Consider the following 62,562-nt stretch of genomic DNA (forward strand, 5'->3'; position numbering starts at 1 on the left):
GTAGAAAAGTTCTACCTGACATTTTATTAAGCTTACAAAAAAAAAAAAAAAAGAGCAACAATTGTACTATCTATTCAAATAGTTCTGCTAAAAAGGCAGGGAGAAAAATAAGCATAGTGTTTACTGTATTATTAATACTTTAAAATTATATTAACCATTGTTGTTTACATTTTGAAATGGTCCCACTGAGAAAACAGCTCATCCATCATAGGAAACTTAATTTTATATAATTATAGGAAACAATTATTTTAATAACCCTTTCATTCCCCATATATGTGAGAACTGGCTAGTTATTGATAATATATTACCTTGAAAAAGGAAAGTATTCAAAGATACAAAATAAGACTGCCCAGAGAAACAAGAGACCCAGGTTGTGCTCCTAGGTTAACCACTAGTGCTAGTTGGGCCTCAGTTGTAAGATGATAGATCTCTCTCTCTTTTTTAAAAGATTTTTATTTATTAGAAAGAGTGTACAAGTCAGAGGTGGGTGGAAGAGCAGAGGGAGAAGCAGTTTCCCCACTGAGCAAGGATCCTGAGCAGGGCTAGATCCCAGGACCTGAGCCGAGTGCAGCTACCTAATCCACTGAGCTACCTGGGCATTCCAGATGACAGATTTCTAACAAAGTTCATGCTTATTTTCATTTAGTGTGAAGAAATCTTACACATAGCTATGAAAAGAAGCCCTTGCTTCTTCAGAGTTCCAGTATGGTCATGAAATTGTGCTGAGACAGGTCTGGTGCTCCCTCAAAGATTGGAAACTATCACAGAAGAGGCCAGTCTTGAACCCAGCTCAGCCAGAAGCTTCCAATGAAAGGAGGTAAAGGGGTTTCCTTGAATGTAGGGGTCACTTTATAACACTCCCAAGGATCACGACTGAAACCATATGGTCTCTGAAGTAAATCGCCAAAGTCTCCAGGAGTTTATGCAGGAGGAATGCTCCATCCATGACTCTACTATAAACTTCGTTGGTCCCTGTGGAGAGAAATAGATCAGTCAGGCCAAAACATTTCAATTGTATATAATTGAATTAAAAAACAAAAACATGACATTGGGGCTTTCTCAGGACAGACAGAGAAGACACCTATTTACTCTGCTTCTGCCTGCTTAGACAGCTAATTAGACTTTGCTGTGGATCAAGTCTATGCACACATGCCTACACATACATACACACTCCTCCACACATTGCATGCACACATCTTTTTCTGCTGGATCTTTGAATAATTATAGGTAGTGATTATGGCTTTGTTACTGCAGGAAGTATTATAATGGACTCCATTTTGTTTTTGCAAAGATAGGCTTCTGGGCCTGGTCTAGATAAGCAGAAGGATATGGGGAAAAAGGCCTAACACTGTGTTCTGTAAAATGTAAATAGTGGGGGCTATTTAATGTAGATTGGAAAAATTCTTTGCAAGATATATTGGCAATATAAAATTAACCTTTTGTTTTAATTTGTACAAAAATAATTTTACAGTAATATTTCATGCCAGAAAAATTATTTGCCAAAGCAGTGCTTTGTTTATTAAACCCTCATGGGCAGAGAAAAGTTTATTGGATGCTAAATCAAAAGAACAAAAGTTAGTAATTTTTAGATCTGTTTTTAATTGGTTTCCTGACATACTCAGCCAATACCATGAGAGAAAATAAGCTCTTCTCATGTATAACTAGGTTTTCCAAAATCAGACATTAGTATTATCTATGTTTATTGCCCTATCTGTTGACTAGATCATTTAATGTCAGGTTAGGATATAAATCAACACTTCACCCATGGTAAGTATCCACTTCTAGTTTGGTCCCTTTGAAAGGAGTCCTGGACTTATAATTCTTAAAACTCTTAAAAGCATGGCCAGAGTAGGGGCATCAATTATGAAGGTAGTACTTACAGACAATTACAAGATTTAGAAAAAGGATGAGATAAACTTTTCAAAGCTAAATCCAGAAGGAACCTAATAGCACTAGGCTCACAAATCTAAACTAAAACTGGCTTTGAGTAACTTGAGGGACATTTCTGCATGCCCTTAACACCTTGTATGTGATAACGCCTTACAAACTACAACATGCCTTATGCTACCTTAATGTCCTCCATCAACCAGACATAGTCTACCAGTAGAAGAGATCAATAATGATCATAAAATTGCTAGGAGGGGGGCTAAATATTGTGGCTATTGACAATAAAAGTACAGATTGAATATGCCTGGGGATAGACTCCAAGACTAACTTAACTTTATCTCAGTTGTAGTATTTACTTCTTAACCTCCTTCTGACTTCCTCTGTTCCATCTGCATATGTTCCAGAAGAAAGCCAAATGGAGACATTATGCATTAGAGCTTTCAAAGCAACAACAGAAGTAGTCAAAGAACTATTATTACCTTCTGTGCTGCTGACTCCCTCCGTGCATTATAGCCAGCCCACACCTACCCAACCATGGGCACTGATCAGTTGCCTCCAAATATCCAGTGCTCAGAGGTCTGTTCTCAGCGTTGGAAGTCCAACTGTAAGAAGTAGAAATATCGAATATCTGAATTTTCTTTATGACAGTTGTAAAAATTATTAAAATAGGTATATATCACAACCATATATTGAACTTATCTGATCTCGTTTTGTCACTCTAGCTCTGTACTGGAATTCATCAAAATACAAAATAGCTTGCAAATGAAGCATAAGCAGTTATAATAACTTGAAATGTTGAAATAATTATTCAGGGTGATTTAGGTTCTATAAACACAGCTATCAAAAAGAAAAATAGCATTCTTGGCCTTCAAGAGTAAGATTCAGATAAAAATGTTTTCCTAATGAGCAGTATGCTTTGGTATAGTATTATTACAGGAAAGACCAAAATTCCAATCATCCTTGCTAAATTGTACGTCTGCTAACTTCAGCTATTTGAGATTTAAAAAAAAAAAAAAAAGTTAAACCATTTCTGAGTAACATAAGAAGTATGCACAGTTCCCTTGTTCACGGAAATGAAAATGTGATCTATTCATTCCATCTTATTTCAAATTCTTTAGAAAATTAGGTGAGTCTGATGATTCATGAAACAAACTTTAAAATTATGTTCAATACAGCATACTGTACTCTTCGTGATTATGATAATAATCATTATCATTTTTGAGTACTGGCTTTTATGTACTACATTTATAATTCTCACAAAAATTCACCTAAAAGTACTTTTATCTAATGTGTTCATCATTTGCCCAAGACTAACCACAAAAAGACAGGACCAAGAATCAAACTATGTCTAATACCAATCCTGAGCTCTGTTCCTGAATCAATGACATTTAAACTGTTTTGTAGAATCACTGTATTTTATACCATGACCTCAGTATCATGCTGTCAATCAAGCATTGTGAAGAAACTGAGATTCTCTTTGTTTTTTTTTAAAGAGGGAGGCAGGAGGGGCAGCGGGAGAAGGAGAGAGAGAATCTCAAGCAGGCTCCACACCCATCATGGCGCCCAACACAGGGCTTAATCTCATGACCCCAGGATCATGACCTGAACCAAAATCGAGTCAGACACTTAACCAATTGAGCCACCCGGGTGCCCTAAGAACACTAAGATTCTAAATTACTAAGGCCAGAAATGTTCTAGTGAAGCAATTCTCATAACCATTTAGTGGGAAAGGATACTAATTGGATATTAGGGGGTAAAAACTCTTAAAAAGTCATCAGGGCAGCCCAAATGACTCAGTGGTTTAGTGCCACCTTCAGCCCAGGGTGTGATCCTGGAGACCCAGGATCAAGTCCTTCGGGGCCCCGTGCATGGGGCCTGCTTCTCTGCCTGTGTCTCTGTCTCTCTGTCTCTCTCTTTTTCATTAAATAAATAAATAAAATCTTAAAAAAAAATTCCATCAGCCAGGATCTCCAAATTCCACAGATGTTTAATTCTCCCTCCCATGGTTTACCTCTTCAACTGGGTTCTAGAATCACCTACTGACACCAAGCTGAGTCCTCAGACCAGCAGCTTGGGTGCTTGTTAGAAATGCCTAATCTCAGGCCCTATATCTAATGACTGAATTAGAATCTCTATTTTGACAAGATCTGGCATCTTCTATGCTCATTCAAATTTGAAATGCTCTGCTAGATGACACATATCTTATCCCCTGCCCCCCATTAGATCCCTCAGTCATCCCATTTCTTACCTGTGTTCTCAACTTCTCTCTGCTGCTTTTTGTTTGCTATTGTTTACCCTCACATAGAAATACTTTTTAAAAAGTCCTCTGCTGATCCTGCCGCCACACACCTAAGACCTCATTTCTCTTTTCTCAACCAAGTGCCTTGAAGGAAGTGTCTGTTCTTCCTGAATCTCTATCTTTGCCTCCTGTTTGTATCTTAACCCACTGCAAGATAGTTTAATTATGCACCAAGTATCATCTGGCCCTCTACTACATGCCAAACATTGTACCAGACTATGAGGATAAACTGGTGTGCAAGAGACACAATCCTTTTATTCAAATGACTGTCTCTGAAATTCTTTTGACAGATAACCAACTCACCCTCTAAATTACCAATTCCACTTTTCATGCATTATCAGATAGAAGGATTCAGTGGTCTTCCATAAATCAGAGATTAAAGAGATTTTGCAAAAATGTAAAATACTGCTGCTCTTCTTTTTAAAGAAAATATTTTAATATTGTTCTTATTTTAACATATGATGAACTTATTTTTATTTTAAAATTAATTAATATTCTGAAAATGTGTTTTCATCTCCAGTATTTGTAGGTCAACAGATATCCCTACAAAAGTTTGCTCTCAGGGCACTGGGTGGCTCTGTGGTTGAGTGCCTTTGGCTCAGCTCATGATCCAGGGCTCCTGGGATCAGGTCCTGCATTAGGCTCCTCCTCCCAGGGAGCCTGCTTCTCCCTCTGCCTCTCTCTCTGTCTCTCATGAATAAAAAAAATAAAATCTTAAAAAAAAAATTCTCTCTTTTGGCCTCTCAATAATTTTTAAGAATGTGAAGTGGTTTCTGAGACTGAAAAGTTTGAGAACAACTAGATCTCATTTTGAAACCAGGTGAGTTGCTCAACAAATTGCTAAAATCTACATAGATATCAACTATACAATTAATATTGGAGGGATATGAATAAATTGGCCTAAGCATTTTCTATCCTATATTTCTTAACTAAGCTAAAGATGTCATTTTCTCTAGGCATTTCACGCACAGGAAGAAAGCAATAGTTGACCACTAGCCCTGAAAAGCTGAAAGTCTGTTGCACCTGAGTGGCTCAGTCAGTTAAGTGTCTTTCTTGGGCTTTGGTAATGATTCTGGGGTCCTGGAATCAAGCCCCTTGTCAGACTCCCTGCTCAGTAAGGAGCTTGCTTCTCTTTCTCTTTCTCCTACCCGCCTCTTCCCCACCCAGTACATGCTATCTCTCTTGCTATATCTCAAATAAATAAATAAAATATATTTTTTAAAACCCCAAAATTAAAAGCCTTTGTAGGAATATTTTTTGTATCTGAGATACATGCTCTTTGTCCCCTGAAAATGGAAAACAAGGTAAAAACTAAAACAGTAAGGAGAACAGTTGGCTTTAAACATTCCTTCTGTCTTTATTTTGCCCACAAGCAATATTTTCTAAAGTTCTTAAAATCAGTACCAGTATGCTCTTATCTTGAATACCAGACTATGGCTTTAAGAGCAATTCTATTTATCACATTAAAATGAAGATTTTAAGATATTTAAGGCATTTGCATTTTGTTTATAAAAGAAATCAATTTCTCAGAAGAATGCATATTTTCAATTATACCCAGACCTGAAATATCATGCTTTGGTTTCCACAGTAAAAATACGAAACAATGTAATATTCCCATTAACTGTGTACACTATTATCAATATATATATAGTTATTTAGTGGCAGAGAAGGACAGGAGGAACTTTTTCCAAGTACCTTGCACTGGAGGCAGAATAAAGAAAAATAACTTGGGGATCCCTGGGTGGCTCAGCGGTTTCACGCCTGCCTTTGGCCCAGGGCGCGATCCTGGAATCCTGGGATCAAGTCCTGCATCTGGCTCCTGGCAAGGAGCCTGCTTCTCCCTCTAGCTGTGTCTCTGCGCCTCTCTCTCTCTCTCTGTCTATCATAAATAAATAAAAATAAATCTTTAAAAAAAGAAAAATAACTTTCTGCTGCGTAGCCCTAAAGGAAAATGCAAATGTAACCTGTTGTCATTTTCTACTACAGGTAGCTAAACTCTCAGTAGGTAGCATGACTTTTCAGCAGACATGTTTTAGGACATTTTTAAATATTCTAATTTACAATCTTTGCATGTGTTTCAAGCCTTTCCTGTTTAGGATACAAATAAAGCCTAAGCAATTTTTCATCTTGGCCTCACAGAATAAGTGCAGGACAGGGACTTTATCTTTCAAGCTCTAAAAGGATACACGATTGAACATAACTGTTATTTAAATACCAACTCTGTTTACATGCTGATAAAAGGCACATTCTGAATCAAGTAAAATGTGTCATTCACATTATTTGGAATTTATTCTTGACCACATGGATTTTTTTTTAAATAATTCAATTTAGGGCAGCCCGGGTGGCTCAGCCGTTTAGCACCACCTTCAGCCCAGGGCCTGATCCTGAGGACCCAGGATCAAGTCCCACGTCGGGCTCCCTGCATGGAGCCTGCTTCTCCCTCTGCTGTGTCTCTGCCTCTCTCTCTCTCTCTCTCTGTCATGAATAAATAAAATCTTTAAAAAATAATAATTCAATTTATATTCATAGCTGTCTTATAGATTAGAAAGGCTTTATTATATATTTCTAAGCCTTTTAAAGATTTTATTTATTTTAGAGAGAGAGCAGGAGGAAAAGGAAAGGGAGAGAACCTGGAACAGACTGAGAGTGAAGTCTGACGCAAGGCTTGATCTCTTGACCCTGAGATCATGACCTGAGCTGAAACCAAGAGTTGAGCACAACTAACTGAGCCACCCAGGTGCCCCTGAGCCTTTAAAATAAATGATTTTGCAAAACAGCTTTCAGTATAGGTTATGTATATTTAATACCTCTAAATCAAGGATTCTCAACCAGCCCAAGTAGACAATAAGATAATGCTCATAATATATAGACTTTATTGTCTATATAACTTTCCATGTATTATCTGGGTGTGGACTATGGAAAGGTCATACTGGGGACTCTCATCTATCATGTAGGTGGAAGCGACAGGTTCAGAACCACTATCCTAAACAAAGAAGTCCAGAAAAAGACTTAGAATAAGTTTTATTCAAAAGCAAAACAAGTAAAAATATACAGAAAACTAAGGCATGGAGATTGGTCTGACCAACTGGCACCACTGGCACCAAGACAAAAATATCCTTCGTTACACTGAATCATCTACATCACAACAGTTGATGCAGGTCATACTCTGAAATCAAAAGAAGCAAAAGAAATAGGAAAACTTACTTTCAGCTATCTAAAAACTCAATATTTTCCACACTTGGTTTTTAGTAGTAATTTTGTTGAGTACAAGGAACCTCATTTTAAGATCTTACCAGAGAATCTTAATAAAGACATTAATTACTAAACTTTATACATATGTGTACAAACCCTTCTAAATCAGCTCTAAAAACCTTCTGCAATGATTACATACTTTCCAAATTGGTTTTACATTAATTTCAACCAAGGATTTAAATAATCCAGAGAATTTAGATCAAAGTTATTTGCCTATTCAAGGTATGAATATATGAACATGTATGCATGTGTGCGCACATATATATATACATGCACATACGTATTTGTTAGTTCCCAGATAATTATATACAAAAGTATATACATATGTACAATATATGTGTATATATATACACATATATGCAAGTCTTCTCTAAAAGAAATTTCTACAAATAGAAGTGTTTTAGAAGTGATGAAAACGACTTTTTGCAATTTTCTTACAAGAATCATAAGCCTATAGATGCTACTTTGAAAGATTATAGTAGACAATAGCTGAAAATCCCTCTTAAACTATATTATTTTCAAAATAGAATAAGCAGGTTATATGTTATACACAACCCAATTACAAAGCTTACCTAATAAGCACAGTACACAAATCTAAGTTGGGATGAAACTAAATTTAAATCAGGTTTAAATAATTTTTATACAGTATTAAAGATGGTTTTCATTTAAGACATATTAAAATTTGATTCACCACAGGATACAGATAACCTCTATTTTGGTCACAAATGAACATAGAAAATATTAGAAGTTAAATATGGATATCATAAACTCTATTTCAATACTTTAAATCAAACCAACACACCCATTGGAAGGTGATATGTAGTCAATTCCCAAAAGTCCAAGCAAAACCATTTAAAGCTTCAGTTCTATTTAGTTCCATTTCCCTCAAATATATTAGTCATTAACAAGTTCCAGAAATGACCCATGACTTGACCATCCTTAGCGTCTCTACAAATTTATAGACAAAATTAACCATCAATTTCTTCTAAGGTGCTAAATTTTAAGAAAGTGACTAAACAAAATATTATAGTTAATACAATAGGAGGACTAAAATCCTAGACACAAACCTAAGAAAAAATTTCAAATTGTGAGTTTCACAAGGGACTAGCATTCTAATGCTTGTGCAAAAGAATGCCAGTCCTAAATGTTGCTCTATAAAATGTCTAGAAAATGACATTCATAATACACAATTTTTAAAAAAGCTTTGAGGAGTTCTGCAACTGTCCCCACCCAATATAACAATTTTTTTAAATTAACTTTAACCCAATGTTTTCAACAGATACTTGACTTCAAACCCTTTTGCCCACTAACAGTCTGAAAAATTAGTACTTATCACAGCAAACTTTGAGAAAGGATGCAAATTTTTGGTAATAAATTAGATACTAAGAGAAATTCAGCAAGGCACAAGCAGAAAACCGCTTAGGAATACTTAAATTTTAAGATGATATACAAGATATATGTGAGTATAAAATGCAAATGATGGAACAAAAGAGAACACCTGGTTGTTACTGGCAGGATGGAAGCACCATCCTCATATACTATCAGTTGTTTCAGAGGATCTCTTCATTCCTATTGCCATCACTTCATTCAGGCCCTCTTCACCATAGAGTTTAAATGTCTTCCAAAGTGACCCTCCTCGTTATCATCTGTTTTTTCTAATCCAGTGCTTCCCAAACTTAATATGCATATTCATTATCCAGGGATCTTGTCGAAAATGCAAGTTCTGATTTGGTAGATCTAGGATGGGGTCTGAAACTCTTCCTTTGGAGCAAGTTCTCAGGTTATACTGATGTAACCACACTTTGAATAACATAGATCTAATCCATTCTGTAAGCCATTGCCCCATTACTCTTCCTACTAAAATACCACTTATCTCATGTCACTGCCTCAGGAACTTCGGTTAACTTAGTGAATCAGGTATACACATTTATACTCAATTATTGGTCCAGAACTTTATTCCAGATCAATTTGGTCTTTCTCCTAACTGCTACACTCATTCCTATCCAACTCTGCATTGTTGTTGTTGTTGTTGTTGTTGTTTTTAGATAAAATGTATATACGGTGGCATACAGATTTTAAATGAACAATCCAGTAAGTTTTGATAATTGCATATACCTGTGTAACCAATACTCTCCACCCAAAAACATAGCACTCTGCCATCACACCAACCTGTTTTGACCTAGCTCTATAAATATCCTTCTACCTTTCCTCTGCCTTCCACCTATCCTTTAAAGACACAGCTGAAGCCCTTTTTTCTTCAAAACACACATGAAATTCACACATACCTCCGTCTAAATTACTTTTTTTTTAAGGTTAAGCCATCACCATCTCCCATTGATCTCCTCACAAATCTCTCTACCTCCATTCTCACCCCCTCCCCTCCTCTTATCCACAGAGGAGTCAGAGTGATCTTCTAAAATTATAAATCAAATCAGGTCACTCTCCTGCTTAAAATCTTACCATCACGCTTCAAAAAAATCCAAATGCCTTTTTGTGATGTCCTGTATTACCAAGCCTCTCCTCCTTGGACCTCATATCTTGCCACTTTCCCCATTACTTTCTATGCTCTGGTCATATGAGCCTTTTTCTGACCCTCTAACACAGTTAGATTTTTCTACTTGAGGGGCTCTACATTATTTATTCCCTTTACTCTTCCCTACCACCTTTCTCTGGTTGGCTACGTTTTGGTATTCAGATCTCAACTTCAAAGTTACTTCCTCATAGGAGCCTTCCATGACTACAAAATCTAAAGTATCCAATCAGTCACTCTCTAATGCAAATCTGACTTTGCATAACATCTATCATTGGTCTGTATCTTACTAATGTGTCATTTATCTCTTCTCGCAGGAACATAAGCTCCATGACTATGGAACTTGTTGACAGTGTTCATTGCTGTAACTCCTGCACTTAGAACAGTGTCTAGCTCATTACAAGTAGATGTTCCACAAATGCTTTTTAAGGGAATATGTCAAAATATGTGATATAATGTATATTTATACTATGCAGATGGAAACTGTACCTGTGCTCAATACAAAATCTCCCATGAAATTTATAAGAGAATAAGAAACCTATTGCTAGTCCTCACACAAGGTAAGTCTTTCACAAGAAAGAAAGGGGAGAAAGAATTATAGCTTTAATGTGGGGCAAAAAAAAATATACACAGATTAAGTCAAAGTTTAATTCACATAAAGTTTAATCAGTCAAGTTAATGAAAATATCAAAATTTTTGAGTTAGTGTATGGCAGCAGAAATGTAATTTTTGTTGCAAATAATACAGTATTTGGTGTTTCCATTTACTGACAAGCTATGCTGCAGATAGAGCAATTGCATTGAACCTCAATTCATCAGGGTCACGTTCCATAAACTTCTTGCAAACTTCTATGGCATCCTATGGGGAAAAAAATGTGTGTAATTTTTTAGTTTATAAACATGTGTTTTCCTTTCAAATGATAAATAAATGTTTCATATTTTCCTAATTCATACTAATTTTATATTGCAGACTTCTTTTTCCAAATGCAAAATAATTTAAAGCACACCAGAAGAGTGAATGGTTGGTAGCCTGATTTGCTTAGTACAAAACTATAAAATATAGTAAGTGTTCTTTCTTAAAATACTTTAAAGAAACTTTTAACTTGAAAATTACTATTTCATTGAGCCACACAATTTGTTCATAAATTTAAAAATCTCTAAACTCAGGATCAAGATACAAATGATAGTATCTTGGATTCAGCGAAATATGGGATATGATGTGCAACTCTTTCAATATTATTATCTTTTTCAAATTTGATACTTGTTCACACAAAGAGTTCTGAAAATCTCTTCATTTGTTGTAGATCTTTAACACTAACTCAGAATTTTCTTTTTGGATTTTCTCAAGAGGGCAAGAACATGGAAACATCCAAATTCAGAGAAAATGTTATTCAGGTGATCTTTAGAGATACTTTAAAGATAACAAGAACATTAATAACACTTAAAGTAGGCCAATAAGTTTTGTTATTACCTCTAATAAAGTTTCATCACTAGTTTCCCCATGGTTAATTGGAAATGGTTTCCGTCCATCTGTGGAAAATGAACAAACAGTTGAATGTTTAGCTGCTTATATACGATAATGTCCTTCCAACTTCCATTTTCATCTTCCTACAGTGAAGAAAATGTTAAAAGATACTGAAAGTAATATATTCTAAAGCAAGTATCTTATTATGTTATTCTAATGTTATTAGAATCTTGCTTCCAGGGGATCCCTGGGTGGCTCAGCATTTCAGCACCGGACTTTGGCCCAGGGCGTGATCCTGGAGTCCCGGGATCGAGTTCCGCATCAGGCTCCATGCATGGAGCCTGCTTCTCCCTCTGCCTGTGTCTCTGCCTCTCTCTCTCTCATGAATAAATAAAAATTAAAAAAGAAAAAAAGCATCTTGCTTCCATGTTTGAAAAGCCTAAATCATCTTCCTAAACAGGATTTATAAGAAATAAACATTGGCTTTAATTTCCTTTAAAAAATGCAAAATTTATAAGTCAATTTTTAAAAAGCTACCACCCTAATTTCTACCCTCAGGAAAGGGTAGAAAAATGAAAAATTATTAGAGTAGAAAATGAAAAATTTATTTCAAATCAGATCCTAAGACTGATATGCTTATGCCAATGAAAGGGAGCCAACACAAGATTTATATATTACTGCTACTAATTGTGTACCACCAAGGCAGTAGTATAGACCAACAATCTAAATAACCTAGGGTTATTTCACTGACTACCAAAGTTAATTAAACACAATTATAAACATCTTGAATAAACTACTACTTTATAAATGCTATGAATAATGAAAAAGTCTATTATTATATAAATTCATCCTAACTCAAAGTTAACTGAAACTCTATATCCAAATCTAAACCTCATATGTCTTTTAAGTGGCACTTTGAGTTCAATCCATAAAACACAATCCCTTCTGTAATTTCATGGCTTCCAAATGTAATAAAAATGTTTGAATCCACAAACATACACAGCGTTAGAGCTGAACTGATAGATACCACTTTGAAAGAAAAATATAAGGGAAGATTAACCAAACAAACCAGAAGGCAAAATGAGACAATTATTAAAACTAAAGAAATAAGAGTTTTTTTAAATGTACATTAGTTATGGCTCAGCTGAGAATAATGTTTCTGTGGTCATAAAAATATAAACAAGTACAACAGAACTGGGAGAATAGGGGAAAGGAAATAATCTATTCTGTGACTGGGAGGGTGGGTAAGGAACAAGGGTGATACAAGGAAGCAAAATCTTATCTTCCTTGTGGGAAGTGAAGAAATAATACTGAGGCCACTGCCCCCTCCAGCTGGGAGGGAATAACTGGTACCGGATGAGGCCTTCCACTGCAAACAACTAAAAAACTGGACAAAATAGCTGAAACAGTTGTTCTTAGACATGAGGAAGTAGGTAGCTTGTATGTAAGCCCAACAGTAATAGCCGCTTTCTGCTAGCTCACGAATGGGAAACCCAAGCAGAGCACAACAGTCTTAATGAGGAGACTGAGGAGAGAGAGAGCAAGGTTAGGAAATTTGCACAGTATTAGAATGAAGGTAGCTCCCCACTTTGTAGATCTGTTGCCTTGGTCTGGGCTGGGCCAGGCCAGGATTAGTGTGCCAGGGGGCTCAAGGAGCATTGTGTCTGGGTCTGAGTTTTAGGGTGAGTGGCTAAGAGCTTCTTTATATACAAGAAGAATGGGTAAACCAAGAAATACATGAAAGGTAATGGAGAACACTAGAATAAACTGTACACTACTAGATCCGACTTAGAAGTATTAATGTAAATGAATGCTTTTTAATATATAAACCAATGTAATTGTGGGTACATCTATACTCATATTCACATACATGTATGTGAGTGTATTTTTCTAATACATACAAATATTTCCTACTTTTGTCCTCTGAGAGGACCTAGATAATGATATCTTAGTAACAATGAGCACACCTACCACCCAGACATTGGTTCTAAATATCATTTTCCACTAAAAGGAACCAGGGCTCTATGTGGAAGCAACTGAATACATGGCTGGATCACAGAAAATCAAAGATGCGCCTAGAACATCTTATTCTACCTGAACATCTTATTCAAGAAAGTGCTTGAAGAAAGAGAGAAACGTATCAAATGGACAAAAGGGACAGCTTGAAGAGGTGCCCTTCAAGGCCAAGCCTGGGAAAATTTAAGCATCAAAATAAATGATGATAATGGACTTTATGTAACCTTTTGAGTAAAATATGAATCCATGAGTCCATTCTGACATGAATGAATGAGGGAAAAAGGAAAGCTTCTAATGTTGGAGGAATTTTTTTAAAAACACCATTTGGCACCATCATAGTGATAATCAATTAAAAATCATCAATGGATGCTAAATCTGATAAAGGCTTAATGAGAAACTGTGTATTTACATAGGTTCGAAGTATCCCCTGATAAAATATTGATATAACGTATTGACATACTAATAAGTTTAACAAACTTAACTTTATAATGGAGAAATGGAGATAACCACCTAAACCAAATGATAAAGGTCATCATCATCAGCAAGAGGACAAATCAACATCATGAGCCTCCTGAATGACGCACTGAGAAGGCAACACCACTTTTGTGGTGTATGTGTCAAATGGATAAATAAGGAGGAAATATCAAACAACCCAAATAATCTCAAATAACTGCCCGGTTGGTTTAAAAATAAATGTCAAAGACACGAGAGGAAAGAAAAGATTGAGGAACCATTCCAGATTAAGGGAGACAAACGTGACATCTAAATACAACATACAACCCTGGACTGGATTCTGAACCTAGAGAGGATACTGTAAAAAATCAGAACAATTTGAACAGAGTATGTGAATTCAATTATAATATAGATTGATATTAATTTCCGGATTTTGTTAGTCATACTACAGTTATATAAGAGAGTATCCACCTGTTTTGAAGAAATACATACAGAAATATTAATAATAGGGCATCATGTCTGCAACTTATCTTTTAAGTGGTTCAGACATATTAATTGAATCTGGGGAATCTGAATAAAGGGTTTATGGGAACTCTCATACAATTTCTGGAATTTTTATAAAAATTTAAAATTATTTCAAAATAAATTTTTTTTACTGTTTCAGAGTATTCCTGTTGCTCCAAGTAGACAATAAATTGTTAGTTATCAGTATACCAATCTGATGATTCAATTCTGAATTCACTTCCAAATCCCACTGTTCCAATTTATCCATAAAGAGTAATTCTATCTATTTAAAAATATGTACTTCTCCTCCCCTACATACGCTATTAACAACATGAAGCCTTAAGGAAAAGGAAGGAGTGATAACAAAAAGATGAATAACTCAAAAAAAAAAAAAAAAAAGATGAATAACTCAATTCCTTTCATCAGTTAACCTTACAATTGAGTATGGAATAAATATATTAAAGATAACCACTATCCTTTCTTGAATAACTGTCCTGTAGTAATTAATTTGCACACATCTAGAATCATAGTCTTATTTTTAAAAATAAGGTGACTTCAAAATGATTTTTTCCTTAAAAATCATATGCTGTTCTCTTAATCACTGTTTTCTATTCACTAACTCAGTAGTCTCCTTGCTCAACATTCCTTTAGAATTTATTAGGAACCCACATCAGGGTTACTGCCAATTTCCTTTGGAGTGAATCAGCAACTGCCCATTTTCATTTGTCTTGTACTTATCCCTGTTCTCTACACTATCTAAAAGATCACTGCTATTCTTTACAACTCTGAAATTCTTTAAATTCATTTTAAGAATGTAATCCCCAAAAGGCTCTAATTCTCTATCAGCCATGATCATTCTTCTTGCTAAAGAATGCCTAACCAACAAGACCTGGTAGTTCTTTCTTTCCCAATGTTCAAACCAATTTTAAAATCCTTTTGTACTGATCTTGGAATGCAGAAGAAAAACATTCTTCATATGTAGCGTACCCTTGTAATACATCTTTCCTTCTAATTGTCCTCTCTAGACTCTGAGCTGAGAGCTAGCTAACTAGAGTTTTTTAGTCAACTCCTTCCCATTGAGATGATCAGAGATTTCTTTTTTTTTTTTTTTCTAAATATCTTTTAGATGTTATTGTTTGTTCTACTGATAAGTCTGTCATTCGGAAAGTCATCACCACTGTCATAGTTTCTGGTTATGGATCATATTTATCATTTCTCTGGCCTTTCCTAAGTGTACTTTCTGGAGGTCAATGAAATGTGTCTGGCAAATCTCCGCACTCTCTTTATTTCCATTTCCACTAGTTATTCTTTATAATTCAAAATTCAGAGTAGAAACTCAGCTTCCAGCAATCAATCAGATGTAGGAAATCCCCAATCACTATTACATCTTATCTCTAGATACAGACCTTGTAGACTGAATTAGCAAAGCTGATCTTCCATGCCGCCCTACAGGGGTATCATCTACTCCCATCACAATGTGTTCTTTTCATTTCAGTTTGAATCCAACTCAAATGTCTCTATTATTGTACACAGCCTTCAGGATCTTAGGTTATTTTTTTTTCCCCCCTTTGGGGGTTTTAGGTTTCTACAAAATTATGCTTTTTCCTTTCCTTGTACCCTTGAATACAGCTCTTTCTTTTGAATCAAGTGTATTACTCTGTTGTTATATTCCACACATAAAATCTACATTTATGGACCTCATTTATAGTAACAGGAGTTTACATTCCACATCTACATTTATGGACCTCATTTATAGTAACAGGAGTTCTTTCAGAACTTTGTGCTTTTAAATAAGCTGAGGAAAATGAAAGTGGCAAGTTAATACAGACAGCAAGTAAGAAGAAAGAGAACTAAAAATCATGGTACCTAGAAATAGAAAAAAACTTCTCTTTTTTATTTGGCTTTTAAAACATTTTTTTAAACTTAATTTCTACTTTTCTTTATTTTTTTTTTAAGAAGGCTCCATGCCCAGCATGGATCCAGCCCAATGTAGGGCTTAATATCAATACCTGAGCTGAGACCAAGAATCAGACACTTAACTGACTGAGCCACCCAGTTGCCCCTTATTTGGCTTTTTTAAACCTTGTCCTCATGGAAAACGACAAGAAGGGTTCATAATAAGTAGTATATACCAGCCATTAAAGAACCTTAAGAAGTTTGTTATGTCTGAAAGGATCAATTAAAATTATGATGATCTCCTCCAACATTCCCCAAAATAGTCCATCTACAGTTAAACTTCTAAAAAATAAGTACAGGTATAGGCCAAAATGCCAAATAATTAATCATGGCTACTCTGACATATGCCTTAGGGAACTACTGCCAGAAAACACACACTCCTGTAAAGTTAAAAAAATCAGAGGCAACACAAAGAGATAGTACAAAAACCTAAAAAGTAGTGATACTCATTACTGATTACAAAAGTTAGTCATTATGAATATTACAGCATATTTTAAAAGTTGTTTCAGGATCAGGATAGTTCATCCAGATGTTGATGATTACTAAATAATTTAGTAAGGAATGCTGAACTGATTTATAGGAGTTTCCTACGATTTTTACTTCCCTGCTTTGCTTGAAATACAAAGCTAGTATGTACATTTTCTTGAATTTTAAGTTGCTTAAAATTCAAAAAACATTTATTTTTTCTAGTAAAAAATCTTAAAGGAAAACTTTCATTATGCCGACTTGATATTATAGGGCAATTAATATTAAACACAATAAATGTCAACAGACCTGTTAATCATAAATAGAGACTTTCCCATTTATCATTTCCCTCCCCAGAGTAAATTTAAATAGCTCTTACCTAATTCATAGAGATGCCCATCTACATGAACTAATGCAATAAAATGAAGATCTACTTTTTCATCTATACTTGGTGCCTGAAATAGGAGGGAAAAATACATATTATGCATGTTAGTAGTCAAATCAATCAAGTACATGTAAACATATATAAATATGAAATGATGTGAGAAAACGTATAATTCAAGATTTATTCATCTTTGACGTGGTGGACAAAGAATGAACATGACCACATTTATGACAATGTCCTCACCCATCAACCAAGAAAACATGGACTTAAAGCACATCTTTCTTAATCTCAACTGATCTAAAAACCTTAAATATTATTCAACCTTGAAAACCCTGGTGACCAGCACAACACCTGGTACGCAGTAAATACACAATGCATACTTGCTGAATGAAATGAATGCATGAGCTGATTTGTCTAATTTTTGAAATTTGAAATAAGAAAGTTAAAAAAAATAGGATAAAATGTTAAAACTCTTTTCAAGCTAAATTTTAATAAGAAAGTGAATTCTTTCCTTAATGATTTGAACCTGATAATCTCATTTTTTGAACAATGTAATATAGTCTTAGAATGAACTAAGTCTCACTATTCATCAAGATTCAAAGTCTAAAAATGAATAAATGCAGGAAAATAGCCCAAAAGAGTACAGGGTAGGGGGAAGAGATACAAGTAAATCAAAGTACAATTAACTGTAACCTATGATTTTTCATCTGTTTTTTTAGTGAACTATTTGAAATGAAAATTACACCTAGTATTTTGGGTTTTTTTAGTTTTCTAAATTCGATTTGCAATAAGCAATGTCTGCTACATTTCTTAGAAATGTAAATAAGATACCCCAAATCATACATGATTAAATGGCACTATGATATGCAGTAAGCTGCACAGTTAACACTAATGTGTGTTAGCTGTATATCAAATCTTAAATGGTTTGAATAAGATACAATTACTTAAATGCATGAACAAATTTTAGAAGCAAATGTTTTAAAGAGGCATAAGTCAAATTACATCACATATTAACATCCTATATAACACAATGGTTTCTGAAATGTAAATTTATACTTTTTTCATCTTCAGATAATTTTGTATTTTTAAGTAGTATTTTTAGTTTTAAGAAATTTTTAGATGCAAAAATTGAAAGTGACAGAATAAACGTTACTATTTTGGTTTTACTGGATGTTTCTAAAAAATTTACAGATAGAGTGACTCATCTAATTTCCCATTATTCTTCAGATAGTACTTCTCTTCAATTATTAATGGGAGAATCTCAACATTAATGTGGCAAACTAGCTCTTCCTGGCTTCAGTTTAGAATGAAAGAATTCTACTGTTGGTAGGAGTCAATATTATCTACTTTTATTGCTACTCCAGTAGTAGACTCCTCTCCAGCACAACCCCATCTGCAGCAGACCCTAGCAGAACATTAGGTTCTGAAGTAGTCTATTAGCTCTTTGGGCAGTTTTGCTGGAGTTAACCTTCATACTGAGAGTAATATATGGCCCCCAGTATTTTTCCCTTTTCTTAGAAAAAAGTCTAATCCCTCTTGAACATGATATGTCTTCAAATGTTTAAAGATAGTGGTAATGAGTTCCCTTACTTTCCTGCTCAGAGAATCAAAAAATACTAGTGATCACTCAATTTAATATTCTTGTTTTACTAATGACCAAAAAAGGATCCAATTTTTCAAGGCTAAACCTAGGCAACTCTACAAACTTAAATTCAATTCTATAATAAGAAATACTAGAAATGGGGATGCCTGGGTGGCTCAGCGGTTAAGCATCTGCCTTCAGCCCAGGGCGTGATCCTGGAGTCCTGGGATCGAGTCCCCACATCAGGCTCCCTGTGTGGAGCCTGCTTCTCCATCTGCCTACGTCTCTGCCTCTCTCTCTCTCTTTCTCTCTCTCGGTCTTTCATGAACAAATAAAGAAAATCTTAAAAAGGGATCCCTGGGTGGCGCAGCAGTTTGGCGCCTGCCTTTGGCCCAGGGCACGATCCTGGAGACCCGGGATCGAATCCCACGTCGGGCTCCCGGTGCATGGAGCCTGCTTCTCCCTCTGCCTGTGTCTGCCTCTCTCTCTCTCTCTCTCTCTGTGTGACTATCATAAATAAATAAAAAAAAAAATTAAAAAAAAAAAAAGAAAATCTTAAAAAAAAAAAAAAAGGAATACTAGAAATGATTTTTTATCCAACTAGAAAAGAGGGGTTTTTTTTGTTTGTTTGTTTTATTCATTTTAAGACAATTCTCCAATAGGTTAACAAGTATGTTAAATTTTGGAGCTACTGCATTTTCAAAAATTATACACTTGTTTTAACACCATCTCTTCTTAAGAATAATACATCTTATAGCTTCTATTCTTCATATTTTGTCAGTAAATAAAACCATGCTAGAGATGAAAGTAGTACAATTGGAATCAGAGACCTGAATATATACCCAATCCCTGTGTGCACTGGGTTTCTTATCTGTTTTAAAGTTTAAATGAAATACATGAAAGCACTTTTTAAATTGTTAAGTGCCATAAAATAATTATGTAATATTTCAATATTAATACTAACTACATTATCACAAATATAAGACATCACTAATGCTAGTGACTCATAAAATACCTTTTATCCAAAAGTGCATATGAAAAATATAAAACTAAAGAGGGCATGAAAAGCCTTCAAACTATTATAAAAGGTAAGTTAAGCTCAAAACTTCTAAGCCTTCCACAAAACCTCAGTACCTATTGGGAGCCTTTCCTTTTCCTTGGGTCAACTTCATCAGTCTGAGGGTCTGAAATTTGCAGTTATCCAACTGCTTAAAAACTGTTCCACTAAGAACAAGAACAATAAAAAAAGGCAAAGTCTTCAATTTCAAAAAAATGACCAAGAAGGTAGAAACCAGAAGCTATAGACTGGATCATGTCGCCTACGTTTAGTTTTATATATTATTTTTTACAAAGTTCCCTAATTTATAATACAACACTTATTATTATCTCAATTAAAAATAATATAACAAATCAATTAGAAATTAAATACTAAGTATAAAATTCAAATTGTTGAAAATATAGTTTAATTTATACTTGTTTGGCACTTAATATATACCAGGTACTGGCACTGTGCTAAGTGCCTTAAATGTACTGACCAATTAATCATCATATAAACTCTATGAAATAGATAATATACTCATTTATTCTCAAGAAAACTGTTCAAGAGCTAGTGAGGGAATCTGGTTTCAAACTCAGGCTGGATAGTTCAAGAATCCATGCTATGATATGAAAATAGTTATGAAGCTACAAAACAACAAAATTAATATGGAGAGCAAAGATCAAAATCATGTAAAATCATATAAAACTGGAAACACCAATTTATGATTTATCCATTTATATTTAAAGTATTTTAAAAGTACAAAGCAATCAGTCATGTTTAGAATCAATTGTGCCCGAGTTAGAACTTACAAAATTAGGGTTTTACTCTGATCATATATATAATTCACCTTGTATCTCCTACTATGCCAGTATATGGCACAGTAGGGAAGCAACCAATATTAAATAGGTAAATGAATAAAAATGGCACATGCATGTTGTGATCAAATGAAGAAAATAAAATAGACACCAGTTTACTGATTGATATTCAGTATAAATGAAAGTCTATTTGATGACCATACTGATATTTGGTGGAAACATATTTAAGGAAAAGTGTAAAGACTACTTCACAGTTTGAGTATAGCTCTGAAAGAGTAAATAAGGGGAAGGAAGGAATGTTTGACACCAACTTCCAGTTTTTTAAGCATTAAATGTATGAGGAGTCAGACTTCCTCTGGCTTCAAAAGTTATGATGATTTCCAGAAGCATCAAGTTTCTTATAAATGGATGGCATACACCAAATCTTTCAGATAGCATTTCTAGGTTAGCTCTGCTAAACCAGTCATTGACGTTAACAGTCTAAAACATCAAAAAGAGGGCAGCCCAGGGGGCTCAGCGATTTAGTGCCTCCTTCCGCCCAGGGCGTGATCCTGGACACCCTGTGATGGAGTCCCACGTCGGGCTCCCTGCATGGAGCCTGCTTCTCACTCTGCCTGTTGTCTCTGCATCTCTCTCTCTCTCTCTCTCTCTCTCTCTCTCTCTCATGAATAAATAAATTTATAAATCTTAAACAAAATTTAAAACATCAAAAAGAAAAGAGCTGGAGTTGCCTAACCCTACAGTTTATTTCAATCATGAAAATTATTAGAATTCCATCATCTGTCTCAACATTTAAGATAATTAGCAAGATTATAAGAACAAATGTACTTTTTAATAGTTTGCTAATATCACCAATCTAAGAAGGAGAAATCATAAAATTTGTGGGAAGCAATTCACAACGAGAAAATCTTCACCTCCTACTTAGAAAAGATCTTTAGAAACTGAATAGGCAGGGAAGATTGGATCAAGATTAAACCAAGTACCTGAGACGCCTCAGGGAATAAAATAGCTTAGATGAAACACCCTACACCATGAAGGATTAGGTTAAGGATAGAGTAAGTAAAGTGACCCCAGAGCATGACAAGAGACTACAGTCATGTTCAGAAACATGAAAAAAATAAAAAAAGAGATGGCAAAGAACTCAGAAGGTACACAGCACTTGTTGACCTGGGTCAACTAAATGAAATCAGAGAGATGAAGGTTAAGAGAATACATATTCACTTTAACAATGGACAGGAACTTAAATATCATCATGAATGTCGATCCGTACTCATCAAAAGGCAGGCATCCTTATGCTGGCAGGATATGGAGTGGGAAAATGAATGTTCACGGAGGCACTGGTGAAAGTCAAGCTAGACCGCAAAGCATGGAGGTATGCTTGCAATCTAATTGGGGGAGAAAAAGCTAATGGCTGAGTGAACCAAGAGAAAAGCACTTTGAAGACGGAAGAAGTGTAAGGAAAAAAAATGGACTATCCTTGTCACTGGAAGAAGAGATGGAAGATTGACTACACTTACAACAGAATGGAGACCCATAGATGGTAGGCGCAAGAAGGGTCGCCAGCGACGAAGACGGAGAGATGGACTGGTAGCCTTTGCAGGGCCTACATGGTTACGTTTGACCCAGGGCAGGGATGCATGGTGACACAATGATGAGGCCTTCGTTCTGCAGTGGCTAGAATGAGGCTGTGATGAGGATGGCGAGGAGGACTACATAATTAAAAAAGAGAACATTTTACTTAGACCACGTTACTGGGCGATCATTTATTCTTAAAAGCAACGTATGGTCATACCTGTATTTATATGGTCTAGTACTTTAATCAACAATAATCTAGAAAAGGATTGTATATGAATGTTGCTTAAAACTGGATAATACGGAAATACATAACTAAGGTATAGGGTTATATACCATAGCTTCTGTAAGTACACATCTAAAATATTCACCTATCCTCATTAGTGTAGCACAGACTCAGAATTATTGAAAAGCCACTAAAATGGAATTATTACATCAACTTGTTTAAAAAACAGGAACACACACATACACAGAACACAACATGTAACACATACAAAACACAAAGAATAATGTTTAGAAGAAAACAATATGGTAATAGGCACTGGTGAAAAGAATTCTTTAGTTGGAATAAGCTCTAAGGGGGGAAAAAATGTTAAAATATAAAGAATAAAGTAAACCCCTCTGAAGCTGGTGACTTGCATAAACTATCCTCTTACTTAGGCTAACAAGTTAAATGGAAACTATCATAGCCTATTAGCCATCTTCTACTAACCAATAGTATTTGTTAAATTATTTCTTTTGTCCCGGTTACGCTTTTAAGCACTTTACATTATCAATTTATTTCATCTCCCCGTAACCCATGAGATAGGTACCATATTCCCACTTTACAAAGGAGGAATCAGGGGATCCCTAGGTCGCTCAGCGGTTTAGCGCCTGCCTTCAGCCCAGGGCATGATCCTGGAGTCCCAGGATCAAGTCCCACATCAGGCTCCCTGCATGGAGCCTGCTTCTCCCTCTGCCTGTGTCTCTGCCTCTCTCTCTCTCTCTCTCTCTCTGTCTCTCATGAATAAATAAAATCTTTTTTTAAAAAAATGAGGAATCAGAACACACAGAAGTTAATTAATATAACCCAGGCCCGTACTAACAAGTGGCAGGGATGAGATTCAAATACAGGAAATCTGGTTCTAGGATCCATTATGTAGAATCACCTTGATGTACAACCTCATTTTCCAAGAGAAAGATTTTACCACTAATTTGTTAGGCCAGATTCTAATGATGAGAGCTCTAATCCTCTTAAAATTAGGTATTTTGAGAATCATGCTTTCAAACATAATTACACCACAAAGGTTGAATCTGGCCCAAAAGTTTTCCACAACATGCACATGCGTACAAACACTAACTTATTTTTTTTTATTTATGTATTTATTCATGAGAGACACAGAGAGGGGGGCGGGCAGAGACATAGCAGGTTCCCTGCAGGGAGCCCAATGCAGGACTTGATCCTGGATCCTGGGATCACGCCCTGAGCAGAAGGCAGACGCTCAACCGCTGAGCCACCCAGGTGTCCCCAAAATCTAACTTATTAATGGTAATCCATATGATTATTTTATGACTGCTACCTCTAGTAAATATTACCAGCACATGAAGTAAAAAAATTTATTCTAAGGCAGTATGAAAAATTTATAATTGTTTATAACCACAGTGAGAATCAACATTAAGAGTAGTGATATGAGTCTTTAGCAAGTGATAATGATCACTATCCATGACCTATTCTCTTTAAGAAAATGAAGGGTTTTTCCCTGAATGATTTCTAGGATTCTTTCAACCCTGAAAATTCTGATTCTTCTTAGTACTTTCAATCTATGTGAACAATACACCAACCTAAAATAAAGCCTGTGATGAGGGTTTAAAAAACATGTTTGTGAACACTTCAGTGGCTCTTAATAAGAACTAGTTAATCCGAAATACATAAATAAATCCTCTTGGCTCTATACTACAATAAACGGTCTGCTCTCACAGACACAGTTTAATCAGAAGTTTGTCATATTCAATCTGATTACAGCTAAATAGGAAAAAGAAAAGGGAGGAAAGAAAATGGGGAAAAGAAAGATGGGTGAAGAGGGCAAAGAAATGGAGGAAAGAAAGAGAAGGAGAGATGACTAAATGAGCAGTGGAACAAAACAACAATCTTCTAAGAATCTGGGAGGGAGAGATTACTAAACTAGAAGTAAAACTGAAGGGTGTACACTGAAAGGATATATAAGGTTTGGAGAGGTGAAGAAATGGGAAAGGGATTCCCGGCAAAGAATTCAGTGTCAGAAAAAGAACAGAAATAGGGACAAGTAAGACATGTTCACAGAACTAGACCATTGGGTCTGGAATTTGATTTTACGCTTTCAATCGAAAAAGTTGGCCTGTTACTTTTTCATTGGTGCTGGAAGAAGACTTCAGACTCCTGAGTCAGAGAAAAAAGGCTTGACTTCTAGTACAGCCAGGAGCGTGATCATCTATTGGTTTGCACGCATTCACATGACGGCAACACAAAAGGCCTAGATGGATGGTCGCACACAAGGTGAGCTGTCTTACAGGACAGGAACAGAGTTTGGGGAGACGTGTTTTATAGCAAGAAGCAAGCAAACATACTCTAACCTATAGGCAGACCTTACCTAATCCCTCACAGTTGCCTACTGTGAGTAAAGCAGTTTCCAACTTCAAGTGTAATGGCCCTCTTCTTTTGACATTTTTGAAAAACCTTTTAAGAACTTTTAAAAAAAAATTCAAATTTATAAAGTTACAAAAACAAAAACAGCACAGGAAACACTGAAATATTTGCCTACGACATCCTATCCACCCCCCATTTGCTTTATCCTCTGCATTTATGCTATGTAATTTTTTTCCTGAACCATTTGAGGGTTTAGGGTAAGTTACATACATCACGGTCCTTTACCCTTAAATACTTCAGTATTTTCTATGACTAAGAGAATTCTCTTACATAACAGCAGTGTAGTTGTCACCTTCATAAATTTACATTGTGCCTTTTGTAGTCTGCATTTAATTTGTTAGTTATCTGTTAATTTCCTTTAGAGCATTTTTCCTCATGATCTAATCTAGGAACCAGGTACACTGAATTTACTTGTCATGTATTTTTAGTATCCTTTAATCTAGAACATTTCCAACAGTCTTCATCTTTTATGACATTAACATTTCAGATAGTCTCCATCCCCCATTTTTAAATAAACTTTCAGCATAAAAAATCATGCTCATTATAAATACAGTTTATTTCTTCCCTTCTAACTCATATGCCCTTTCTTTCTTGTTCTTGCATCACTCCCAGGACCTTTAGTACAATAATGAATTTCACTGATTTCTGCTTTATTTATTTTTTTAAAAGATTTTATTTATTTATTTATGAGAGACACAGAGAGAGAGAGAGAGAGAGAGAGAGAGAGAGAGAGGCAGAGACACAGGCAGTGGGAGAAGCAGGCTCCATGCACGGGAGCCCGACATGGGACTCGATCCCGAGTCTCCAGGACCATGCCCTGGACCGAAGGCAGGCGCTAAACCACTGAGCCATCCAGGGACCCCTCTGCTTTTATTTTTATTCTTTCTTCTGTTTGACTTGGGTTTAATATGGTCTTCTTTTACTACCTTAAGGTAAAAATTTAGATCATTGACTTGAAGCCTCTTTTCTACTATAAGCATTTAATACTATCAATTTCTCTTGAATCCTTGCTTTTTCTTTCTACTATAAGCATTCAGTGATACAGATTTTTCTGTAACTCCTGTTTTTTCTCTTCTATAAGCATTTATGATAGAGATTTCTAATTCTTGGTTTAACTGAAACCTGTATATTTTGACTTTTTAAAAATTTTGATTCAGGGGCACCTGGGTGGCTCAGTTGGTTAAGTATCTGACTTTGGCTCGAGTTATGGGTCCTGGGGTCGAGCCCCACATCGGGTTCCCTGCTCAACAGGGAACCCACTTCTCCCTCTCCTCCCCTACTCATGTTCTCATGTGCTCTGCCTCTCTCAAATAAATAAAAAATCTTAAGATAATTTTATTCAATTTAAAATGTTTTCTAATTTCCTTTGTGACTTCCTCTTTGATCCATGAACTATTTAATTATTTATTTATTTTTAAAGATTTTATTTATTCATAGAGACAGAGAGACAGAGAGAGAGAGAGAGAGAAGCAGAGATGCAGGCAGAGGGAGAAGTAGGCTCCACGCAGGGAGCCCAACATGGGACTCGATCCCGGGTCTCCAGGATCACACCCCGGGGTGCAGGCGGTACCTAACCACTGCATCACCAGGGCTGCCCTCCATGAACTATTTAAATGTATAGTGGTTTCATTTCTAAATAATTGGGAATTTTTCAGATTTTTTTGTTACTGATTTCTAATTTAATTCCATTATGGCCAAAACAAAACAAAACAACAAAAACAAAAACCAAAAAACACAAAAAACCTTCTTTGTGTGATTTCAACTTTTAAGAAAACTTTATTTCCTGATTCAGGATATGGCGTATTCTTGTGAACATCCCACGTGTACTTGAAAAGAATGTATCTTAAGCTGTTTTTGGATGGAATGTTCATAAATGTTAATAGGGCCAAGTTGTTTGATATTGTTGTTAAAGTCTTCTTTTAAGGTCTTACTAATCTTCCGGGTCTACTTGCTTTGATTGCTGAGAAGTGTTGAAATATCCAACTGTACTTGTGAATCTGTTTCTTCAGTTTTGTCAATGTTTGCCTCCTATATTTAGAGGCTCTATTTTTAGCTACATATACAAACTTTATGTTAAGTCTTTTTGGTGAACTGATCTCTTTATCCTTAGAATGTCCTTCTTTTTCACTGTTAATATTCCTGGTTCTGAGGTCTACTTTATCTAATTTCAATATAATTATTCCAGCTTTTGATTGGTGTTTGCATTGTGTATCTTTTCCCATTACTTTAATTTTAATCTTTCCATGTCCTTATATTTAAAGTGACTTTCTTAAAGACACATAATTGTTTTGCTTTTTTACCAGTGTTATCATCTTTCTTTCAATTTTTGTGTTTATATTCAGACCACTTATATTTTATTAATTTCATGTAAGTATTGATACGGTTGAATTAAAATCTATTATTTTGCCAGCTCTCTCCTTTTCCATCTTTGTTCCTTCTTTGCCTTTTTTTTGGATTATTTACACAATCCCATCTTATATATACTATTGTCTTATTGTTTATGTTTCTATCTTTTATAGTAATTATCCTTGGATTTAAAATATATATCTTTAGTCATGGTGTATCTTCAAAAAAAAAAATTTCTGAGAGGCCTGTAATTCTTATCTTTGTTCCTCTTTATCTAATGTGCCTTTTTCTTCTGGCTGCCTTCAACATTTTCTACTTATCTCTCATTTTCAGCATTTTGAAATATTATGCATCTCTGCGTATATGTGTGTTTGGTTTGGGGAGGGTAGGGATATTTATCCTACCTAGTGTTCTTTGAGATTCTTGAAGCTGTGGTTTGAAGTCTTTAATTACTCTTTGAAAAACAGCCATTAGATCTTGAAATATTTTTCCTGCCCATGTCCCCATCTCACCCTTATCTTTTTTTTTTTTTTAAGATTTATTTATTTATTCATGAGAGACACAGACTGAGAGAGAGAGGCAGAGACACAGGCAGACGGAGAAGTAGGCTCCCAGCAGGGAGCCTGATGCAGGACTCAATCCCAGATCCCAGGATCATGACCTGAGCCCAAGGCAGGCAGGCGCCCAACCACTGAGTGACCCAGGCATCCCACCTCTCTCTTCCTTCTGGTAATTCTTCGAGTAATTTCTAATGATGTGTCTTCATACTTGCTGATTCTCCCTTCAATTTTGTCAAGTCTATTGGTTGGTGAACCCATTAGAGGCATTCTTCATTCTGGTACCATATTTTTCATTACTAGGATTTTTATCTGATTCTTTTTTTTAAGATTTTATTTATTTATTTATTATTTATTCATGAGAGACAGAGAGAGAGAGAGAGACAGAGAGAGAGAGAGAGGCAGAGACACAGGCAGAGGGAGAAGCAGGCTCCATGCAGGGAGCCCAATGTAGGACCTGATCCCGGGACTCCAGGATCACACCCTGGGCCAAAGGCAGGCACCAAACCACTGAGCCACCCAGGGATTCCTCTATTTGATTCTTTCTTATAGTTTCCAACTCTCTGCTAATATTCCCTATTTGTTAGTACATGTATACTTTGTTCACATGAGTCTTTAACATAGTAACATATTAATTATAGTTATTTTAAACTACATCTGACAGGTCCAATATCTGGATCATATCTGACTCTGATTCTGTTGACTGTTTTGTCTAATAATAGCGTATTGTTATTTTTCTTGTTTCTTCTTTGTCTTTAATTTTTGGTTAAAAGCTATATATCTTATATAAAAGCAGACTGAGATAAATACCACTTATGCCTGAGAATTAGCATGTCTCTTCTGCTAGACCTTAAGTGTGTGGAATTGAATCAATCTAGTTAGGAGTTGAGCTGTTCATGTTTTATTTTGTTAGGCAAAATAACCTCAGCAACCTACAAGCTTAAAATTCATCTAGCATTACCTTGTGCTTAGGGTAGCAGTTGGGTTGTTGGATGCTTTCTTTTTCAATGTTCTTGTTCCACCCACAGCTTTAGGCTTTTTCTTAGAACCTGTGCTCAGAGTTCTCTCTCCTTGTACTTGACTTACTCTCACACTTTGACAGCTGTTTATTGGTGCTTGCTGGTCTTTAACGGTGGGAAGGTGGAGATATTATTTATTGTTCTGGTTTAGCCATTGCTTCTACCATCATAGGTAGGCTATTTACCCCTGGTATCAAGGATCAGGCTTTCCTCTTCCAGCGCTTTCTCTCATAGTTTTCTGCTCCTCCCCCCAAATGGTGGTTTTATCTATTTGCTTCCCCAAAGAAGGTGTTTTGTCTCAGTATCTTTAGGTTTTGTTCTTTAGGGGAGAAGAACCAAGGCTTGGAGCCTTAGCCAAAGTAGAAACTGCTCCCTTCCCCAGGTTTGTACCTTTGGGCTCTTTCTAGCCTTTTCTCTAGTCTAACTCATAAGTAGCAGTGAGGTCTGTGGAGTGAATGGGCTTCCCTTTTGGGGCCCCTTACAGCAATTTTATAGTTTCATACTAGCCTATACTTGGCCTTTAGCAATTTGTTAAAATATTTTAACATTTTTGTTTTTCTTACAAAAAGGGATCATACTCTTCATGCTGCTTTTTTTATATCTATATATTTTGGGCCTCTATCCATGCCATTAAGTATGTATCTATGTCATTTTTCATGGCAAGATATTATTTCTTAAATAGATGTACCATAAATAGAGATATTATTATATATTTAGGTTATTTCTACTTTTCTAAATTTTTATTTTTTAAGATTTTATTTATTTATTTATAGAGACACACACAGAGAGAGAGAGGCAAAGACACAGGCAGAGGGAGAAGCAGGCTCCATGCCGGGAGCCTGAGGTGGGACTCGATCCCGAGTCTCCAGGATCACACCCCAGGCTGCAGACGGCGATAAACTGCTGCGCCACAGGGGCTGCCCTACTTTCCTACATTTATAAACTATGCTATAGGGGTACACGGGTGGCTCAGTCAGTTGGGCATCTGCCTTCAGCTCAGGTCATGATCCCAGGGTCCTTGGATCAAGCCCTGAGTTGGGTCCCTGCTCAACGGGGAGTATGTTTCTCCCTCTCCTTCCCCTTACTCATACTATCTCTCTCGCTCAAATAAATATTGACAAAACAAATAAATAAACTATGCTGTAAATATGTTCCTGCAAGTACCCTTACATGTTCATCAGTGAATACTAATAATTGCTAACATTGTATGATTACTTTATGTACCAGAGGTTCTAAACTATAGATGCCATAGATCCTCACAATAATCCTGTAAGGTAAAAACTATGATCATTTCTATTTAAAGATGAATATATAATTTTTGTCCAAACTCTATCAGATTATCTATAGGTGACTTTAGCCCTCTTTTTACTCATGTCTTCCAATGTAAACTTATATAAGAGGGAAGAATGAAAAAATAAAGATGGTAGGTTCAAAGCACACCCTGCTGAATGAGTTCCACACATTAAAGTTTGTTTTTGTATGTGTCTGTATCTGGCTAATGTTCTACAACATAAAAAATAGGAAGGTACATTACTATATTATGACTGTTTTACTTATAACCATCTTATAAAGGTCTTAGGCAGGAAAACTTTACTATTTTATAGCCCAAGTGCTAGCTTATGTATTATTTTTAATAAATAAATGAACATTGAGATGTTAACATTAGAAGGAATAATTCTAATTGTTTAGTCATATTTATTTCTATCTAATGCTCAATGAACACAATATATACATATTTTCTCTACATGATTGCTAAAGATAATTTAATTCATAATTTAGGCATAACAGTACACATCATATATATTTTCAGTTTCAGTAAAAATTTATGTGATAATTCAGGAAAGGTTGCCAAGTAATATCATTTTAAGAGATGAAATGACTGGTACGAAGTGTGCTATTAAGGAATTTTAAATTCCTAGGTTTTCTTCCTAGAATTATAAAGATTAAAGACACACACAACCAACTTTTAAATGTTCGTATCACTTGTCAGTGCAATTGCTTAAGAAACCAAGGCAGCCTTGCTTTCAATATATGGAAATTTAAATTGTAAACTGAATCTTGAGACTCAATATCCAATTTTTTTACATGGTCTTCCATACTAATTGGAAAAGATCAAATATTTACAGTTTATTCTTAAGTCTTTCAGAGAGTCATAACAAAAAGCTCACTTCCTCGGTTTTTCAGTTCTTGTACAGGAATTCAAAATTGCTAAAAATTACGTATTTCATTAAAATTATTAAGAACATCAACATTTGCTAGGATTTTAACATTGAAACTGCACCCCCTTCTGCTGTGTGAGTAATGCAACATAATGTGACTTCATATAGAACACTGACATATAATTTAAATCTCTTTGTTACATAATGTTTGGGGAAACCTACAATAGAGTTTTCAGAACTGTAGGCATTTTAAAAGCAGAGTAAATGTTTTGCTTTTTAGAAAGAACTCTTAAGAATTTAATAAATTATTGTTGCATGAAAATTAGGTACAAACATTCATTTCAAGAGATTTTTAAGCATTATGATTCTGACTTAAATCCTCTGAGTTAAAAAATAAAATACCAAGTAAAATAAAATAAAATACATAGAGTGAGTTTATCATGACAGTGTTGGGGGTTTTTAATATTCAGAAACACAAGGACTTAATTGATTTGCCCAAAGCATTCAACTAGTGTCTGTCAAAGCCAGAGGCTGAATACGTGACTCTTGGCTCTAATTTCAGTATTTTTATTACATATAAAGCTACTTGCCCATTTACTGTCAACTAATTTAACTGATTCATAGAGGGAACTCTATTACCAGCTCTATTTGTATTCTCCAAACACAATTCAAATATTTGTTTTCCAAAATTTGTAACTAGTTCAGAAAAAAATGAAAAAAAAAAATCCAAAAGCAAAATAGTCAGGTCCTACAAGGCCAATTACTTTTCCTTCACAGTTAATGTGCATGTCATTTTGTGTATGAGAAAATGAATCAACTACTCCTTAAACTGCTTAATGACAATACAAAAATTTAGAAATACCATGAAGGCAAAAAAGAAATGACCTAAACCTTTTTTTTTTAAACCTTTAATAAAAAGGTGGAGAGTATGTATTTATAAAAAGGAAAATTACCTTCTTTTACAGTTAATGTACATGTCCTTGTGTGTAGGAAAATTGAAGAGATTAATCTTTAAACTATTTAACATTAACCAAAGAATTAGAAATACTCTAAAGCCTAAAAAGTAATTATAGACATTTTTTAAAAGGGGGGAAAGGGTCTGCCTAAAAGAACTGGTCCACTAAGAAATCACGTGTTTGGTAGGTTACTGTAAGTGCTCAAATATGAATTATTCTAAAATGCTAAAATAAACTAAGTATATTTTGGCTTCCACCCAAAGCATTTTCTCATTTTAATGGGCATCCTGTTATTAAGAAAAATATCATTATAACCATGTAATCTTCTGAACATGAAGGGATCATTAGCTGGTAGATACTTAAAATAATTACTGTTTTCTGAAATATACACAATATGGTAATCAAAAGACTGGTTGGTTTACGAATAAGATTTTACGTTTAATCTAAGGAAAAACCTAAGCGCTAACTTAGATATAGGAGTAACAAAGAATAAAGTATTCAGCACAACTCTAAATGGCATTTGTAATGCATTACATATTTGCATTAAATTATTAGCTGTAGAAATAAGTCAATCAGAGAAAGACAATTATATGATTTCACTCATATGTGGAATTTAAGAAACAAAACAGAGGAGCATGGGGAAGGGAAGGAAAAATAAAACAAGATGAAATTAGAGAGGGAGACAAACCATAAGAGACTTAATCACAGGAAACAAACTGAGTCTTGCTGGAAGGGAGGTGGGTGGGGGCATGGGGTAACTGGGTGATGAACATTAAGGAGGGCATGTGATATAATGAGCACTACATGTTATATAAGACTGATGAATCACTAAATTATACCTCTGAAACTAATAATACACTATATGTTAATTAATTGAAATTAAATTAAAAAATTATTAGCTGTGTTTAACTTTGCTTTTAGGACAAAACTTTAAAATTAAAAATCCTCTTTCTTCTTTTTTGTGTTAGCAGTTTTACGTACACATTCTATTGCCTTTAGAGCATGGTCAGTACCCACTAGCTATGTGACCTTGAACAAGTTACTTCGTAGTTTTCCCATTTGTAAAATAAAATAAAATACGGAGATCTTAAGGAGTTTACAGGACTAGAGTAGGGTACACCTGTCCCTTAGTATAATGCCTGCCATATAGGATGCATTCAGTAAATAGTAACTATCATTGAAATAAGATGGCAAACATACTTTCAAAAGCAGTGAAAATTAAGAAGACGAGAATATTTGGAAGCTACTAAACACCTCAATTTCCATTTTATTCACCCATAAATGACACTAAAGAGTTAAAAAGAAAACTTCCTCAATTGACATTGTGGCACCCAAAATGATGCCTAATGTTCCAAACATCCCTAGTTACCTCACATTGAGAATTTTTTGGCTCCAAAACCTACAATATTTGTGCATCTCTAGTAGAGAACAATGTGCATTGTCTTCACAATCTCCTCCTTTTTACAGGGTAGAAATGGGAATAAAATACTAAAAGAAAATGAAATTCAACTTAAAAAAATCACTTTAGCTTCTCATTGTATGGTCATTAGAAATCATGATTCCTTTTATTGACCTGCTGATAAAATATGTACTTTTTTAAAAAAAGATTTTATTTACGGGGATCCCTGGGTGGCGCAGAGGTTTGGCGCCTGCCTTTGGCCCAGGGCGTGATCCTGGAGACCCAGGATTGAATCCCACGTCGGGCTCCCGGTGCATGGAACCTGCTTCTCCCTCTGCCTGTGTCTCTGCCTCTCTCTCTCTCTCTCTCTCTGTGTGACTATCATAAATAAATAAAAATTAAAAAAAAAACAAAAAAATATTTTATTTACGTATTTGACAAAGAGCACACGGAAAAGTGCCAGGCAAAGGGAGAGGGAGAAGGCTCCTCTCGGAGCAGGACCCTGGGGGATCATTACCCAAGCCTAAGGCAGACGCAAAACTGACTAAGCCACCTAGGCACCTTGGTAAAATACATATTTGATCACAATTAAATTTAACAGTTATTTCCTGGATGTATATGCCCTTTCAGATGTTAGAAATATCACGGGGTCTAAAAAATGGCACATGGACAAAAAAAAAATTAGGGCTGCCAAATGCTATGAAAGCGAGTAAAATATAAAGGTATGTACATACATGTATGAGCACATGTGTGCACATTTGTGAGAACATGTATGCAAATATAAAACATGAAAATTTTTAACTTGAAAAGTTTAAAATCAAAATTACAAAATAACTCTAAGTGGACTTCTGTATTTTTTCAGTAAATTTCAATACAATACATTGGATTACATTAAATATAAGGTCCAAATTTAAAATAGAAAAGTAAAACCAGATTAATCTAAAAGATGTAAATTTTCCTACAGCGTATCCATGTTTAGTTGGCAAAGAAGTAAAATTGAAACACAGGCTAGGTATCAAAATATACAAAATACTATTACATAGTTCATGGAAAATCTGTATGATGGCAAATTTATTCACTTTGCTTACCTAAGAAATCATTTTGCCCACAGGTTTTAAGATATTCTTAAAAGACTTTTCCTCTATTGGTTTTAACGACTATGTTATCTCGCTTCAATTTACAATTCTCCATGTCAGAAATCTCTAACAGTATAATGACTTGTATCTGTACATGCTACATTAAATTCAAGCTTACCATTGTTAAGCTGGCCAAACTAATTTCCAGAAATGCTTTTTCTTTTTGCAACATGAGAACAGGTTCTCATTTATTAAAATGAAACACTCTTAAATCCTAGCATTATCCTCTGTTTTGGAAAGTTCTCGTTTAAAACAAAACAAGCAGGGATCCCTGGGTGGCGCAGCGGTTTGGCGCCTGCCTTTGGCCCAGGGCGCGATCCTGGAGACCCGGGATCGAATCCCACATCAGGCTCCCGGTGCATGGAGCCTGCTCTCTGCCTGCCTCTCTCTCTCTGTGACTATCATAAATAATAAATAAAAAAATTAAAAAAAAAAAAAAAAAACAAGCAGAAAAATCTCACCATCCCCAAACCTAACCTTGACTCTATGTTTATTGCTGAAGACATTTTTACACAGAAGGGTTACAGCTGGTCAGATCTGAAAGAGTAAACTCATGAGTTCAGTTTAAGAATTTTCCTTTAAAATAAGTAATGGTTTTAATATCTCTATTTACCAAACCCCCAGACTGTCAAAAAAATCATAAATAAATAAATAAATAAATAAATAAATAAATAAATAAGATGATGATAATGAAAGAAAGAAAATAATATTTTGATCCATTTTAGGACAGCACTTGTTAATCTAAGAAGAGGGGAGAAAAAGTATAAATAGGATGGAGTAGTAATTATATTTCTTAGCTTTCAACAACTAATTTAATCTATACAGCATTTTTTTTTTAGGTAGATAAAGAACTGAATTACATGCTTGGAGACATGGTGTTAGTGTTTGAATACTACTCAGCCATCAAAAAGAATTAAATCTTGTCATTTGCAACCACATGGATGGAACTAGAGAGTATTATGCTAAGTGATGTTAAGTCAGTCAGAAAAAGACAAATATGATTTTACTTATATGTGGAATTTTTAAGAAACAAAACAGATGAACCTAGAAGAAGGGAAGGGAAAATAAAATAAGATAAAAACAAAGGAGGCAAACCACAAAAGACTGAACTAGAGGGAACAAAGGGTTGCTGGAGGGATGGAGGATGGGGAGATGGGGTTAACTGGGTGATAGGCATTAAGGAGGGCACTTGGTATAATGAGCACAGGATGTTATATGAAACTGATGAATTACCAATTTCTACCTCTGAAATTAGTAATACACTGTATGTTAACTAAATTGAATTTAAATTAAAGAAAATAGAGAAATGAAAACCATTCCAATAACATTTTCCCAACTATGACTAATTCTAATTTGTACTCCCTCCTCCAAAACTCAGCTCCCCCACTCAATTTTAAAACTTTTAAAAAAAAAAAAAAAAAAAAAAAAAAGACAGAAGAGAGGTGGAGGCAAAAGTTATAGGGAGCTAAAATAGGAGTTCCAGAGAATTTCTCAACCTTTTTTTTTTTTTTTTTTAAACCTTTAATAAAAAGGTGGAGAGTATGTATTTATAAAAAGGAAAATTACCTTCTTTTACAGTTAATGTACATGTCCTTGTGTGTAGGAAAATTGAAGAGATTAATCTTTAAACTATTTAACATTAACCAAAGAATTAGAAATACTCTAAAGCCTAAAAAGTAATTATAGACATTTTTAAAAGGGGGGAAAGGGTCTGCCTAAAGAACTGGTCCACTAAGAAATCACGTGTTTGGTAGGTTACTGTAAGTGCTCAAATATGAATTATTCTAAAATGCTAAAATAAACTAACGTATATTTTGGCTTCCACCCAAAGCATTTTCTCATTTTAATGGGCATCCTGTTATTAAGAAAAATATCATTATAACCATGTAATCTTCTGAACATGAAGGGATCATTAGCTGGTAGATACTTAAAATAATTACTGTTTTCTGAAATATACACAATATGGTAATCAAAAGATGGTTGGTTTACGAATAAGATTTTACGTTTAATCTAAGGAAAAACCTAAGCGCTAACTTAGATATAGGAGTAACAAAGAATAAAGTATTCAGCACAACTCTAATGGCATTGTAATGCATTACATATTTGCATTAAATTATTAGCTGTAGAAATAAGTCAATCAGAGAAAGACAATTATATGATTTCACTCATATGTGGAATTTAAGAAACAAAACAGAGGAGCATGGGGAAGGGAAGGAAAAATAAAACAAGATGAAATTAGAGAGGGAGACAAACCATAAGAGACTTAATCACAGGAAACAAACTGAGTCTTGCTGGAAGGGAGGTGGGTGGGGGCATGGGGTAACTGGGTGATGAACATTAAGGAGGGCATGTGATATAATGAGCACTACATGTTATATAAGACTGATAAATCACTAAATTATACCTCTGAAACTAATAATACACTATATGTTAATTAATTGAAATTAAATTAAAAAATTATTAGCTGTAGAAATAAGTCAATCAGAGAAAGACAATTATATGATTTCACTCATATGTGGAATTTAAGAAACAAAACAGAGGAGCATGGGGAAGGGAAGGAAAAATAAAACAAGATGAAATTAGAGAGGGAGACAAACCATAAGAGACTTAATCACAGGAAACAAACTGAGTCTTGCTGGAAGGGAGGTGGGTGGGGGCATGGGGTAACTGGGTGATAGGCATTAAGGAGGGCATGTGATATAATGAGCACTACATGTTATATAAGACTGATGAATCACTAAATTATACCTCTGAAACTAATAATACACTATATGTTAATTAATTGAAATTAAATTAAAAAATTATTAGCTGTAGAAATAAGTCAATCAGAGAAAGACAATTATATGATTTCACTCATATGTGGAATTTAAGAAACAAAACAGAGGAGCATGGGGAATTAAAGATCAACACAGACAAGGGTTATTGCTGAGGCCATCTCCACTGATGTAAAAAAGAGGTCCTTAAAGACACAAGAGCCTTCTTAAGATTCCCTCTGTCCCTCTTCCTCTGACCCCACTCCTGCTTCTCTCTGCCTCTCTTTAAAAAAAAAAAAAAAAAAAAAAGATAAATTTTAAAGAAAAGATTGGAAGTAAATATATATAAATCAAAAATCATTTTTTGCTATACTTTCCATATTGGCATGTTTATTTAAAACCACAAATAAAGGGACACCTGGGTGGCTCAGCAGTTGAGCGTCTGCCTTTGGCTTAGTCCCAGGATTGAGTCCCACATCAGGTTTCCTGCATGGAGCCTGCTTCTCCCTCTGCCTATGTCTCTTTCTCTCTCTCTCTGTGTCTCTCATAAATAAATAAATAAAATCTTAAAAAAAAATAAAGCAACAGTGCTACTTTCTATTACTTTTCATTATTATTATAAATTTGAATGGAGGGTTCTGAGCAGTAAAATAAATTTATTCTTCTGTAAAAAGTTAAACAATAAATTATCAGAAGATCTCCACTTCTATCTGGACTGGCTCCTAGACTAATATGGACAAATGACAGACTTTAGAAATTGCTTTTTAGATAAGCATCAATGAAATAAAAGTACAGTTTAACGGCAAATTAAATACTTTTCTGGATTTTTTTCTTTTCTTCACATTGGACTTGAAGATTGCTTCCATTAATGTATCACTGATACTTGTTCACAATTTTAAAAACACATAATTTAAATTCCTCATATCTTAGTGTTCTTTTATCTTAAATGAAAAATGAAAGCAATAATTTTCAGTATAAGTTAATGAAATATAAGTGCGGTGGGGCTACTGTCCAAATTTCTGGAATAGCCAAAGACTGACTGAGGCTCATGGTGGGATGGTGGAACAGAGAAAACCATACAAGTAAACAGACAACTGGTGTATAGTAGCACATAAAAGGCCAATCTCCTGAAAACACTACTGTATCTGAGTGGCTTAACTTACTGATTTCTCATTTAGCCTACAAATCTCTACATGCACTAAGGCTCCTGCCTGCTCCACTCCATGAACATGTTCTGACAGGGTACCAACGATGTCAATAACAACTACCATTGCAATTACACTGCTATTACTGGCTCCTGTTCCTCTAACTCCTTTAACACTAACATGCCATGGGGATTTATTGTGGTCCACCACTATTCTCCCTCTATAGAATTCTCAAGGTTCTAACTACTACTCAAATACAAAAGATTTCAGATATCTCCCCAAAGCTTTAGGCTCCATATCCAACTTCTACACAGATGACCCAAAAACTCACCTTAAGCTCAATATGCTGAAAACGAAACACACCATCTTTAGTATCTCCTTACTTCCTATAAAATCCAAGCCCCCTCCTTGATCTGGCTTCTCCCTATTATTTCTTCTTCTGCCTCATCCTCTGTCATCTGTATTCATCTTTCTGAATGCCTAATAAAATTACCACCTAATATTTATTGAAGGTTCATTACATGCCAGGGACTATTCTAAACACTTTATATGGTTAACTCATCCATCTTCACAACAATCCCATAAGGTAGATGCTACTATTTCCACTTTATACTGAGGAAAGTATCTTTCCTAAGCTACTAGTAGTGGAGTCGGCATACAAACCTATATCCTGTGCTCCTTACCTTTATATATGTAATTTCTCATAAATGCCTACACATACCAAGCACTGTCCTGGGTATTCAAGGTGAATGGGTCCAACAAGGCCTATGCCCTCATGGGACTTACCGTCTAGTAAGTAAACAGAAGAAACAAACAGCCTTATTATAAGATAATTTAAAAGTGCCAGGACTTTATGACAGAAAATTCACAGAGGTGGATGTACTTAACAGTGATAAAAGAAAAGCCTCTTTGAAAAAATGACTTTTTTTAAGGTTTTATTTATTTATTCATGAGAGACCAGAGAGAGGCAGAGACCTAGGCAGAGGGAGAAGCTCCTCACAGGGAGCCTGATGTGGGACTTGATCCCCGAACTAGGATCATGCCCTGAGCCAAAGGCAGACGCTCAACTGCTGAGCTACTCAGGTGTCCCTGAAAAAATGACTTTTAAGGAGCAACCTCATAGATGAGAAGGTACCAACCATAAAAACAGGAGGGAAATATCCAGAAGAGTACTGAGTCCATTGAAAGCACAAAGATGGTGTGATAGGTTAAACTATGTTCCCCCAAAATTCTTATGTTGAAGCCCTGACTCCAGTGTAACTGTATTTGGGGTTAGGGTCTTCTAAGATGTAATTAAGGTTAATAATGTGGGACTCTTAATTGGATAGGACTGGTGTCATTACAAGAAGAAGAGGAGATACCAGAGATCGATCAATAGAGATCAATTGATCGATTGATCCATCTCTCTCTCTCTTTCTCTCACCCTCTCATTACATGCACAGAGAGGAAAGGCCAGGGGAGGACACAGTAAGAAAGTACTCATCTACAAGCCAGGAAGAGGCTCACCAGAAAACAACCCTAATGGCACAATGATACTGACTTCTAGTCTCCAGAACGGTGAGAAAAAAAAGTTTCTGTTGTTTAAGCCACCAAGTTTGTGATATTTTGTTATGGCAGCCCTAGCAAACAAATACAAATCAGAAAGACTTAGTTTTTTTCCAGGAACTGCCAAAAACCAGTATGCTAGACTATAAAACAATGGAGATAATAATATGTCAAAAACTCTTAAGCCCAGAGATGGTAAATGAACCTAAAATGAGGTGATCACAAAAATAGTACCTGGTGCAAAAGTTTTAAGCTGGTTCATATTAGATTAGAAAATGTATGCTGTGGGTTTCTGTTCTCTCAGAACTGAAATCTTTCCCAAAACGTTAATAATACCCTACTGAAGAACAATGACTAATGGATATGTCTTGTTTACACAGGGGACTATGGAAAAAACATGACTTTTTATTTTTTTATTAAATTCTTACACCAGTAGGGGATCCCTGCATGGCTCAGCGGTTTAGCGCCTGTCTTTGGCCCAGGGCGCGATCCTGGAGTCCCGGGATCAAGTCCTACGTCAGGCTCCTGGCATGGAGCCTGCTTCTCCCTCCTCCTGGGTCTCTGCTCCTCTCTCTCTCTCTCTCTCTCTCTCTCTCTCTACGTCTATCATGAATAAATAAATCTTTAAAAAAAAAATTCTTACACAAGTAAAGATAGTTCTGAGGGAACTATGGTTGAAATAATAAATATGTGTTGTGCTCACGTGCAAGGACTGGTGGTGGATATTCTAGAGCATGACCAAATGAACCAGATACCATTCCTAGGCCTCAGAGTCACAGCAAGGTAGATATGACACCACATTTCATCAAATCAAAGGTACCTAGTTGTGATGAGGTGTGTCACTTTATGCACAGCCAAGCAAGGAAAGCTGCCAAGTAAATTATGACATTAAACTGTAAAAATATCTCTTAATTTTAGGACTGTTCAAATGTGGGGGTTAAAGGGAAAAGACATACATCTTAAATAAATGAAAAAGAATATGAAGGTAGCTAAATGCAAATAATAGAAGTCATATAAAGGAGTCCACAGAAGGAATGAGTTGTTTCATGCAGAAGATAGTACTTAAGCCAAATCTTGAAGAATGGATAGAAGTAGGAAGAGCAGAGATTCACAAAGGAATACTTTTAGCAAGAGTAAACTGCAAGAGGTAAAGCATAGCAACAATAAAGTGAGGAACAGCAAGAGAGAAATAGTTAAAGAAAAAACACTGTTGAAAAGTTAGGACAATGGTTAGAAAAACCTTGAATACAGCTAGGTTAAAGAGGCTGAAATTTATTGTATATCCTTGGGGAATGGTTCTCAAATACTTTTCTTTTTTTACCCCAATATACTTTGGGGCTATGATACACATAAAAAATAAGACTACTCTGCTAGTGATTATAGGAGATGCAAAATAATCAATTCTTGATTGATTGATTAATCAATGCAAAAGCAATCAATTCTTCTGAGAGTAAAATTAGGAAAAGCTGTCCAGAAAATTCTAACTTCTACCCCTACCTCACCTTGAAAATCACTCCTTTCTACACATTTAAAATTAAAACAAAACAAAAAAATACAGAAAAATTTGAGTACCCAAAATAATTCAAATTACATTTCAGGAAAGGTAACCCAGGAGAACTGTGTAAAAATGAATAAGTATTGGAATAAAGATTAAGAATTAAGAATCTACATTAAAAGCTGATCTTCCAGGAAGAAGTTAAATAAATTCATATTAGACTAGTGATAATGGGGAAAATGTATGATGCAAGTGTTACAAGAAACAGGAAAAATAAAGGAAAAAGTTTAAAATACAACATATAAGCTCAAACAAGGACAAGCGCATTCTAAAATAGTGGTGGTCACTCAGGTGATGTCTAAAAGGCAATCCGATAGTAGAAAAAGTGGAATTTAGGTCTGCAAAAAGTTGTGAATATCACCTAAAGAGTTACTGAAGCCATAATATGGATAAAGCTGCAAAAAAGAGGGCAAGAGAAGGTATTGCAAAGACAAAATTTTGAAGTAAATGTATTAAAGCATGTAATAGCTTTATTACAAATAACTATCTTCATATTTTATAGTAATCTCATGCTGATAATCATCATTGCTAATTTTAATACTGTAAATATATAAACAAAAAAGCAAAGCTATAGTGAATATTAAAAACATGCTAGGATCATACAAAACAATTTAAAAAGGGAATATTTTATTAATTTCTAATCTAGTGTTATAGTCATTTAGAGATGGCATGTGTGTGTGCGCACACGTGAGTGAGAGAAAACTTAGTTAAAAAGCAATAGTCCACACCTCTAAAAACAGAACCTGAGAACAACCAAGATGGCATAAATTACAGGGGGAATTAGTGTTTAAATTCCTAGATGGCTTTATTATAAACACTCAGTTATCCAGTTCAATCTATGAAAAACTGCAGTTACATAATAATATTGAATTGTTTTTTCCTTTAAAAAAAACTTTTTGAAGACAGTAAAAATATTTAAGAACAGTATTTTTAAAACAGGTACTTTTCAGGCATTTTTTCAAGTATTTTTAAAACATAAAAGCAATATGATCTTTGTACGTGAAAACATATGGCTTCAAGTCACACATGGATAAGAAAGAAGAAAATCTCTAATTCTCTGGAATTAGTGCTAAAATGCGTTGTAGGTTTACTAAGCAACTTTATCCATTTTGGCTGAAATACCTTTTGACAAACTTCCTGCAGGAATGGGAGCATGAGGCTTGGAGCAAAGGAAAAGAAATGGAAGAGGGAATGTTCTATTGGGAAACCAATAGAACAAAAAAAGAGGCAAAAAAAGTAGAGGAGAGGTGACCTGGGTGTAGAACAACTAACAGAATGAAGATGTTAAGAATCATCATATTGCCCCACAACAGATTTATTGAGCAAAGAGAATGATGGGACTTTTTTGCTGGAAGTTGGGCATGATTGAAGAGTCTTGAAAATCCTACACGTTCATCTACTTGTACTATCATGCAGGCATTTTTCTCAAAACGCTTGCATAAGTCAGAAGAATCTAATACGGAAAATGCAGGCCGCTTGTCAGCCAAAGCAACCAGCCCATAATCTGCAATCTGTCCAAATGATCAGACAAACTGAGATAGCCAATAGCCAAGTGCCTACTAATAGCTTATTCATAAATGTTCTTGTGCTATTTCTTAACTACTTTTACATGAGCGGATTCCCTCAAAGGGAAAAAAAGTCCAAGTGATTTTCTAAAACTACATGCCATCCAACAACACTACAGTTAAACTTACATATGGCCAGGAAAGTTTTGAAAAACGTGAAATACCTCAGTCTGACCTTCATGGGCACTGGTCTCATGAGTGACTCGAATAGCCTGTAACAAGAACACAAGATGTCAATAGGAAAAAATGACTATATCCAGATTTTTAAAAGAAAACAACAGTGCTAAATTTTAACACTGAAAGCTTTGTTAAGAAATAACAAGTTGGAAGAAATTTAGGAACAGTTTAATATTAAATACTTAAGAATGATTTCTGAGTAACCAAATGAATGGTAGTGTCCAACCCACAAATCCCTACAGACTGAAGCAACTGAATATCTAATTATTTGTAATTTCCAGATGTCAAGTGGGAGTCATTTAAATTACTTGTTAGAACTAACGTTAAACACTTTATTCAACTGGGACTGGAATAAAGTAAGCATCTCACAGATTGAGACTGAAAAAGCTTATCTCATCTGTTTCTCCAGGTTACATGCTCCTCTGCAGCTCTGGCTGTAGTTTTGCTTAATCATGCAGCTTCAGTCAGCACTTTAAAAACGTGGAGCAAAAAGCATGCATTTATCAGAAGCTAGAGATTTTAGTTTTCTGAACTTAAAAAAAAAATGCCCTTAAAATACCCACAATTAGCAAAGATGAAGAAAATGGGCAAAAGTAGTAAACTTCTGGTGAAAGTACCTTTATGAATGGCAATTTGGCAATAAGTATCAAAGCCTTAAAAACATGCAAACTGGTTGATCCAGCAATTTCTGTTCTAGGAATTTATGTATTTCAACAGAACTATACACATAAGTATATATAATTAAGGATATTTGCAAAGATTTAGCTACTATAGTATACCTTATAGTATTTTTTTTAAATAGTGAATAAAGGGGAAAAACATTAAATTTCCAACAATAATTTATTGGTAAAATAAAATACTGTACAATGGAAAGCTATGCAGCCATTAAATGATGATGTCAAATATATACTTACTGGTATGTAATACGTTTGTGATAAGTTAAGTGAAAAAAGCAAGTTATAAAACAGTATTACAGTGTGATCAAACTTTTGTTGTAAAAAATTGTGTACATACATAATACTCCCTATAAAAATATTAATAATGATGGCTACCTCTCATTAGTGGGATTACTCTTATGTTGTTTATTTTACTTTTGTGTAAAATAAAGATGTTTCATGAAATCTGCAAGTTTTTTAAGAAAAAACAATTTAAGATAATCACCGTTTATAAGAATGCTAAAACAACATAATCAAATCAATGAATTTATTGAGTACAAACTCTAAGGCTTTTCTAGCCAAATAATCTGTATGCTACACCACTTCTAATTTCAAAGAATTTACCATCTACTTAATAGTGTTACTAAAAGGTAAAAAGACTTTTCCTTTTGAAAAAGGAAAATAGATCACAAAACCAGTGAAATTTAAATGCCGCTCTAAAACAATTCTATGAAATGGTACCATCGTTTAAAAGTAGACTATGTGGCCTGTGTCTTCACACATGCAAAAACATTACTAAGAGGATAAAAGAGCTTAATTATGGTCTGGCATCTACCTTTAAACCTTTGTTTTTTCCACTAAACTTCAGCCTGTTCCAAATTCCCAGTGAAAGACACATAGGGTATTGGCAGGCATATATTTATAATAGGGAGGGAACGGTAAGCTAGAATCAATCATAAAATATTTTTTTTAATTTGTAAATAAAACTTTTTTTCCTCTCATTCAGCTCTGGATATAAAAAAGAAGTGGCAATTTATCAACACTTCTGAAATGGATATTTCAAGTAATGTTACGTGAAGTACAAAAGATCTTTTTTTAATAGACACAAAATCTGCAACTGCTGAGAACTACAGTTTTAAGACAAACCCCCAAAAAGAATCTACAATCCCACAAAACTTTGCCCATAAATGAGATCAAGACAGAAAGAAGGTACCGACGTCATAGTTCTCTAGGTATCTGGCTCGTTCTTCAGGGCTCATTGACACAGATTCCTCCAGGAATTTTTTCAAGGTTGATCCAGATTCTGAGAATATTTAAGATAAAATTGAGAAGGTTTGCTATCTCAAAGAAACTAATACATGAAAAGACTAGAAGCATGCTAACTTTTTCAGGTAAAAACCCCTTCACTGGTAAGTTGGGAATTTAAGAAAACTGAGATAAATGATAGGCTTTGTTAAACCTGTTTATCAATAATATAACAGAATGGGAAAGATTAGTATTTCTTCTATGCTATATACACTCCCATTAAAGAAAGAAGAGAGGAAAATGTTTCATTTAATACTTTAAAAGAAAGAACTACAGCTCCACCTACTGCTCAATAAGTTAACTTCTAACTTAAGGGGGGTGTAGGGGGCAAGCAGTAATACAAAATTATTTACCGAAGTGCATCTTGTCTTTATTGTTGGCAATAGCATGGATCAGTCCAATTGTTCCACAGGCATTGCTGATTGTTTGCTTCATGAAATATACTGATGATGTAACATCTTGTCCCTGAGATTTTATTTTTTCCTCCTCCTCTGTTCTGAATACTTCATACTATTAAAAAAAAGTCAATAATAATCTACATAGGAATATAATGCATTATAAAGTACTCAAACATAAAACTGGGAAACTTCTAAATATCCATCAGCAGTGATTTTGTTAACATACTGTGACATGTCTTAATGGAAATACTATAAAGCACTTAAAAAAAGTATGAAGTCTGACTCAGAAATTTGTCCGTGATTTTTTTTTAAATTTTTTTTTTATTATTTATTTATGATAGTCATAGAGAGAGAGAGAGAGAGAGAGAGAGAGGCAGAGACACAGGCAGAGGGAGAAGCAGGCTCCATGCACCGGGAGCCCGATGTGGGATTCGATCCCAGGTCTCCAGGATCGCGCCCTGGGCCAAAGGCAGGTGCCGAACCACTGCACCACCCAGGGATCCCTTGTCCGTGATTATACAGTGGTTCTAGGTCAATATAATTAATATGATTCTCATTTATGTTTTTAAAATATCTACTTTATAGGGGCACGTAGTGGCTCAGTCAGTTAAGCCTCTGACTCTTGATTTTGGCTCAGGTCATATCTCAAGGTTGGTGAGATAGAGCCCCATGTGAGACCCTGCATTGGGCATGAAGCCTGGTTAAGATTCTCTATCTCCTTCTGCCCCTCCCCCATCTGTTCATGTGCACATAAGCGTGCACACAAGCTCACTTGCACGCAGGCACACTCCATGTCTCAAAAAAAAAAAAAAAAAAAAAACATTTATGGGGCACCTGGGTAGCTTAACCTGTTAAGCATATGCCTTCAGCTCAGGTCATGATCCTGGAGTCCTAGGACCAATGCCCTAGTTAGGCTCTCTGCTCAATGGTGAGCCTGCTTCTCTTTCTCCCTCTCCCTCTGCCCCTGCCCCTCCCCACCCCATGCTCTCTTGCTCTCTAAGGAATAAATAAAATCTTTAAATGTTTTTTGATTTAAAAAAATGTTTAAAATATCTACTTCATATATGCGTTGAAAATTTTAAAAGGGTATACAAAAACTTAACAGGTTATCTCTGGGACATGAGATCATGGGAGGATTTTTATCTCTTTTTACAATGAAATCCTCTATTTTTTATATTTCTATATTGTTAAATCATACTGTATTAACAAAATTCATATGATATAAGCATATTATTTCATAACAAATATTCACTATTATCTACAATAACTGATTATAAAGACAATACGGTGTAATAATAAATGTCAGAAATGTGGGCTCTACACTTGACCGCTGAGCCCACGTCTTGACTTTGTCATTATTTCCTGTCATTATTATTTGATAAGTCTCGTTTTCCTAATTGTAAAAAGAGGCTAAAAATAATAGAGAGGTTAAAAAATGAGGGAGGAGTGGGTGGTGGGAGAGGATAGAAAGATTATTTTATTGTTTTGTTCTATAATTTCAGATTTCAATAGAGTAGGACATCTGCAAAACTACAGCCTGTAGGCCAAATCTGGCCCATTGCCTGTTCTCATAAGAAAAGTTTTAGTTTTGTATTGTTTATGGCTGTTTTCACACTAAAAAGCAAAGTAGAATAGTTTTTTGTTTGTTTGTTTGTTTGTTTTTTAAGTAGAATAGTTTTAAGAGAGACTCTATAGGCCCACAAAGTTGAAAACCTTTATTATCTGGTCCTCTCCAGAAAATGTCGTCTGATCCTTGCAATTAAGGAAACAAATGATGTCTGCAGTTAACTCATAATTAAGAAACTGCTTCTTACAACAAGTGTTTATATGCCTTAAATAATAATTTTTATGAATGTGCTTCTAAGTCAAATTTTTAAGTTACATTTTCAGAATAAATTCTGTATGACTAATTCATTAATGTAAGTTTAATTGATAAAAACTGGAAAAGGTTCAATATATTAACCTTACACTGAAATGTTTATATGGTCATACAGTTTAATTTTCTGCTGTTGTTTAATATCAATGTTCCTTGTTAAAGGAAAATAAGATTGGTAACTTCTCAAGATTTAAGGTTTAAGCAGAAAAATCCTAAAATGAGACATAGCAAGTATAGGGGAAAAAAAAGAAAAGTTATCAATAGTAGACTGAAATGAAAACACATGGTCAAGATATACAAAAATATTAGAAATAAATGTATAGCCTCTTCACTTGCAATTCATTGGTTAGTAAACATATACTTAAGCCCACACTTAAAACACCAAAATTACCTTTATATAAAGAGTTATGAGGTATCCATGACAGTCCTTTTGGTATTAGCATGATTAAGCCATTTGCAACTACATAATCAATTTCTAAATTAGAACATAGAAGCCTGATGGGATGCCCAGGTGGATCAGTCAGTTGGGTGTCTATCTTCAGCTCAGGTCATGTTCCCAGGGTCCTGCGATTGAACCCTCCATTGGGATCCCTGCTCATTGGGGAGTCTGCTTCTCTCTCTCCCCCCTTGTGCCCCTCTCCCCTTCTTGTACTCACTCTCTCTCTCTCACCCTCAAATAAATAGAATAAAAAAAATAGAGGCCTAAAATACTCTGTATCTCCTAAAATATTCTCTAGATACCTTTTGAGTGACTTTAATATGTCACTTATGAACTGAAATAGGAATATAAAAAGTTATAAAGACAACCAAAACTGGCAGATGCCATTATATTTTCCACTTTAATATGTTAGAATTGTGTTCTTTCTAGCAATAGAGAGAATGAGCTTTTCAGTACTGGAGATCCACTAAATGAAGAGTCCTATTGATAAGAACAACATGCTTTTTTTAAAATACTGATGACCCAATAAATGAAGACCAAATCCAATTTATTCTTTAATTCTAAAAAGTGAATAAAAAAATAAAAATAAATTTTTTTAAAAAGTAGGTCATAAATCTCAATGTTTCAGGAAATTTCCAATTCAGACCAAAAACTCACATTTGTCACACCAACTAAGAAATCCTGAGCTTTAAGCAAATTTTTTTTTCTTTTTTTTCTTGTTATTGTTCCTTACAATTGGGGTCCTGGGGGGCAGCCCAGGTGGCTCAGCGGTTTAACGCCATCTTCAGCCGAGGGCCTGATCCTGGAGACCCAGGATCGAGTCCCATGTCAGGCTCCCTTGCATGAAGCCTGCTTCTCCCTCTGCCGGTGTCTCTGCCTCTCTCTCTGCCTCTCTCTCCCTCTCTCTCTCTCTCTGTCTGTTTCTCATGAATAAATAAAATCTTAAAAAAAGAAAAACAACTGGGGTCCTGGGATAGCTATTTATTGGCTTACTTTAGTAATAAAAAAATAATAATAATACTGGACAAAAGGAGAGTAAACTTAAGTGTCCTAACTCCTCAAATTTCAGAATAATTACAACCTCACCATTAAAAAGTTTAGTATAATAATGGATAATCAATAAGAAATTTCTAACTCTGAACTTCTATGTTATAAACAGCAAGTATGAATAAATATCCCTTCCTTGATTAAATAATTTGTTTTGGGGACACCTGGGTGGTTCAGCAGTTGGGCGCCTGCCTTCGGCTCAAGTCATGATCCTGGGATCCAGGATCGAGTCCCGCATCGGGCTTCCTGCATGGAGCCTGCTTCTCCCTCTGCCTGTGTATCTGCCTCTCTCTCTCTCTCTCTCTCTCTGTCTCTCATAAATAAACAAATAAATCTTTAAAAAAAAAAACACAACTATTTGTTTTGTAGAATATTAAGTAGAAAAGACAAATATTTCAGTATTTTTTATTCATATTGAACTGAGGCTAATTAGTTGTGACATAAAGAAAATTATCCAGAATTTTCTAGGACTGAACAAACCCTGATTCTTATTTTTCTATGGGACTTGGCTCCATTTATTCCTGAAAAATAAGATGAGCTGAGTATGGTCACCAAGTTGTCAACACATCACTTCTCCCACATCTTTCCAAACATTATTTCTTCATTTTTCACAACTATTGACTGTATCCTGTTGTTTCTAAATTTAAAAATAAAAGGAAGATATGGACTCAAAAGCTGTTTTAAAGTGAACTTAAAAGTTCTGGCTTCATAATGCATATATCTACATGACATTCTAGAAGAAAGGCCTGAAATATGGAGATTTGAAATTAAATACAGAACTATAAGAACAGCTAATTATAATCCTCAGCACATCCTAATTAAGCTAAATTTCAACTTAATATATCTGCCAATTAAGCTATATTTCAACTTAATGATTTCCACACATACTGAGTTTATTCTGTAAATGTAACCCCTGTCATTAGTTACACTTACCTCCTTAAAGATTTCTTTTTACATATATATTGGATACAATTACGTATTTTATATACTAAAATTGTGAATATTCTTTATACCTTCTCTAAGGCAGATTTAGGATTACTGTAGTACTTAATATTTCTAAAGTATATACATCAAAATGTGATTAAATGCAATATCCAAAACACACTGAGGCAAAGTAATCATATTTTATAAAAGAAGAGACAAAAAAAAAAAAAAAAAAAAGGAGACATCCAAAAATGGCAGTACTTGGCACTACACCCAAGTTGTTTTTTGGGTTTTTTTAAGATTTTATTTTTTATTCATGAGAGACACACAGAGAGAGGAAGAGCAAAGGCAGATGCCAGGACCCCGTGATCCTGCCTTGAGCCAAAGGCAGACGCTCAACCACTGAGCCACCCAGATGCCCCTGTACTACCCAAGTTTAAAAATCTAACTCAGGGCTTTATTGTCAATCTATAAATCAAAATCTAAATAACATTTCTTTAACTAAACTAGGTTTTTAAGATATCTTTTAGATTTCCTCATTTTATGCAAGAAGGGGGTCATTTGTTCTTAAAGAATAGCATGTTTTTAATTCAACATTGAAAAAGAACATTATATTTACCAGAAACTTTATTATCGCAATTAACAATTACCTTTTCTGTAATAGGGAAGAGAAGTAACACTGCACACACTGGTCTTGGTACCATGCTAAGGAGTTCAGGATCCATTCCATATACATCGACAAACTGCCAGTTAGGATGTAGACCTAATTGTTTGAGAAACTGGTAAAAGTTGAAAACAAACAAACAAAAATGGTAGTGTTAACAGGGAAATAATGAACATGAATTACTGCATATCTAATAAATAAAAGCAAATGAAAGGGACAATTATTAGTGAGGTTTGGTAAGAATGAAGTAAAGCAGGTTTTCCATGAATATGGTGGAAAGAGACAGCTATATATTTATATCAATTAACATCAACAATTTATAATATATTAAGCAAATTTCCTTTTTAAAAATCCATTCCTTTGAGATTGAACATAATAAACCAGGGCTTCCCCAAACACATATAAATTAGCTTGCTTGATATGTTAAACTCATTTCCAGTACATGATTTTTAAAAAGATGTATTTAAGTTCTAGCAAATAAAGAATTAGGTGATCAACACAGTTTATCCTACTTACCAAAGATGATGCTTGAGGTTTAAAGATAGGCAGATTATCACAAATTATATCAATAAGCAAAAAGTACCTATAGCAAAAAAGTCCAGTGATTGTATGGACGCAGAAAATGCTTGATATAACAAGAAAACTACTTCCTGATCTCTAATACTTAATGAAACCTACTCAACATCACTGACTCTCATACTTAACAAAACAACTGTAGCAAAAGATTAGTGGTTTTTTAAACTCTTAAGATTTCATAGGAAAATAAAATGTCAGACCCTAATCCATTGCAGACAGAAAAAATGAGAATGATGTCAATTTCACAATAAAGTCTTAATAAATGTTTGGGTTGAATGAAGCTGTTGATTTACAAAAGTACACCATCACAAAATAATGTTTAGATGACAGAAAAAAAGGAGCAGAGGAGGAAAAAATCATATTGAAAATGTATCATGGGGTGCTTGGGTGGCTAAGTTGGTTAAGCGTCCAACTCTTCTTTTCAGCTTAGGTCATGATCTCAGGGATGTGAGACTGAGCCCCATATCTGGCTACCCGCTGGGCATGGAGCCTGCTTAGGATACTCTCTGTCTCTCCCTCTCCTTCTGCTCCCACCCTTCTCTCTCAGGAATGTGCACTCTCTCTCTTTCTCTTTCTTTAATTAAAAAAAAAAAAAAAAAAGACTATAAGTTATCTATTGGTCTAACATTATCTGAAACTTGAAAATAAGACAGTGCCTTGGTTCCTTCTCTCTAAAAAATGATCATATGTACTTGGACCATCAATAGAGATCTTGCAAAACTAATAGAAACCATGCCATGTTAAATAAACAGTGATATTCATCTCATATAGTCAAGTTCTGTAAGAAAAGACCTTCCTAATTAAATAGCTAGTCCCCATATCTCCATACTTCTCTGCCTGGCAAAGAAACTCTAATTAATGTTATTATGGTTGGTCAAAAATAAGGACCTAGATTTATGTAATAAGAAATATACTGAATTTAAAAACTTCTCTTGGCAGAATGTGTTCAACATCTATTAAGTTAATCAAGCCACACGCTCTCCAACAGTCTGGGGCCACAGAAATCAATGGACTCCTCTGTATTATACCTATTCTTCATCTAATTCCCCTCATCTAAAGGGTCCAAACTTTAGTAAAGTTTACCGAAGTACTCCAAACTACTTCTCTCTCCATTCTCCATTTTCTCCAAAATTCTTACTTAATGCCCTTCTCAATATTCAATTTTATTTAGAAACCAAAAAGAATTAAAATTGACCAAGGGAAGGAACTGTGTCTTATTCATTTTTTAAATCCCATTGCCTTGCACTGTACCTGGCTAAACCCGACACTCAAGTTATACTTGTTGAACTGAAGATTACATTCCTATTTTAATAAATATAATCTTGCCATCTGTAGGTCTATGTATGTCCATTAAGCTATGGACATATATTTAAAATATATTCATTTTTATTTGTGTCATGTTAAGTAGACAGGAAAGATATGTTTGGCCCCTAATCTAAAACCGGACATTCATTTAATCAACTCAGAATACTACCTGCCCAGCCTATGGCCATTCCATCCTGAGCACATGCTGATCTTGTCTGATCTCAGAAGCTAAGCAGGGTCGAGCCTGATTAGTACTTGGATGGGAGACTACTACCTGCCCAGGATTTGGAGCTCTAAAGGAAAGAATCATGAATCTAGATAAGAGGATTTTAATTTATTTGTTAATTTTGTATATCCCAAAAAGTCATACTGTCATAAAATTATAAAACAAGATGGTACACATAACAGAGTAATTTCACAGCTGTGCCACAAAAGCAAGTAAACATTTTACTGACAGTCTGGATAAAACTGGCAAATTACTGTGAAGTAGAGGGCCTTTGTTGTAAACTAACTCCGTGTCAGCCAAAGCCTTTCAGTATGAAAAGTACCAAGATCAAAGGCACCAACTGTAGTGAGCTGATAAGGAAAAAAATGAGGAAAGCATGACTAAATTAACATAAAAATGGGTAAACTTTAAGTGGAATCACATTTTCTAACTTTTTACTCATATTGCTAATCAAATGAGCTTGATAAAAAAAAAATTCAGTCAATATCTATCAAGTACATTAGTTACATCCTCTGACTCCAGAATGCTGTAGACTCACGCGGGAAGTCATCATAGGAACAAAAAGAACAAAAGCAGCTATTAATAGTAACTACCTCTGGGAAGTGGAGAAAGGGTGAGGAAGAAGGTCATCAACTTTTACCTCTCACTTTTTCTTTTTTAAATCATGAAGCTGTCCTATGTTGATCATTAAAACAAAAACAAAAACCTTTGTTTAAAATTATCCTATGAAAATAGAGAAAGATTGGATGGAAATTCTCTAAAATATTGACTGCAGTTAGCTTGAGTAGTGTACTCAACTTTTTCATTTTCCAGTTTTAAAAAAATGTGTTATTTTTACAACAGTTATATATAGTTTGTAAGTTACAAAAAATCTATAGAACTGATACACATATGTATTTTAGTTAAATTTACAAAACTGGGAGAAAACTCAAAGTAACAATCTTAAAACTATTCCAAAAAAATCTCTCCAAACTACCCACAGAGTATTCTATATATGCATTTGCAAAGCCATCTCAACACAATTAGAACCATCCAGTTTGTATCAAGCAGGATAAACAGACTTATAACCTCTAATTCCAGTCTTTTGGCTTTTCTAAACATTGGATAATAAAATAACAAAATTTTGATTAGCCCACTAAATGTTCACAATGCCACTAAAATTTTAGCCAATCAAGAAAAATGAGTAAATTAGTATATGTGCCTTTAGGGGCACTTGGGTGGCTCAGTCGGTTAAGTGTCCGACTTCAGCTCAGGTCAGAATCTCAAGGTCCTGGGATGGAGCTCTGTGTCTCCATCCTTCATACTCATGGGAAGTCTGCCCGTCCCTCTTCCATGTCCCGTCCCCTGCTCATTCTCTCTAATAAATAAAATCTTTAAAAAAAAAAAAAAAGGAATATGTATCCATGAAAGATCCTTAGGCAGCTTTTTTTTGATAGTCCAATGATGAATTTTTCTACCAAATAAACAAATTTAAGATTATTCGTAAAAAATTTTTAAAACTATCATGTATCAGAAACATGCTAAAAGATTTAATATACTTCACCTTTATTGCAACTGGCAAGATAGCTTTTATTATATCCTTTTACCAGTGAGAAAATGGGAGTCTGGGAGTTTACATGATTTTTCAAGCTCACACTGTTAGAACCCACATGCAAAGGTCCAGGATGCTCTCGTCCCTTTTTAGTTTTCAGGCCTCATTTTTCACTGTCTGAAGTCTCTTTTTTTGTACCTTGTTTTCTAACTTTAGCTACAATGAACTCTTCCCCTTCTCAAAGGGTCTATAACCACCTCTTCCTTCCAGGTTTTTGCACTGAAACTAGACTTCTGTACCTGAAAAACTTTTGCCCTCTGCCCCTAGTTTATAATGAATCCCTCCTTCTTTAGATAATATTCAAGTAACAAAAACTCTGATTTTATAAATTTAAGAAAATAGAAAAATAAGATTTTCCTTTCAAATTTGTTCTAAAGCCACTTTCTCTGGTCTTTAATGCCCTGCTTAGGGCAGCAATAGACTCCTCCTTATTACTACTTTGTTAATGATTTAGATTATAACAGAAATTATACTTAAATTTAGTACTTGCTTGATATTACTACCAATAAACATATATTGGTAGTAATCGCTAAATGCAGAAGTTGATCCCTGGGTGGCGCAGCGGTTTGGCGCCTGCCTTTGGCCCGGGGCGTGATCCTGGAGACCCGGGATCGAATCCCACATCAGGCTCCCGGTGCATGGAGCCTGCTTCTCCCTCCGCCTGTGTCTCTGCGCCTCTCTCTCTCTCTCTCTGTGACTATCATAAATAAAAATTAAAAAAAAAAAAAAAAAAGTTGAAGCATAGTAGTTAAATAAGAATAATTTAAAAAAAAAAAAAAAATGGGATCCCTGGGTGGCGCAGCGGTTTGGCGCCTGCCTTTGGCCTGGGGCGCGATCCTGGAGACCCGGGATCGAATCCCACGTCGGGCTCCCGGTGCATGGAGCCTGCTTCTCCCTCTGCCTGTGTCTCTGCCTCTCTGTCTCTCTCTGTGTGACTATCATAAATTAAAAAAAAAAAAAAAGAATAATTTTTTCTATCACGTAAATGATTTTATTCCAGGTAAGTCTTACCTGCAACGTGGCAAAAAAATGTTCTTAGAAGGTATTGACAGCATATTAGTCAATAAGAAAAATCATTGTTTATCACATCTAAGGAGACACATGGTTACTAATTAATGTCTGACAATAATGATCTCCATATAGTCAATATGAGTCAATCATTCTTCTACAAACTAGGTATCATTAGAACATAAAACAGTATTTGCTCAAACTAAGAGTACAATAAAAACACACGCAACTATCAAACTGTAACAAGTAAAAAGCCTAAGAGTCCATTAAGATGAGGAAATAGTGTGGGGATGGATACTATTGGGGTTTATCTATGGTTTAATTTATTAATTCTCCAAATTCTAAGTCAGTTTTTAAATTTCTATTCATTTTCTACCCTCAGTTTTGTCACTAATACAGAGAATAAAAAAACCACAAAAATTTTGGTTAAAACTAATCATCACTTCCTAGATATTTGCCCATTCTCCTCTAAAAGCATATCACTTCTTTAATAAATTTAAAACAAACTGAACCATGCCACAGCAAGCCAGAAATAGTGTAGAATCATACACTAAATAATATCTTTTCCCTGTTTGTGTCACCTCAGAATGGCCTCCTGTCACCATTCAACCTATTATGTTTCTCCTGATGATCTCGATCACAGTACCCTATTAATTTTTTCCACTGCACTTGAAACAATTGCTAATTGTTTCCTTACTTGTTTATTGTCTATCATCCCACTGAAATGAAACCAGAAAACCATGAATATTTTAATCACTAAAGAATAACCAGCTCCTTCTCTGATACCTGACGTTAAAAAGGTACTCCACAAATATTATTTGATGTAAGTACTTTAGTTTATAGTGAATGTGTTTTATAGTCTATTAAGATTACCTAGGAACAAAGTCCAATAGCAGCTGGATCACATCACAGTTAAATAAGCTTATATTGTTAAAAAATAACAATATCACCTAAAAAAAACAGTTTTGTTCATTAGTCTGTTGATATGGTTAATAACACTGATTGACCTTTGAATGAACCAGCTTAGCAATACCTGCAGAAACTTCTTAGTCATGAAATAGTACCTTTTCTACACATTGCTACATTCTCTTTGCTAATATTTTGTTGAAAATTTTTAGATGCCATGAGAGACACTGTCTGTATTATTCATATTATGGCTTGCCTGGTAATGCTGGCCATTAAAATGAATTGGTAAGTGTCCTCCTCTTCTATGTTTATGTAGAACTGGTATTATTTCTTCCTTAAATAATCATCCCAAGAGATGCAGAGAAGTCATTTGAGAAAACTTAAACACTGATTCATGATAAAAACCCTCAGCAAACTAAGAAAAGGAGGAAGCTTCCTTATGTGAAAAAAAGCGTTTACTGAAACCTTACATTTAATATACCTAATAAAGAGCAAATGTTTTCTACCCAAGGTCTGGTAAAGATAAAGATGTCCTCCCTCTCCATTCTATTCAACTTTGTATTGGAGTTCCCAACCAGTGCCATAAGAAATAAGAAGCACACAGGCTGAAAAGGAAGAAATAAAAAACAGTCTATTCAGAGAATATGATGGTCTATATAGAAAATTCCAAAACATCTACAAAGAAGCCACCAGAATAAGTGAATTTAGCAAGGCAGGACACAAATCAACATATAAAAATCAACTGTACTTCTATACATACCAATGAACAATAAAAACTGAAATTTTAAAACAGCATCATTTACAATAGTACCAAAAATCATTAAATACGCAGGTGTAAATCTAACATGTGCAAGACCTAAATGCTGAAACTGTGTTTTGTACACTGCTGAATGAAATCAAAGAAGGCCCAAGTAAATGATGAGATATACCATCTTAATGGATTATAAGGCTCTATATTTTTATGATGTTAATTTTCCCCAAACTAAATCTATATATATTTAGACACACATCCACCATAAACATCACAATTTTTTTGTAGAACTTGACAAACTGACTGTAAAATCTATATGCCAAGGCAAAGTAACTAATAACCTGAAACAACTTCAAAAACGAACAAAGTGGGAGGATCCCTACCATTTGATTTCAAGGTTTACTACAAAACTACAGTAATCGAAACAGTGTGGTATTAGAAAAAGAACAGACACATAGATCAACGGAAAAGAAGAATCCAGATATATGGTAAATTGATTTTTCACGAAAGGTGTAAAAATAGATTTGGACTGAGTCTGAGAGAAATAGGCGTCTCTCTTAGGGCACGAAATCAGACATTGAAAATACGGACTTTTTTCAGCCTAAAGATTTTTTTTTTCTCTTTCTACAAAGGGGTCAAAATGTTTTAAGGGAAAAATGGACAGCAAATTTCAAAGGGTATAAACAAAAGAAAAGGGAAGTGTTTATGGACCGGGACTGCCACCTAAAGAGAAATATAAAAGATAAATGCTGATTTTAAGCTTTGTACATTTCTAGATTACTAAAGAGGCAAGAGTTCACAGTCATTTCGAAAATAAAATAAACTGTATAAGATGAAGGATTTGCTGTCAACATTAAAACATTTCTGGGATGCCTGGGAAGCTCAGTGGTTGAGCCTCTGCCTTTGGCTCAGGTAGTGATCCCAGGGTCCCAGGATCAAGTTATGCATCAGGCTCCCTACAGGAAGCCTGCTTCTCCCTCTGCCTATGTCTCTGCCTGTGTGTGTCTCCCATGAATAAATAAATAAATAAAAATCTTTTTAAAAAAAGAGACAAAAAAAAAAAAAAGAAATAGAGACATTTCTATTTTCTGTATGTAAAGAATTTTCTACAAGCTTTAAAAACTAAATATCAATTAAGTACCTGATGAATCATTATTCCTTGGTGATGAAAAAGATTATGGGGGCTTGAGGGGGAAGGGAAGTATATCATATGACAAAGTAAGAAGACAGTAAAAAGTCAGTGAGCTGTTGAGAATGACAAACAGGTTAAGACAAAATACACCTAAGCAGATCAAAAGTTTATACCTGGTAGCACTTATTGTTCTTTTAATCGAGTGGCTGGAAGATGTGCCCTTTTCCCTCCCCAAACTTGAACCTTCAACACCCAGAGGGGCTTTAAGAGTTTGTAGGTGGGGAAAAAATAAATAAAATAAAATAAAATAAAATAAAATATACAAAAATAAATAAATAAATAAAAGAAAAGAGTTTGTAGGTGAGCAAAGTATGGCGTGGGTCCCATTATACTGAGCTTTGTATGGTGTCAAAGCAACTGAATTCCAGCTTTAAGGGACTGGAAGAGAAAGGGGGCGTGGCGGGGAAGACCAGTGACTTGATGGAGCAAGAGAAGATGATTGGAAGATGATTTCATAGTGCAGGCGGTGGATGAAATTACAAGGACTGGGTGGGCGAGTTTACAAAGCTTGGAGTCAGGTAGTGTAGACGAATTAGTCACCCACAAGGTACAAAGGTTGGGAAATGATGGAATCGGCAGCAGCAGGAGGCAAAACCAAGAGGGGAGAGGTGCTGGGAAGGGCAGGGTCAAGGTGCCACAAGCCGCGGACCCGGAGACCCCAAGGAAAGGAGATGACGGGGCAACGGAAGCAAGAGGGGGGACCGGGACAGCCGGGAGCATCTCCAGGAGCCAGGTGGGAGGGATACGGCCGCAAAGGGAGCTCAGCACACCGGGTCTGAAGCAGGACCACAGGGGCCCTCACTGAATCTGGTTCCAGATTCCTAGTAGGCGCAGAGATGCAGGCGCGCAGGGAGGGCTCCGGGGTCCCGACGGCAGACGCCTCACTCACCTGGTTGGTGACCTGGAAACCAAACAGAGAACACAATTTACAGGGACAGACTGGTCTGGGCTCGCCGCGGCAAGCCCGCTGCCCTCACCCCTAACCCGCGGCCTCACGCCGAGGTCCGGGCCGCGCTCACCTCGGGATTGGCCTCCAGCGGCAGCCAGCGCTGACCCTCCATGGCCACCCCGCCCGGCCCCCGTCCAGGTCTGACAGCCGCCGCCGCCGCCGCCGCCGCTTCCGCCCCCGCGCGCCTTGACCTGGGACCGTCTAACCTCCGCCACCCCCCGGGGGGAGGACCGACGAACGAAGAAAAGCCTGGCACCTCTCTAGCTCCCTTCTCCCTCTCTGCGGAGACACACACACGTCTTACAAACGAACATACAATCGGAGAGGAGAAGAGGAGCCACCTCTCTACTGCAGAAGGGAAAGGAATCTGAATCCGCAGCCAGCTCCCCTCTCACTTGGACTGTTCCTCTCCGAGCCGGGCGCCCGCGCGCTGCGCCTGCGCCCTGCGCGGCCCTGGCGCCTCGTGTTCGCCGGCGCCCTCCCGTTCCTGCAGCTTCAGCTGGAGGCGCTAGGGGGCGTGCCACCGAGGCTAGTCCTGAGAGCCAGACACCGGATTGCCAGCCGCACAGCGGGAGTCCCGAAGGCCAGGGATGCCCGGGAGTCCTGTCCCAAAAGCTCATGTCGCATGCAGAGGTGATATGTAGGCCTTATCTGCTGTTGCACAGTTGCGAGGGGGAGGGGTGCTCTCCATATACCTATTCAGTTATGTCTGGAAAAAAAAAAATCAAGCCCCTATTATGAATCAGATTCTGTACTTACCCTAGAGAGGTGGACAGAATGAAAAATCACAATGAAGTATGATGCATATGTGACAGTGGTAGTTGCATGAGGTGTAGGACTGCAGAGAGGTGCGGCTAAAGTTGGGGGGGGGGTGTCCAGAGGCTTCTAGCAGAAGATGCAGAGCTGAAGTGAACCCTTAAAATCTAGTAGGCATTAGCCAGACACAGAGGAGGATGCTCTGAAGAAGGGAAAGTGTGCATTGTGGCTGTAGAGCCCAAAAGATTGAAGGGCTGAATTGGAGGTCATGCTGGAGGAGTTAAAAGGCACAAGCCCATCAAGACAGTTGGGCTTCGTTCCAAAAAAAGGCAGGGGACACCGAAGGATTTTAAGCAGGATTTTCTTTCCTTTTTTCTTTTTTTCTTTTTTTTTTTTTTTTTTTAGATTTTATTTATTCATGAGAGACACAGAGAGAGAGACAGAGACAAAGGCAGAGGGAGAAGCAGGGCTCCCTACAGGGAGACTGATGCAGGACTGGATTCCAGGACCCTGGCATCACCACCTGAGCCAAAGGCAGACGCTCAACCACTGAGCCACCCAGGTGCCCCTTAGGCAAGATTTTCCTATCTCTTCTCCACCAGACTGTAAATTTCAGGAGGCCTGTGGGAGTATCTTTTTTAATTGTTTACATTTTTTTCCCCTAAAGCCTAATCCAGTGTTCGCTACATAGTAGATTCTCCATAAATGCTTGAGGAATGAATAGAATCATCAATTATGCTGAAACATAATTTGTCAGTAATGTAGGATATTTGTAAGAATGAGATGATGAGAGAATTAAAACAATAACCATGGTGATGGAGAAGTAGGCACAGATTAAAGAGAAACTTTTAGGGAGGTATCCCTTTGATGAGCAGTAATTGTCAATCATAACTCCAGAGATTTGACCCGGGGTTGAGTACATATTACTACTCTGCACCCAGGAGGGGGCATTCAAGGAGAAGAACATTTAGAAGTGAGAAAAAGATAATTAAAAAAATTTTTTTTAATTTAAATTCAACTAGCCAACATATAGTACATCATTAGTTTCAGATGTGGTGTTCAATAATTATCAGTTGTGTATAATACGCAGTACTCATCCCATCATGTGCCTTCCTTAATACCTATCTATTATGCTGAGTTTGCCTTGAGGAACTTCCAACTGGCCCATTCATGTTCTTTTGGCCACTGTTCTTTGACCTCCAAAGAATTTCCAATCCTCTGACTCCTCTTTCTCCTTATCTATCTGATAGATTGCTGTCATACCCACCCAAAAAGTGATTTGGTAAATCTGAAATGTCCAACTTAGGATAAGCAGATGTGTTGCATAATGCTTGAGTTGTATGGCCAGGCTTTCAGTGGCATGCCAGGGGCTGCTTTTCAAATGGCCTGCTATCAGTGAATGGCCTTGCTTCAGAACACTGAGGTTCTGCACCATGATTCTCTTGTTAGGGACCTAAGGCTCCACACAGCATCCTTACTCACCATGGACTCCTCTAGTACCATTGGATCTATGCAAATACAAGCAGCTTGTATTTCAGCATGGACTTACTGAGCACTGGCTTGCTCAGGGACTCACTCAAATTGGCAGCCATCCATGTTGCCCAATAAATGTGTTGCAGCTATATTTTCAAGTGTGGCATATGCTGCTCTGGAAAAGCCAAAGAGGCCCAAGTACTCTGCTTCTTCCCTATTAATAGGAATTGCAAGATGAAGTAAGTTTTTCTTCACCTTAGAGAGGCTGTCCCAATATGCCCCCAAACTTAGACTCATAAAAATATTCTGTAGTAGGTCCCTAATCTTTCTAGGGTTTAACTTCCACACTCTGGCATGAATGTACCCATCATCATATTGAAGGCAGTACTTTTCAAACTTGAATGTGCATACAAACACCTGGGGAATCTGAAATATAGATTTTGATTCAATAAGTCTGAGATGGAGCTCAAGACTCTGTTTTATTGGCCCCAGTTTTTTTTTTAAGATTTTATTTATTTATTCATGAGAGACACACACAGAGAGAGAGAGAGAGAGTGAGAGAAGGAGAGAGAGAGAGAGAGAGGCAGAGACACCGGCAGAGGGAGAAGCAGGCTCCATGCAGGAAGCTGACGTGGGACTCGATCCTGAGTCTCTAGGATCAGGCCCTGGACTGAAGGCGACGCTAAACCGCTGAGCCACCCGGGCTGCCCCCCAGTTTTTTTAATCCTCCCTTCATCTACCTCTTTTGCCATATTACTTTGAAGGTTTTTTCCCCACTAAGGGGCAAAGCGTGTTGATCCTCATTTTTCATGGATTCTGCAGTTTGAATTTGCCTACTTGCTAACATTATTTGTAACCCCCAAATTAATACTCACGTCACTCCTGCAGTCATTTGCAGACATCTGCAGTGACAGAAACACCTGAGTTCCTAGCAGAGGTCAAGCAGGCAACATTCTGCCTTCTTGTTTCGAGTCTCATACTAGAAGCAAGTATCCTTTTTGCAATCTATTTAGTGCCACAGTCTTTTGCATTTTTACACTTTTTGTTGATGATTTCAGTGTACACATGGCCCCAAGCATTGTGCAGATGTTGTGCAAACACAAGAAGGCTGTGATGTAACTTACAAATAAAATACATGTGTTAGATAAGTTCCTTCAGGCATGAGTTATGGTATTGTTGGCCAGAAGTTTAATGTTAATGATTCAACAATATATAATAAATGAGGTGTCTCTAAACAGAAGCACATTATGCAAGGTTGTGTATTGATGAAAATGTGATCAGAGACTCACGGGAACCAACCTATATTTTCCCTGGGAGCAATGGTTCT

General features: G+C 35.8%; 1 protein-coding gene across 2 annotated transcripts; it reads right to left on the minus strand.

Moving 5' to 3' along the window:
- Positions 1 to 10,613: 10,613 nt before the first annotated feature.
- On the minus strand, positions 10,614 to 59,221 carry UCHL3 (ubiquitin C-terminal hydrolase L3). Of its 2 annotated transcripts, XM_041731361.1 has the most exons (9): positions 59,077 to 59,221; positions 58,947 to 58,958; positions 50,489 to 50,617; positions 45,508 to 45,664; positions 45,067 to 45,152; positions 43,181 to 43,228; positions 17,206 to 17,281; positions 11,439 to 11,497; positions 10,614 to 10,826 (listed from the first exon to the last, which is right to left on the minus strand). In XM_041731361.1, the coding sequence occupies exons 1-9, from the start codon at positions 59,116 to 59,118 to the stop codon at positions 10,743 to 10,745; spliced, it is 693 nt and encodes a 230-aa protein (XP_041587295.1). In that variant the 5' UTR covers positions 59,119 to 59,221; the 3' UTR covers positions 10,614 to 10,742. The 2 variants fall into 2 exon arrangements, with proteins under 2 accessions (XP_041587295.1, XP_041587296.1); XM_041731362.1 differs by lacking the exon at positions 59,077 to 59,221 and having other exon boundaries at positions 58,828 to 58,947.
- Positions 59,222 to 62,562: the final 3,341 nt, after the last annotated feature.

The sequence above is a fragment of the Vulpes lagopus genome, chromosome 16 (assembly GCF_018345385.1).
Source record: "Vulpes lagopus strain Blue_001 chromosome 16, ASM1834538v1, whole genome shotgun sequence".
Classification (NCBI taxonomy): domain Eukaryota; kingdom Metazoa; phylum Chordata; class Mammalia; order Carnivora; family Canidae; genus Vulpes; species Vulpes lagopus.

Coding starts and splice junctions, on each gene's coding strand:
- UCHL3 (XM_041731361.1), bottom strand. CDS start 59,118: ATGGAGGGTCAGCGCTGGCTGCCGCTGGAGGCCAATCCCGAG. Junction 45,665..50,488: donor TCTTCCCTATTACAGAAAAG/GTAATTGTTAAT, acceptor TTTTTTTAATAG/TATGAAGTATTCAGAACAGA. Junction 17,282..43,180: donor CCCATGAAGGTCAGACTGAG/GTATTTCACGTT, acceptor CTCCTATTTCAG/GCACCAAGTATAGATGAAAA.